We start from the raw sequence: 72,089 nt of genomic DNA, 5'->3' as shown, positions 1-72,089 counted from the left end.
TTCAATAACATAATGTTAGAATTCGATGGTGCAGTCTTGTTTCTCCTGTCTATTTCATAAATGAAACTCGTTTTGTTTTAACAGGGTAAGGTGGAAAAGTAACAAAAATACATTGTAGATTAGTTTACTTATTGTTTGTTTCCTCTGTTATTTATTTCCTAGTTCAAATTGCCAATGCACTATGTGGATAAATGTTTTTGGTCACCATTTCAAGCTGATATCCATCCTAACTAAATGGTTAAACATTCACTTCACACAAGGATTGAAATCAATTAGTTACTCTCTGCATATTTGATTTAGTTCTCTAAACTATAAAGTACAGTAAGTTGCTTGTTTGCCATCTCAAGAAAGTTATTTTTCAAAATTGGAGGCTTCGACAACTAAAAGTGCTTTAGTCAGTTTTCATTCTCTATAATTATTTCAATTTTCCTTACAACTTCACCTTTAATTTTTGACTTAGACTGTACATCATTAGAAATCAAGGAAACCCCAAAAACAAAACAATATAAAAATACAAAACAACGAAGTAAGAAGGGTTAATTAGCACATACAGTGCACTACAGTTCATCAGCTTACGAGCCTCGATTGACAATTTATGCAAAAAAATTTAGGGAACTAAATTGACTAAACAGTTATCAACTATGAGAAAGGGACCCCCCTGGAGTTTCTCTTTACGATATTTTCAGACTCTCTAAATATGAAAATACCACTGAGTTTACCCATATGGACTCGTTAAACTTAATCAGATGGGGGAAAATTGGACAACACAGTGGCTCTCTGTCCTATATTTGGAAATATTTTTTGGCAGTAGTCATTCCCTTGAACTCGGAACTCCCTCAGCAAGCCTCCTTTTTTTCATCCTCTCAGATGAACCTTACCACCCTATGAGTTTAGCCTATATACTATGATGTTCCTGCATCCTTGTATCCTAACACTCTTTGGTGTTCATGAGTCTAAACCTGCCTGGTAAAATTTTTTGTTGTGCCTTCTATTGTTCAAGGGATTCCTTTATCCTCTGCTTCCTGTATCAACCACACTCATATAATTCCATCACGTCCTCCATCTGTTTGACCCATTGCTCAAAATTTATCTTCAAAAATAATCATTCTTGTCTCGTTTTGTGTCAACTGATGTAGGATACATTATTGCGTACCTTTCGAGATGTCTCTTCCTATCGACTTCAACACTCTATCTAGGAAGCAGATCCAAAAACATATCAGTACCTTGTAACTTGTAGTCATCAGTGGAAGGTTACCTTATGTTTAATTGGGGGTTTTCATCATTGACTCCCAGTTGAATGATTCTACGAGTGTTCGAAAAAAACATCATTATTCACACTCATTAGATTGTACTACGCATCTTGGAGACCATCATCATTATTGGTGGCCATCCTCGCATCTATTAAGAGTTTTCAGTAGTGTTTGGTAATCAGACAATTTCTCACATGTTTAACATCAAATCCTTTATTCACATGTGTATAAATATGTTTTTTTGATAAAACAATGACCAAGACCTTGGGTAGAGGTTTACATCACTTAGCCTTGTTTCCTCTCCCAAGTTGCGTATATTTTTTTCTGAGACAACTCGTTAGGATGATCATATTATGACACAGTTCCACATTGTGATTATTGGTGGACATAATTGTCATAACTCTTTCAAGAAATCACTCTGACAGAGCTACTAAGCATGGGAATGCTCAACTCAGGACATGATTTTAGATTTTTAACATATGTGGTTTGTATCAAGTTTCCCATAGTCCCGAAGCTCCAATCCTCTCTCTCCTTTTTCCCACAATTTATAAATTATTTCAGTCATCGTCTTCATCTTTGACCTCACACTTTATGGGGAATATGTTATACAAGAAAATGACCTCCTCATCAGCTCAGAGGAGAAATATAGTTTGATTGAAGACATGACCTAGTTCACGGCCTATTTGCCAAGGTAATGCTCCTCGTGAACTAGCAGGAAGAGTTAGAATGATCCCTATGCATGAGCCAAGGGCATTAGTCCCTAGGGTAACTCAATGTGTTTCCTAAAGGAAAACATTACCCAAGTTTTATGAGATTCCGAAGGTCAAATGAGCAGGTTGACTGACTAGTATTCCAATTGTTACTCAAATGTCAGCCCAAAAAGTAGGAAACATCTACCTTCGACCTGTATAAGGATATTCCAATTTCTAACGAAGTCTAATGGAAGGGTAAAGAGAAATAAAGCAAGGAAATATCCTATATTTTTCCAAAGGGAACTCATGAGAGAATTTGCAAGGATAAGCCTCTCATCATCTATATATTGGAGGCTTGGGCATTATGAAAGGGGTCAAAGGATTGTCAATTAATTGTTGAAGCTTTGTATGAGATATAGTTTCTTTACCACTAAAAGGTTAAGAAGAGAGAGAAAGAGAAAGGAGTTGGAGGATTAAGGGAATCTTGATTCACCATATGGTTGCAATCATTCTTTCCTACCTAATAATATCGACCTACTTTTGTGTTGTCTACTCAATGGTGCCAATGTCGTGATTGTTTACATGTTGATTTAGTACCATTGTTTATGAGTAGCTTAGATGCATGTAGTTTTCATATATTTATGTAATAATGCTTTGATTTTCAGAGTTTATATGTTGTAATATTACTCTTTATCTTGTTTATATGCAGGTGTTGATCTAGGAGCTAGCAAAGGGGTCTTCTGCTCTGCTACATTGGGTTCTCCAGCAAAACTGCATCAAGATCTGAGGTAATTTCTTCTTTCCTACTTTGAATATCATTCATTGATATAGATATGCATATGCTTCTTTGTGCCAGCTGCAGTTAATCTGAACAGTCTACCTTGGATCCTGAGAAGATCCTCGAGGGTATTCCAGCCACAACCACCTGTGCATTAATCCCTATAGAGGTCCACGGCTCTAAAGCATTTGTTCCAACCAGCGCTTCCAGGACTAGTAACTCAACCCAAAACTGCTATCGGGATTCCAGAGTGTTTTTCCAACCAGAGCTTCTAGGACTAGTAACTCAACCCACCAAGGGCTTCTAGAGTGTTTTTCCAACCAAGGCTTCCAGGACTAGTAACTCAACCCAAGCTATTACAGGGCTTCTAGAGCATTCGTCCAATCAAGGCTATGAGAAATAGTAACTCAACCCATAGCCAAAGGAACATGAGAACCAATAGAAAACAAAAGAAAGACACCCACAACACCATGGCTATCTAGGAATTGGCAAGGCTAGGAAAATCCACCGTCAATCTAGGTATTCCTTCATGCCAATAACATATAGTAACCAAGAAACCACATGCATGTTCCACGCATGCCAAAAATAGCAAGGAAATCATACATCCAACTCGATACTTGCAAGAAAAACTCACTGTAGTTGTTGATCTCGATGTCTGCTTGTGCTTTCCTACTCTTCCATTTTCTTCTTGCTCCAAAACTCAAAGTATGCCACACTCCTTGAAGAGTACTCCAGGAAAACTTGAAGTGTCCAAGAATATGAGAGAGAGAGTAGAAAATGAGATCTCCAAAACCAAACAGACAAAAGGTTACCAACTAATCCTCAAAATCCGTTTTATTAATGAGGCCTCTATTTTCTTCAATTTTCCATTATTTTCCTTCATTTTCCTCCTCACATGCAATTTGTGACCTTTCTCCTTACTTTTATCCTAATTTCCATTATTTTCATAAATAAAATGCCAATTAATGCCTCTTTGCCTTTCCAAAGCCTTTGCTATTACCTTTGCCAAATTCCTTTAGCCATAATAAACCAAATTAACACCCGCTAAGATGTTTTCCCCACCATTCAACTTGGAAAATGTCTCCCATTACCTTTGTCTTATATATTTTTTTCATGAATTTTTAACTGGGGTAGTTACTTCAGGAGGCGCAAATAGTTGGGGATGTTGGTTAGAACATTCCCTGGATATATGCAGCAGTGGATAATAAGCAAGCAAATCATCATACATTTATTATTGAGATGGAAGGTAGGATTTGTGATCAAGTTATTTTTATTTTGATTGATTCAAGATCAAATTATAGCTATATTAGTCCTAACCTGGTGGATGAGTGCTGACTGAATAAAGAAGTGCATGTAGAATCTTGGTTGGTGCAATTGGCTATAGGGACCAAGAGAAGAGTTCATAATTGGGCGAGGTATTGTGCATTTTAGCTTAATGGCATGCCTACAACAACAAATCTGAATTTACTTCCTTTGGTTCATATACCATGCTTTTGGGCATGGACTAGCTATTTATTCACAGGACTAAGGTAAATTTCTATGACAAGGCCATTGAGTGTATGGATGAGGATGGAGAAAAGAGAGTCTTGCAGGGAAATAAGAAGCCTACATTAGTGAGAATGCTTACAGTTATGCAAGCCAAGTGTTGTCGAAGGAAAGGATGTTTAGTATTTGTAGTACACGTTGCTAATGAAAATGGGAAGGAAGATAAGGATGATGAAGTCCTAAGGAGGTATCCTATGTTGCAAGAGTTTTAGGATGTGTTTCCTGTAGAGATTCCAGAGTTGTTGCCTCATAGGGAGGTGAATTTCTATATTGAGTTGATGCCGGGAGCAACACCAACATGTAAGGCACCTTACAGGATGAGCACGCCTAAGTTGGTGGAGTTGAAGTTATAGCTTAAAGGGTCACTTGATGAGGGATACATAAAGCCAAATGTGTCTCCTTGGGATGTAATAGTGTTGTTTCTAAGGAAGAAGGATGGTACTCTTAGATTTTGCATTGATTAGAAGAAGTTGAACAACGTGACTATCAAGAATAGGTACCCATTGTCATGGATCAATGATTTTTTTGATTAGCTAAAGGAAGTTGCAGTATTTTCAAATTTGATATGAGATCAGGATATCATCAGGTGTGAATTAAAGAAGAAGACATCTAAAGACTACATTATGTACAAGGTATGGGCACTATGAGTTCATGGTGGTTTCTTTTGGTCTTACCAATGCTCCAACCACCTTTATTTATTTGATGAACAATGTGTTGCACCCTTACCTAGATAAGGTTTTTATATTCTTTGTTGATGACATATTGGTGTATTCAAAGAATGAGTAGGAGCATGCAAAGCACTTGGCAACAATATTAATATTGTTTAGAGAGCACAAGTTGTATGTTAAGCTCACGAAATGCAATTTATTTCAGAATCAGATTCATTACTTGGGACATGTTGTCTCTAAGGAAGGGATAACAGTGGATCAAGAAAAGATTAAGGCTATCATGGAGTGTCCAACTGCGATGAATTTGGATGAAGTTAGATCATTCATGGGACTAGCAAGTTATTACAGGAGGTTCATAAGGAACTTCTCCAAGATTGGATATCTTATTACATATTTACAGAGGAAAGGGAAGAATTTCGAATGAACTAAGGAGTGTGAAATTAGCTTTGATGAGTTGAAGCATTTGCTTACGAATGCTCTGGTTTGAAGATTGCAAATCCCAATAAGGATTTTGTGGTTTGTACATATGCTTGCAAGGAAGGAATTGGTGGAGTCCTGATGTAGGAAGTGAAGGTGGTTTTCTATGAATCAAGGAATTATAATGAGCACAAGTAGAACTATGTGACTCATGATCATCAGTTGGCATCTATCATTCACGCATTGAAGATGTGGAGGAATTATCTCCTTGGCAAGATGTTTGTGTTGATGAGTGATAATATTGGACTAAGTTACTTGTTTGACCAACTAAATTTGAATGCTAGGAAAGCAATATGGTTATCTATTCTCAACGAGTTTGAATTTGAGATAATGTACATTAAAGGCAAAGAGAACCGATTTACAAATGTGTAATGTTCCAAACTTGGATAAACAATGATATATAAAGAAAAATCGATTTGCAACACAAAAATTTTGAACATTCAAAAAATACTCATAAAAACTCCAAAAGTAAGAACCAACTGATCCATTTTATTAATCAAATGGAGCAAGTACAATAGTATGGAGAAATTCACCTATGCTTGCCTCAATGGAAAGCATGATAGGACCTAGATGATAAGACATTGATCTCAAATTATTATAATGACTACTCCTCTAATGCTCCTTGCTACCCAGAAGACTACATTGCTGGTTGGAAAGGAACTACTAGAAACCCCACCTCTGTTGCTCAGCAAATTCTGCAAAATTAACCCCAAGCTCCTTGACCAAAACTGAGAAAAACCTGGAAATGGTTTGGTCTGGTTCCAACCTCCCAAAATTGACCTCCAAGAGGCCCTATGCCCTCCAAGACTACTAAAGAACATGTCCTGCAAATATACTAAAAAAATCCTCCTCTAAGGCTCCAAAAAAGTAGCAATATCCTCCACAAGTGCTTCCCTTGACTCTCCTAGCAACGACCAACATCAATACTTGAGACTCCACCTCCCACGTGTGCACAATATTCTTCCTATGCGCTAGCCCAAGAAGTTTGAAAGTCACACTGAATAGGAGCTCTCTCCTCTAGCTCCAAAACTCACCAAAACTGGAAACCGAAAACCTATGCCTTATTTCTAGAATATCTCCTAGACAAAGCTCCTATGGAAGATGTCACAATCAGAACTCGGCCTCCCTTCACTACGTCCTCTAGAAATATGCACCAACTGGAGATGATGGATGAAATTTCTGGAAATTACAATGATAACCTCCTTCGAAAGAAGTTAGATGAACCTCTCTAGGGTGGAACTCGAAGTCCCCTGAAGAAAGGGTGAGCTCTCCACTTGAAGAACTCTTTATAAACAACAAGTGACTCGACTAAGCAGCTCAAGCAACCAAAGAGATATTCAATATGCCAAAGATGATGAAATGAGGAGAGCTTCCTTCTTTTTATAGATTTCGTGGAGCACTTTTACCTCCATTTCCCCTCCATCATGGGCCCCTCACTTAACCATCGACTTCCCCTATCATGTAATTAGAACTAGGGAGTGTGTATTCTCCTAGTGTGGGTGGCCCCCATGTGTAACTTAACCACACCAAAATAAATTCTACTAAAGTCTAAGCCTCCTAATAAAATCAAATGGGCCCCATCACCTCCAAATTTGGACCCAAAATGTAGTGATTAATTTTGTTCCAAATTAATTTAGGAAGGGACATTATAGTCCTTCCCTCCCAAATGTTGTTTGTCTCCAAGAAAATTCAATGCTAGATGCTCAAACATGTGCTCACCCTCCCATGTAGCATCCTCATCTGGCAAGCTATTCCAATGCACCAAGTATTCTCTAATTATCCTACTTCTGAGCTTCCTTTCCCTAGTCTCCAAGATGGGCTCCAATTCTAAAACTAGGTGCCCCTCATCATCAAGTGGAGGTAACTCCACAAATGTTGTAACCTGTTGCCCCAACACCCTCTTGAGGCATGAAACATGGAAAATATTATGGATCATGCTCCCTAGTGGTAGCTCCAACTCGTAATCCACCTCTCCAACCCTCCTGATCACCCTGTAAGGGCCAAAAAATCTTGGTTACAACTTTTCGATCCCCTTCTACTTCATAGTGGATTATCGGTATAGCTACAATCAAAGGTAAACCAAGTCCCCTTCCTCAAAATACCTCTCCACTCAATGCCTTTCAACATACATCTTCTGTTGATTCTAAGTTGTCTGCAAGTTATCCTTAATATCCTTGAGGATATCTTGGCTCTCTAGAATCCAATATTTGGCCTTTGGGGCCCGATTGTCTCCAAAAACAATGTCAAAAAAAGACAAAGCATCATAACCATACAGAGCTTGGAAAGGAGTCATACCAATGGACATATGATGTGTCATGTTGTAACTATACTCTCCCAAATGTAGCCATCGAATCCAATCCCTTTGTTGCCCTGTCACATAGTTCCTGAGATAGCCCTCTAACCACTAGTTCATCCTCTCTGTCAGGCTGTCGGTCTGTGGATGATAACTGGTGCTTGGGGTGAGTTTGAGGCCAACTAGCCTGAAAAGCTCTTACCAAAATCCCCCCACGAATAATATATACAGGTCACTGATTATAGTCTTAGGGAGTCCGTGCAGGTGAAAGACCTCCCTAAATAACAACTCTACCACCTGTGAAGTTGAATATCATGTAAGAATGAAAAAAAAATGTGAAAACTTGGTCATCTGGTCGACAACCACAAAAATACAATCCTTCCCTTGTATTGAGGGAAGTTCGGTGATGAAGTCCATAAAGATACTCTCCCATTTCCCCTCAGGGATGGGAAGAGGTTGCAGTAGTCTTGTTGGATGGGTCATCTCCCCTTTGTTCCTCTGAAAAGCCTCACACTCTTGCACTTGTCTCAACATGTCCCCTTTGAGGCCCTTCCAAGTGAAGCACTCTCTCAATCCCATATAGGTCTTCCTGAACCCCTGGTGTCCAGAGAAAGGAGAATCATGAGCTACATGAAGGATGTGATCCCTTAACTGGGACCACGAAACCAAGAATATGCACCCTTTGTAGTATATAACCTCATCCATCACCTTGTAGTGCTCATCTACATAGCTTCCCTCCAAGATCTCGCATGTCTGACAATCCTTGGAGTACTCTTCTAATAGTTATGCCTTCCAATCATGGCAAATTCTCATGAGTGGCAGTCCTGTGGGTATCCTAGATAGTGCTTCTTCCACCACATTGTGATTTCCCTGCACATACTCAATATCAAAATCATAGGCCTGCATCTTGTTGGCCCATCTCTATTGTCTATCATTGAGGCCCTATTGCCCCATGATGTGGAGAAGACTGTTGTGATCTATCTTCACTTGAAACCAATTTCCCACCAAGTACTATCTAAACTTAGCCAATGCATGCATTATGGCCAACATCTCCTTGTAATATATGGAATACAACCTCTCATGTGGTAGGAGCTTCCAGATCTCAAAAGAAATGGGATCCCCCGTTGGGACAAGACTACCCCAATCCCCTCACCCAATCCATCTCCAATGTGAAAGGCTGTGTGAAATCCAAGAGTGCTAATAGTAGGAAAAACTCATCACCTCATTAAGGTGATCGAATGTTTCCTGAGCTCCATATGTCCATGAAAAAGCCCCCTTCTTAGTAAGATTAGTAAGGGGTGCTGCCAACTATGAGAATCCATTAACGAACTTCTGATAATAAGTACAGATGCCCAAGAATCCTCTCAACATTGTCACATTTCTAGGATCTGGCCAATCTTGAATGGCCCTGATCTTCTCCTCGTGCACCTTGACCCCATCGACACCTATCATGTGCCCCAAGTAGAGTGTCTTTATTAGCCCAAACTTGCATTTGGACATCTTTGCATAGAACTGTTGCTCCTACAAGATTTGAAACACTGTCTCTAGATGATGCAGGTACTCCTCCCACGTCCTACTATAGATCAAGATGTCACCAAAGAAAACTAGTACAAATATCCTCAACTGACCTCTGAACACATGTTTCATGCATGAATGAAAGGTGGAAGGTGTGTTTGTCAACCCAAAAGGCATGACCAAGAATTCAAAATGCCCATAATGACACCTCACGGCTGTCTTCGGAATATCCTGCTCCCTCACTCGAATTTGATGATACCCAGACCACAAATATATCTTAGAGAAGTACTTGCCTCCTATAAGTTCATTCATCAACTCAATAATACGTGGAATGGGATACTAGTTCTTTAGTGTCTTCTTGTTGAGGGCCCTACAATCAATTCACATGTGGAGAGTCCCATCCTTCTTCTTCACCAACACAACTTAAGAAGTGAATGGACTAGAACTCGGTCTGATGTGGTCCAATGCCAATAGCTCCCTGATGGCCCTCTCAATCTCATCCTTATAGGATTTTGGATGCCTATAGGGTGTAGTAATGACTTCCTGCACACCAAGCTCCATCTCTATAGTGTGCTCAAACCCCCTGTCACGTGGTTGTCCTGGTGGTATGTCTCCAAGATATCTATCTAGTTTTGCATGTATGTCTAGATTTGGTGGATTGGCCTTTACACCAACTTTTGGAATCATCATCTTTACTTCCCATGCTATGTCTCCATGCCTCAAATCGGCCTCCATCCTATGGGCCAAAACTGTCCATGGAGGATACGAATGCATGCCCCGAAGAACCACCTGCTTACCATCCGGCCCAATAAACTCCATCACTAGTTGCCTCCAATCGATGGTAACCAACCCAGGGAATATAACCATTGGACACCCATCACCACATTGGTTTTTGTTACATGCACCACGAAGAAGTGGTATGTCATCAAATAGTTCCACATGGTCACTTTCAGAGCGGGAACATATCAAGTGCACTGCATAGTCCTGTCTCCTGGCACTAGAATTAAAAACCCCTCAAACTCTGCATTGGTGATGCCCCTCCTCTGGACCATCTAAGAATTAATAAAATTGTGGGTGGCCCCACTATCTACTAAAACTATGACACGATGTCCCTACACTATACCTCTAATCCTCATGGTCAAAAATTTGGGAATCCCGTGCAAAGAAGCTAGGATTATCCCATCTGGTGAAAAATATTCTCCCCCATGTGGTGGTGGTTCCCTCTCTATTGGATCCTCTTTGTCTCCCCCACCAAACTCCAACTCCACCTCATCCTCCATATCGATGTCTGATGTAATGAGCCTTACCTACTATGCACTAATGGCCTAGTGCCCATGGCTCTTGACACGTAAAACACAAATTCCTCATCTCGAGGTCTCTCCTGGTCTCATTGTCCCACTGTCCCCACCCTTGGGTTGCTCTCTGCATTGTCGGCACTCTAATGTCACTTCCCTTTTGAGGGTAGGGAGTGCATGGAGTAACGGGTGCACTTGGTAGTGCCATTGTAGGTGGGAAAGTACATCTTCCCAATGGTGCATTGCAACTCATAGTTCTGTATACCATGGGCTCCATATCCCTTCCCCTTCTCATTCTATTTGAGATGGAAAAAGTCTCTGAAATATGGTGCCTCTCTAAAGTCTGCTCCCATGGAATGCCACTCCCTGAAATTCTCCCCCATAAGTGATTGATCCTCAACTCCTCTCAGTTCACCTTGTGCCAAAGGTAATAAAGAAGGTAGAGTGGCTCGAGTTGGCCCACTCGATGATGGAGGTTGTGTAGTGGGTGAAAGATGATCAAGTTGTTGAGAGGCCCCCGAAGTCTCTCCAAATAGAAACTCTCGGTGAGTGCTTTGCTCCCAATTCTAAATTTTGATCTCATCCAACATCTCCTTCTGCCCCTTTGCCAAATATCTTATATCCTTCAAGAGACTATCAAAGGAAATCTCTTCTCTGCTCTTGGGCTCCCCCATGTCTTCTTTTACCACTTCCTTCCCACAATCCTCTATGTCTAGAGTGATCTCCAACTCCCTCTCCCTTCTCTGGTACCTTTGCCTCTTGTAAGTAATATTCTGTCAGTCCTCATCACTCATAGGAAAATCCCCCACGGCTAAACCAAGATCTAAGATTTGATACTGTTGTAGTGTTCCAAACTTGGATAAATAATGATATATAAAGAAAAAACAATTTTCAACACAGAAATTTTAAACATTCAACAAATACTCATAAAAACTCCAGAAGTAAGAACAAGATGACCCTTTTTATTAATCCAATGGAGCAAGTACAATAGTATGGAGAAATTCACCTAGACTTGCCTCAATGGCAAGCATGACAGAACCCAAGTGATAAGACAATGATCTGAAATGTTGATAATGACTACTCCTCTAATGCTCTGTACTGCCCAAAAAAGAAGACTGCAGGATGGAAAGGAACGACTAGAAACCCCACCACACTTCTGGATGGAAAGGAACGACTAGAAACCCCACCTCCAATGCTCAGAAAATGTTGCAAAATTAACCCCAAGTCCTTGACCAAAACCCTCCAAAACCCAAAAATGGTTTGGTCTGGTTCTGACCTCCCAGAATTGACCTCCAAGAGGCCCTATGCCCTTGAAGACTGCTAGAGCACATGATTTGCAAAGATGCCAACAAATTCCTCCTCCAAGGCTCTAAAAAGGTAGCAATCTCCTCCAAAAGTTCTTCCCTTGACTCTCCCAATAAAGACTAGCCTCAATAGCTAAGACTTCATCTCCCATGTGTGCACAATATTCTTCCTCTGCACTGGCGCAAGAAGTGCGAAAGTCACACTAAATAGGATCTCTCTCCTCCAACTCCAAAACTCACCAAAAATGGTAGCCAAAAACCTATGCCTCCTTTCTAGAATTTCTCCTGGCTAAAGCTCCTCTAGAACATGTCACAATCACAACTCAACCTCCCTTCACCACGTCCTCCAATAATACGCACCATCTAGAGATGATGGATCCAACTGCTGGAAATCGCAATGAAAACCTCCTCCAAAATAAGGTAGATGAACCTATCTAGGGTGGCACTCAAAGTCTCCCGAAGAAAGGGTGAGCTCTTCGCTTGAATAACTCTTGCTAAACAACAAGTGACTCAACTAAGAAACTCAAGAAACCAAAGAGAATTTCAATATGAAAAATATGATAAATGAGGAGAGATTCCTTCATTTTATATATTTCGTAGAGCACTTTTCCCTCCATCATGTCCCCCTCACTTAACCATCAACTTCCCCTCTCATGCAATTCAAACTAGGGAGTGTGTATTACTATTCTCCTAGTGCGAGTGGCCCCCACGTGTAACTTAACCACACCAAAATAACTTCCACTAAAGTCTAAGCCTCCTAATAAAATTGAGCGAGCCCCATCACCCCCAAAATGGGCCCCAAAATGTAGTGATTAATTTCATTCCAAATTAATTTAGGAAGGGACATTACAATATGCTCTTAGTAGGATAGTGTAGGCGAATCATATTTCAACTATGATCTCTTATGGGATAGATTTACATGAGTGGATCTTACATGTAGGGTAGAATGATGAGAAGTAACAACAACTAGAGCAGAGGTTACAGTAGCAAGGTGAAGGTGATAAGGATGAGGAGTATTTCCTCACAACAAATGGCTTGGTTGGATTCAAGTTTAGGATTTATGTTCCAGATAACAACGAGTTGAAGAAGCTTATCTTGAGAGAGTTTCACATAAAGTCATATTCAGACCACATAGGGTATTAGAAGACTTTGAAAGCTATCAAGAAGTTCTACAATTGGATGAATTTGAAGAAATAGGTGGTTGAGTTTGTTGCAAGGTGCTTGGACTGTCAGCAGGTGAAAGTTGAATGCAAGCATCCATCTAGTTTGGTACATCCTATTCCGATTCAAGAATGGAAATGGGAGGTGATTTCCATGCATTTAATTATAGGTCTTCCTAGAACATCAAGGAAACATGACTCCATCATGGTTGTGGTTGACATTTTGAGTAAGGTAACTCACTTCATTACAGTGATGTCTGCTAATTCAACTAGTGAGGTAGCTCAAATCTTCATCAGGGAGATATTGAGGTTGCATGGGGTTCCCAAGAAGATTATATTAGACCGTGATGCCAAGTTCACTTCAAGGTTTTGGAAGGAGTTGTTTGCAGGCTTGGAGATAGAGTTAGATTTTAGTACAAATTATCATCCACAGACAAATGGATAGACAAAGATGGTTAACAATATCCTTGAGTATATGTTGAGGATGTATGTCATGCATCAACAGAGGAAGTGGGAGTATCTTCCACAGGTAGAGTTTGCTTAAAACAATGGGTATTAGGAATAATTGAAGATGAGTATATTTGATGTTCTCTACGGATGGAGTTCTAATACTCCTATCAGATGGAGTGATCCAGCGAATAAGGTGTTGATTAGACCAAATATGTTTGTAGAGATGAAGCAAGAGATGCAGGTTATTAAAAGGAATTTAAAGGCAACATAGGATAGGCAAAAGAGTTATGTGGATCAACATAGAGCATTCAAGGAGTTTCAGGTTGGGGAGTATATGTACTTGCACATCAATCCCAAGAGGATCTCCTTGAGGATTGGGTCATGTGCCAAGTTGGCACCTTGGTATTGTAGGCCTTTTGAGATCCTTGAGAGGATTGGACTAGTGGCCTACAAACTTGCACTACCTCCATCAATGAATGTCCATGTTGCTTTCTATGTTTTGTTTCTTAAGAGATATGTACAATATGTTGATCATGTAATTGATTGGTCTGTATTGCACGTGGAACCAAAGGGAAATTTCTAGTCATAGCTACAATGCATATTTGATTGGAAACAACACATTCTGTAGAACAGAGCAATAAAAAATGTTAAAGTGCAGTGGAAGCGCTTTGGGCCCGATGAGGCTAAATGGGAGATGGCTGATTAGATGCGGCCACTATATCCTTCCCTGTTTGATGGTTAAATAAAATGAGTTTTTGTTGTGTGTGTGTGTGTAATATCACATCAAGTTGTGTTTATAAAGCTCCAATAAGCGGTATGTTTGTCATGTTTTCGGCAGTTGGTCATTGTAAATACTGCATCGAGTTGTGTTATAAAGCTCCATAAGCAGTATGTTTTGCTGGTCATAAGTGTCATAAAACATCTAGGATGGTGTTCCCCCAATAGGGAGGGGTTTGTAACAACCTCGTGTTGATTTTCTATATAAATAAATTAAACCATGGTCATGGGACATGTATTCCAAGCTGATTGGAGGGGAAAACATTATAGTGGGCATAATTTGCGGTTTATTATTGGCTTTGGAAATCGGCAAAGGAAAAATGAAATAAATGATAGTTTAATATGAGATATAAAGGAAAATATGAGAAAGGGGAGATGAAGAGACACAAATATGCATGCGAGGGAAAATGAAAGAAATTGAAAGAAAAAGAAAGGAAAAAGTAAACAAAAGGAGAGGGAGAACATTATATGCCTCTATTAGTCGCTCTTGGTTACTCTTAGCCACTCTTACACTCTTACACATTTAGAGAATTCTTGGATCATTCTAGGATTCACTTGGACGGGGAGAGAGAAATAATTAGACATAAGCAAGCAAGAAAAGGAATTCGTGGGCAATGAAATAAAAGGTTGGAAAAGTAGCTACAACGGGAGAAAATTGCAGGTAACAAGCTGCATGTGTGATTTCATTGCCAAGATTTGAATGCATGCTAAATGCATTTGGTTATTTGGTTTACTTTCTATCATTGGCATGGGATTTTCCTGGATTGACATTGGTTTCATACTTTCCTTGACATTTCCTAGATATCCATGGTGTAGTGGGATCCTTGTTGTGATTAAGATTTGGACGACCAATAGAGTTTGGATCCTGGTGAGGTGGTCTCTGGAAAATTCCCAAGGGTCGAGGGTGGAGATGGGATTTATCTTGGAACTCTTGATGGATGGGTGGAGACATGAGAAGTCCTCTGGGTATGGTGAAGAAAGTTGGAGGCATCTAAGCTTGTTTGGTGCTAGTGATTTCTAGACTAGTTTAGGTGAAATCATTGTGGTTGAGGGTTGAGATGGTTTAACCTTTGGAATCTTTGGTTGGTTCTATTTTGTTTTAACCCATATGATCCCACATTCATGCTTACAATATGGTATGGGGGAAATCAGATGAAAGAGAGATATGGTTCAACCCAATCTATGGTCGAGTGCTACATGGAAGTCCCTGACTTGGTTGGATTTATGCATATGTTATTATGTGTTATTTCTTATTGAGATCAATGAGCACTTGTACGGGTTATTGTGTTGATTTTATGACTGGTTTGTCATGGATTTATTCTGGTCAAATTTTGGTTATATGTATGATACATTTTGTTGTATAATGTGCTCTTTTTATGGATCTTTCTTATGGTTTGATAAGTTATTGAATGCTATATGAATGCACGGGCCAACAAGTGTTGTTCTAGCTAGTTGAGAGAGAATTTAGCCTTCTTGATGATTCCATAATGAAGTTAAGAAGACATTGAATATATTTGCATTCATAACCTATAGATTATGATGTTTACCATGTGCTTGACAAAATGTTACCATGTGTTTGGAAATTTTTGAGCAAGACCTAGCGTTTATATTCATATTACTAACCTATTACCATTTTAGATTGAATTCTAGAAATTTTTGGTTGTTTGGGTAGCTGGATTGTAGCTAGCCCTGAAAATTTAAATCTGAGTTGGTATATGTACCCTCCGAACTTAGAGATTCTAGCTACAACTACACAGAGGAAGGTCTGTTCATATGGCTGGAGCTTTCCAACCGTATGCATAACTTGGAATACATGCAACTGGGATGTAGGAGTAGGAAAATGTTAGTTCCAATTCAGGGAAAGATCATCAACATATGTGGTGCTCCTGGGATTTTACAATATGTTTTTGGTTTGTAGACCCCACTTCCATAACTAGAACTTGGATGTTGGCTCATGTTTACCCTGGATAGCTTATAAAAGTGAGTAAATGTGGGGTGGGTTGTCATAACAATGTGAGTATCCTGGGCCATTTACCCCTAGCCGAATCAACATGGCCCCAAGTGTAAATGTATCAATCTCCCCTAGTGAAATCAACATGACCTCATGGGAGATGTTTTCCCCTAGGCCATTCACCCCCTGGCCAAGTTAGCATGGCCTAGCCAAATTGGCATTTCTTCTTTGGGTGAATGTATCGTTCTTCCCTAATAAAATCAGCTTGATCCTATGGATGCTAAATCATCATGGCTCCAATTGAATAATTCCTTCCTTGGACCATTCACCCTTAGCCAAATCAACATGGTTGTATGGGTGAATGTATCATTCCCCCACTAATCAAATCAACATCACCTCATGGGAGAATTTCTATCTAATCCCTCAAAAACATGAAAGCTCCCTCTGTAAGAAGAAGAATTAATTCTGCATCATACCAAGCTTGTATATGATGTATACAAACTTCACTCTAGGAAAAGGCTCAATGATAATGTATGCAATCAACTCATCTATGGATATGTACTAGAGCTTCATTGCTCCCTTTTTCACCATGTCTCAGATAAGTGATATTTTATCTCAATGTGCTTCAACTTGTCATGAAATACCAGATTGTCTGAAAGCTTAACACAACATTGATTATCACAATGTATCAAGATTGTCTCAAAATCTTGATCAAATAGCCCAACAAGTAGCTTATGAATCCACACTACTTCTTGACTTCCGACATTGGTTGCGACACTTCCATAGTTTGGGAAGAACCCATTAAAGTTGATTGGTACCATCCAATAGTGTTTTTATTGACATTCACTTCTCTCAAGCACCATGTCATCTCCAGTTGAAAATTTTCCCCATTAGCATCAACTTCATCTTCCTCTTCTTCTCCAAAAATTAGGAATGAGAAACAATTGGTGACTCCAAAATACTTCCAATATCCAAACCCAAAAGTTTCTTAGTGACAAGAGCACTCAAAAAGTATTTGTAATGCTTTATAATTCTCAACATCACCAATCCATCAATTTGAATTGATATAAGTGGAGTAACCACCTCTTCTAGGGCAACATATTGTGTAAACAACCTCATCACATGTTGTTTCATGATTTTTTCCTTGGCTATGTTGCAAACCGAACCAATGAACAAGAGTGAGTTACAAAGAAGGGGAAAAGTGAGGACAAAGTTTGTCTCTATTGGAACCCGTGAGCATGTGTGTTGTATATTTGTTTTCTTTATGTGTACTTTACATCACTAATGAAGTGGGGAAAATGGAGTATGGTCATATGGAGGTTTTCAGTACATAAAGAATGATAATCACCACCCCAAATCTTATTCCTGACCTATGACATCAATAACAACACATGTCCAACACAAATATGATACAAAATATGAGCTACAACTCATGTTATTGGATTTATAATGTGTTTTGTCAACAATGATTCTTAATTATAAATATTTATGAATAAAAATTCAACAAGGAAATATTGGCCAAAATTCTAATTTTATATTGATAAAATTATTATTTTCAAACAAAAATGGTGTCAATCATATAATAATCCTAACTGAGTTATGCTAGCCATGGTGAATTGGTAACTTGTTGATTAAACATAACAGTTGCTACTATAACACCAACAACTCATAAGCCAAATATACCAAGAATTTAAGACTTAGCAAGAGCCAAAACTCCATGAGGGTGGGGGAGCCTACTCCATCCAACAAATTGTAATCCATATATACCAAGAATTTATGACTTACCAAGAGTCGAGACTTCACGAGAGTGGGGGATAAAAATGGGCTAAAGAACACAAACTAGCTAGAATGGTGGTAGTTATCTCTGAACAAAAAGAGATGGTGACCACACACATTCATAAAATCTATCACAAGAGGATGAGAGAATTGTATATTAACATAAATCAAGAACACTAATGGTCCAAAAACCTAACCCTATAATATGAAACACCAAAAGGTTTACAGGTCCTAAAGGGGTTAGTTGGTACATCAACTTCCTGAGATCATAACTTTTGTATAATTGTTTGGCGTGCTTAGTAACCTATTAGAAAGGTCTAGCCGAGAATTACACATTTTGATTGGGAAACATGTGAAAGCCTATGATTATTTCTTGGTCCCTTTGCATGTCAACAAAGCATCATTTAGGGCCTCAAAATGGCCCCAAAAGTTTAGGACTTGAAAAAATGTAGAAAAGTTTCCAAGATGGAGAACTGTGCATTAAGCTAGTGGAGTGGGTGGATGGCCAACAATATCCACATGGAATAAGATGTCTTGAAGCTTCAATGTATTCATTGCCAAAAATACTTGTCTTGATCAATCTAGGTCATCATTATTATAGAAACATCTTCTAATATTCTCCTAGTAATTCATAAACATCTCAATTAATTCCACAATTTGAAAATAAACCATTAAATTTGACTGGTACCATCCAATAATGTTGTTATTGAAATTCACTTATCTCAACAATCACATCATTTCAAGTTGAAAATTTTCCCCATTAGCATCAACTTCATCTTCCTCTTATGCTCCCAACTTAGGAGTTGGAAATAGTTAGTGACCTCTCGAACACTTCCAATATCCAAACCCAAAAGTTTCTTGGTCACAAGAGTAGTAAAAAATTCTTTGCAGTTCTTTATAATTTTTAATATCACTAGTCCATCAATCTGAATAGGTATGAGTGGAGTGGTGACCTCTTATAGGGTAGCATCTTATGCAAATGACCTCATCCCACTTTGTGCCATTAATTTTTCCATGGCTATGTTGCAAACTGAACCAATGATGAATGAGTTGCAAAGAAGGGGAAAAGCGAGGAGAAAGTCTATCTCTAGTGGAAGCCATGGGTATGAGTGTGATATATTTGTTTTCTCTATCTATACGTTTCCTCACTAATGAAGTGGGGAAATCAGATTATTGTCATATGGAGGTTTTTGGTACACCGAGAATGATAATCAGAACCCCTAGTATTATTCTTGACTAGTGACATAAATAAAAACACATATCCAACACTAATATGATGCAAAATATGAGCTAAAACACATGTTATTGGATTTATAATGTGTTTTTTCAACAATGATTCTTAATTCTAAATATTTATGAGTAAAAATTCAATGAGGAAATCTTGGAAAAAAATTGTAATTTTATGTTAAATTATTGTTTTCAACCCAAAAATGGATTATATCAAAGAATGCCCAAAATTTAGTTTTCCAATGTTTTTTTTTACTATGGTGAATTGGTAACTTGTTGATCAAACCTAGCGGCTGCTATTATAACACCAATAGTATATTCAATGGCTCTTAAGCCAAATATAAAAGGAATTTGAGACTTAGCAAGAGCAAAAACACCACGAGGGCGAGGGAACATACTCCATCCAACAACTTGTAAGCTAGATATACCATAAATTTATGGCTTAGAAAGAGTCGAACTCCACAAGAGTGGGTGAGCACAATGGGCCAAATAACACATTACTAGTTATAATGGTGGTAGCTATCTCTAAAAAGAAAGAAATGGAGGCTACACACATTCATAAAAGCGATCAAAATAGGATGAGAGAATGGTATCTTAACATAAAGCAAGGACACTAGACATCCAAAAACCTAACCCTATAATATGAAATACCGAAAGGTTTATGGGCTCCAATGGGGTTAGTTGGTACATCGAATTCTCGAGGTCATAACTTTTGCATACAATCTATGTTTGGTGTGCTTGGTACCCGGTTGGAAAGATCTAGCCAGTAATTACACATTTAGATTAGGGCCTAGGAGAAAGCCTATCATTATCACCTAGGACCTTGCCACGTTAAGAAAACATCGTTTAGGGCCTCAAAATGGCCCCAAAAGTTTAGGACCCGCAAAATATTTAGAAAAAATATCGAGATGGAGAACTACACTTTGATTTAGTGAGTAGGTGGATGTCCACCAATATCCACCCGGATCAAAGTGTCTTGAAGCTTCAATGTATTCATTGCCAAAAGGAATTTTATTGAACATTCTAGGTGATAAAGAGTATAGAAACATCTTCTAATATTGTCCTAGTAATTCATAAGCATCTCAATTAATTCCACAGTTTGAAAAGAACCCATTAAAGTTGATTGGTACCATCCAATAATGTTGTTATTAACTTTCACTTCTCTCAAGCATCATATCATTTAAAGTTGAGAAATTTCCCCACCGACATCAATTTCATATTCATGTTCTTCTCCCCAACTCAGGAAGGGGAAACAATTGGTAACCTCCATAACACTTCCAATACCCAAACCCAAAAGTTTCTCAATGCCAAAGAGGAGTCGAACATTCTTTGCAGTGCTTTATAATATTCAATATGACCAATCCATCAATATAAACTCATTTGAGTGGAATGAACAACTCTTCTGGGGTAGAAGCTTGTGCAATTGACCTCATCCCACTTTGTGTCATGGATTTTTCTATGTCTATGCTATAAACTAAAGAAATAAATAAGAGTGAGTTGCAAAGTAGGGGAAAAGAAAAGGTAGAGTTTGTCTCTGGAGGAAGCCATGAGTATGTGTGTCATATATATTTTTTCTCTATCTATACTTTGCCTTAGTAATGAAGTTGGGAAATTGGAGTATTGTGATATAGAGCTTTTTGGTACATTAAAAATAATAATCACAATCCCCAATCTTATTCCTAACTAGTGACATTAATAACAACACATGTTCAACACAAATATGATGCAAAATATGAGCTACAACATGTGTTATTGCCTTTATATGTGTTTTGTCAATAATAATTATTAATTATAAATCTTTATGAGTAAAAATTCAATCAAGAAATCTTGGCCAGAATTGCAATTTTATGTTGATAAAATTATTGTTTTCAACCAAAAAATGGATTCAATCATGTAATACCCCTAATTTAGTTGTGAAATGCTCTTTTGTTCACCATGGTGAATCAGTACCTCATTGATAAAACCTAGCAGTTGCTACTATAACGACAATAGTATATGCAATGGATTGTAAGTAAAGTATACCAGTAATTTAAGACTCGGCAAGAGCTGAACTCCACGAGGGTGGGGGTGCCTACTCCATCCAATAGTATGTAAGCTAGATATACCAATAATTTATGATTTAGCGAGAGCCAATACTCCAAAAGGGTGGGGAAGCATAATGGGCCAAAGAACACGGACTAGCTAGAATGGTGGAAATTATCTCTAAATGGAAAGGCCCATGGAGGCCATGAGCATTCGTAAAACCTATCACAAGAGGATGAGACAATGGTATATTAACATAAAAAAATAAACCTATAATTCCAAAAGCCTAACCTTAGAAGATGAAACACCAAAAGGTTTGCGGGTTCCAATGGGGTTAGTTGGTACACCAACTTCTCGAGGTCATAACATTTGCATAAAATGTCCATTTGCTGCGCTCAGTAGCTCGTTGGAAAGGTTTAACAAAGAATTACACATTCTGATTGGGGACTAGATGAGAGCCTATGACTATTTCCTGGGCCCTTTTCATGTCAAAAAAAACATTGTCTAGGGCCTCAAAAATTCCTCAAAGGTTTAGGACCTAGAAAAATGTAGAAAAATTGCCAAGATGGAAAATTGTGCTTTAAGCCAATGAAGTAGGTGGAAGGCCACCAATATCCACTAGAAGAAAAGTTTCTTGAAGCTTCAGTTTCTTCATTTCCAAAAGGACTTATCTTGAACATTATGGGTCATAAATATTACAAAAAGATCTTCTAATATTGTCCCAGTAATTCATAAACATCTCAATTAATTCCAGAGTTTGAAAATAACCCATTAAAGTTGATTGGTACAATCCAATAATTTTTATTATTATCAAAATTCACTTCTCTTAGGCATCACTTCATTTTAAGTTAAAAAAATTCCCCATCAACATCGACTTCGTCTTCCTCTTCTGCTTAGCAACTCAGTAATGGGAAATAGTTGGTGGCCTTTGGAACTCTTCTAATATCAAAACCCAAAATATTCTAGGTGATAAGAGTAGTCGAACATGTTCTTTGCAGTTATTTATAATTTTCAATATGACCAATCCATCAACCTGAACTAATCTAAGTGGAGTGGTCACCTCTTCCGAGATAACAACTTGTGCAAACAATCTCATCCCACTTTGTGTCATGAATTTTGCCATGGCTATGTTGCAAACCAAACCAATGGACAAGAGTGAGTTGCAAAGTAGGCGAAAATTGAGGAAAGATTCTATCTCTGGTGGAAGTCATGAGTATGTGTGTGGTATATTCATTCTATCTATCTATAATTTGCCTCTATAATGAAGTGGGTGAATTGTAGTACGGTAATATGGAGGATTTTGGTACACAAAGAATGATAATCATAACCCCTAGTCTTATTCTTGGTCTGTGACATCAATAACAACACATGTCCAACACATATATGATGCAAAATATGAGCTACAACACATGTTATTGTCTTTATAATGTGTTTTGTCAACGATGATTCTTAATTCTAAATATTTAGGAGTAAAAATTCAATGAGGCAGTCTTAGCCAAAATTTTATTTTTATGTTGATAAAATTATTGTTTTAACAATCCAAAAATGGATTAAATCATATAATACCCTTATTTTAGTTGTGCAATGTTTTTTGTTTTTTTACCATGGTGATTAAGTAACTTGTTGATCACCTAATGTCTGCTACTATAACACCAATAGTATATCCAATAGCTCTTAAGCCAAATATACAAGGATTTTAAGACTTAGCATGAGTCGAAACTCCATGAGGGTGGAGGAGCCTACTCCATCCAACAACCTGTAAGATAGATATACTAGGAATTTATGATTTAGCAAGAATTGAGACTCCACTAGGGTGGGAGAGTGCAATGGGTCAAATAACACAAACTGACTAGAATGGTGGTAGCTATCTATGAATATAAATATATGGTTTCCATGCTCATTCATAAAAGCTATCACAAGAGGATGATAAAATTGTCTCTTAACATAAATCAAGAACCATAGAGGTCCAAAAACCTAACCCTAGAAGATGAAACACCAAAAGGCTTGTGGGTTCCAATGGGTGTAGCTAGTACATCAACTTTTTAAGGTCATAACTTTTGCATACAATCTATGTTTGGCATGCTCTATAGCCTACTGGAATGGTCTAGCCAAGAATTACAAATTTTGATTGGGGCCTAGGTGACAGCCTACGACTATCAACTGGGCCCTTTCCACATCAACAAAAAATCATTTAGGGCCTCAAAACAATTCCAAAAGTTTAGGACCCAAAATAATGTAGAAACATTGTTAAGATGGAGAACTGCGCTTTAAGTTGGTGGATTTGGTGGATGGCCACAAATATCCACCTGGATCAAAGTCTCTTTAAGCTTCAATTTATTCATTGTGAAAAGGACTTGTCTTGAACATTTTGGGTCATAAATATTATAGAAACAACTTCTAATATTGCCTTGATAATTCCTAAACATCTCAATTAATTCCACAATTTGAAAAGAAACCATTAAAGTTGACTAGTACCATCAAATAATGTTGTTATCGAAATTCACTTCTCTCAGGCATCACATCGTTTCAAGCTAAAAACTTCCCCTCCAGCATCAACTACATCTTCATCTTCGACTTCCCAAATCAAAAATCACAAACAATTGGAGATCTCTGGAACACTTCCAATATCCAAACCCAAAATTTTCTTGGTGACAAGAGTAATCAAACATTCTTTGAAACACTTTATAATGTTCAATATGATCAATCCATCAATATGAACTGATCTAAGTTGAGTGGCCACCTCTTATGGGATAGCAGTTTGTGCAAACAACTACATCCCACTTTGTGTCATGAATTTTTCCTTGACTATGTTGCAAACCAAACCATGAACAAGAGTGAGTTGCAAAGTAGGGGAAAAGCAAGGACAGAGTCTAAGGAAGTCATGAGTATCTGTGTGGTATGTTTGTTTTCTCTATCTATACTTTGCCTCACTAATGAAGTGGGGAAATTGGAGTATGGTCATATGGAGGTTTTTGGTACGTAGAAAATGATAATCAAAATCCCCAATCTTGTTTTTGACATGTGACATCAATAACAACACGTGTCCAACACAAATATGATGCAAAATATGAGCTACAACACATGTTGTTGGCTTTATAGTGTGTTTTGTCAAAATTTTATGTTAATACATTTTTTCTTTTCGACCCAAAAAATGGATCGATCTTATAATATCTCTAATTGAGTTGTGCAAAGTTTTTTGTTTTGTTTTGTTTTTTTTGTTTTGTTTTGTTTTTTTTGTTTTTTTTTACAATGGTGAATTATTAACTTGTTGATCAATCCTAACTAATGCTACTAAAACACCAATAACCAAGAATATATCCAACAACTCATAAACCAAATACACTGGGAATTTAAGACTTACCAAGAGTCTAAACTCTGCAAAGGTGGGGGAGCCTTGAATTTATGTCTGAGCCAAGACAGCCTTGAATTTATGACTTAGCAAGAACCAAGACGAAGCACAATAGGTCAAAGATGCCCCTCTCCCCCCCTCCTTAAGCCCCACCCATGGGATTTGAAACTAGGTGGAGGAGATAACATCCCATTGTGCCAATGCACTTAGTCATCTCACGAGAAGACAATTGAGTTGTGTAATGTTAACAAAATTTATTTTTGCTTTACCTTTTCCCCTTTATTTTAAGCAACCAACACACATTACTAGCACATATTTAACCCATTAATAACACTATTTATTTATTGTTTCAAGCCTTAATAACACTCAACTTGCAACAAAATCAAATAGCACTACTCCATAACATGACACATTTCAATAATAACACTACTTGTCTTATTTATTATTTATGTGAATATTTACATGATAATCACACTAGTCATGGTAAAGCATTAATAACACTATTATAAAAATTAACTATATTATAACTTTACTTTAAATTATTATTTTGTTATTTATTATAAAAAACAAATGTATGAGCTAAACATAAACATGTATCTATTTCAAAAGAATGTAACAAGTTTCTTAACCATTGATATTCACCCCTACTCTAGCATTTAGATATCTAATTTGTAAATAAGCTTTGTTACAATACCATGGGCCAATACCATGGGTTACTAATACTTACCATAACTCATGTTCATATGACATCTTTTTAATTAATAGGTTTAATTAAAATGGAAAAGAGGGTATAACTACTTCAAGATAAATCTCAACCTTTGATTCATAGTCTACTAAGAATATTCTAGAATATTCTATGGAGGTTAAATCCTTACAATCCACTTAATAAATATTGATAATTAATCTAAAATTATATAAGCTCTATTCCAAAATGGCATAGTCTAACTTATAGACAAAACAACCTTTTTCACCACAAAGTGATGCAATTTCAAGCAAGAATGTGGTTTTTTGTTGCTTAAATGCATTTTTGAATGTATAAATTGATTTATCACCCTAAAAAAACTAGGAAGTCAAATTCTACAAATTAAACAACTTAAAGTCATGTTTTTAAAAATCTTTGAGAGATTTTGATTAAAATTAACCAAAAAAAATGTTGTAAAAAAAACCATTTCCTTTATAAGTTAGACTATGCCTTCCAAAATAAACATGCCTACCTATCTATGTTGTTGTTATTATTATTAATATTTTAAACAAAAAATGTTCATTTCTTTCACATCATTAAACATCTTGAGAGTACAACCTAGTAACACAACTGCATAATATAAGTCTATTAATGTAAATCCACACAATGTATAAATAATACGATACATAAATCTTCACATATTAACTAACCGTTGTAAATTCCCTAGTACCATTAAGTTTAATTTCATTATTCTTTATCCTTATTAGTTATCATTATTAATTGTCATTTTCAAGATATAATATTAGCATTATTTTTATTTTTTTAGGCATAGTCTAATTTATAGAAGAAATGGTCATTTTCATGACATTTTTTCTGATTAATTTTAACCAAAATTTGGCAGAGATATAAAAAAAAATTAGTTTAAGTTGTTTAATCTGTAGAATTCAAGTACCCCAAGGGTTTTTCACTACGTTGAATCCATCTATGCATTTAAAACCGTATTTTAAGCAATAAAAAATCACGTTCTTGCTTGAAATTGAATAATCAGATTTCCATGAAAAAAACTATTTCGTTGATAAATTAAACTAAACCTATATATATAATTTCATATATATAATATTAATTATATATATATATATATATATATATATATATATATATATATATATATATATATATTACACTCAATAAAATAAAACATAAATAACACTAAACATAAAACTTCATATAGTAATTACACTAAACCTATAAAGTATAAATAACATCAATGTATAAATCTTTAAATATTGATTACACATAAAATAACAAGATCCATAAAGCTCTACTAAGAAATTTATTTTTATTATCATTATCAAGATCCTTCTTAAAATATATTAATGCTAATTTTGTATTTATAAATAATTATAATAAAATTTATTTTTATTATTTTTTTATGATTATCAAAATTCTTCCTAAAATATATTAATTCTAATTTTGTATTTATATATAATTATAATTTATTTTAATTAAGAAAATTAACACAAAATATTACTTTTTCTCTTATTTTAATTTTATATATTTAATTATATTTTAAATTATTAAAACCAAAATAATACAAAATTTAATATAACCCAAACAGACAAGAAGCCGAATTACATAGTTGATTTAAGGCCCAAAAAATACACTCATTCTTCTCTGGATTATTTTGAGTAGTAACGCTCACTGATAACACATTTTTACCATTAATTTTTCACTCATAATAATACATATTCCATAATATTAGACCTATATTAACAATAGCACTATTTGTATTATTTGTTTTTTATGTAAATATTCACACGTTAATCACACTAGTTATGGAAACACATTAATAATATTATTTGTAATCCATAAATCTTAGTGCACTACCATCAGTACACATCAATGACAAATTTTAAGTTTTCCAACCATGTAATTTTTGCAAAAATTGCAGATTTTTTTCTTGAAATAGTAATTTAAATACATAAATAAATTCATATCATTTAATAAGTTTATTGTAATTATTTTTAATGCAAAAATATAATTAACCCTCTAAAAAACTGTAATACAACAAAAATTTACAACGTTAATATCAAAATATACATATATTTTTTTTCACATGACTAAACATTTTTAAATTTCAACTTAATAAATCTACTGATAAAATTATTCTCATTTAAATTTACACATTAACAACATAAATACCAACATTAACATTTTTTATATTATTTTTATTTTATTTGTGTAAATTTTCATATATTAATTATACTAAACATTAATTATACTTAACATTATAAGGCAAATTATACCTATATGGTAAGACATTAATAACATGATACGTAGATCTTTGCAATGATGCACAAATCATCACACATTATGTTAAATATTTTTTATAGTTATTAGTTATCATGGTTATTTATCATTTTCGAAATATAATATTAATATTATTTAATTTTTATGTGAAATTTCATACATTTGATTTAATAAGATATAAATAAAATTACGCGTAAATTTTTATATATTAATTAGCATAAATAACATAATACGCTTAAACTTTTACACATTAATTACACTGGACATGATAAACCATAAATAACATGATTTTTAAATTTTAATATTATTATCAAATTATTTTTATTATTATTGATTTTTTTAAATATATTAATTTTAACACGGTATTTCATATTAAATTTAAACTTTTATGATCCATAATGTAAATAAATATTTTTTAAATTAATTACATTATTAAAATTTAATCAACATTTAAAACTAATTAATATAATCCATCGTCAAAACAAAATATAACATATGATACATAAATATTCACACTTAAAATGATATGAAATGATTGACAAATCTTCACACATTAATTATATTCAACATGATAAAAACATTAACAACCTTATGAGTAATCTTAACACATTAATTATACACAACATAATGCAACTCATATATGAAGGCACTACGATCAACTTTATTTCCATTATTCTTTATAGTTATTCGTTATCGGTATTGATTGTTATTTTCGAAATATAATATTAACATTATTTAAATTTAAGTAAAATTTTATACATTAATTATGTTAAGGAATTTAGACTTCTGTGATCCATAACATTGTTTAGAAAATCTTCGGCAAAATCACATAATCAATTTTTTGTCGACGCGTTTCGAAACAACCAGTGTGGTTCATCGTCAGGACAAGTTGAAGGACTGATCTGGCTAAGCTTGATTAAATAGAGTGTGCAGAGATCCCAACGGTTATATTGCAACGGCTAATTTTGACTTAGTCAAACTAATAATTTTATTATTAACCGAAACCTACTATTATTAGTTAATTGAATATAATAAATATAATGTTTAAATATAATGGTCATTATATTTATTAAAAATCTATATTTATTATTATTCTTAAATTAATTAATTCCAAATAAATAGTATTAAAATACTATTAATTTTTAAATACCAATTACCATTGTAACTAAATTCTAAAGATTAATAGTATTTTAATACTATTTATTTGGAATTAATTAATTTAAGAATAATAATAAATATAGATTTTTAATAAATATAATGACCATTATATTTATTATATTCAATTAACTAATAATAGTAGGTTTCGGTTAGCCGTTGCAATATAACCGTTCGGATCTCTGCACACTCTATTTAATCAAGCTTAGCCAGATCATTCCTTGAACTTGTCCTGACGATGAACCACACTGGTTGGTTGGAAACGCTTCGACAAAAGATTGATTATGTGATTTTGCCGAAGATTTTCTAAACAAATTAATTATGTTATTTTCGAAATAAAATATTAACATTATTTAAATTTAAGTAAAATTGTATACATTAATTATACTCATCAATATAATAAGGTATAAATAATATTATGTGTAAATTTCCACATATTAATTACACTCAATATGGTAAATCATAAATAACATGATGAACATGATAAACATAAATAATAAGATATAGAAATATTGGCATTATCATTAAATTTATTTTTATTATTTATTATTATTTTTATTATGTAAAATATAATAGTTTAGATAAGTTGTTTTTAGTGAGATTTTTTGAAAGTTTTTTTATAGATTTTTTCGGTTTAATTTTTCTATAATTTGGCAGGAATTTATTCAAATCACAACCTTGATTGGTAATCCCTACCCAATCGAAGTGTCCTAAAAGTTTTTAAGGGTGATGAATCTACATATACAGTGAAAAAACCAGTTTAAATAACACAAATCAAAATTTCACCTCAAAATTTTCCGCTAAATTCCACACCAAAAAATCCAAAAAATCACACTAAAATCTATATATAATATATTATATTTTATTATTTTAACATATTATTTTATAAAAATGCGGAAATCTAGACACTACTACCATCAAATTTATTTTCATTTTTCCTTATCATTATTGATGATTTTCTTAAAATATTTTAATCCTTATATCTCTCTCACATATATATCTAATTAATTTTAATTAACAGACTGAATATAAAAATATTGCTATTTATTATTTTAACATATAATTTTATTAGGTTTATGTTTTGAATTAATATGTTTAGATTATAATTTGAGTTGTTTAGCTAAAAAAATAAGATAATTGAAACAATTAAAAAGAACAGAATTACATTTAGTGAAAGTCACGTAAATCAAGTTTAAACACATTAGGTAATCCATTATTTTAAATCTTCGAAGCATTAGTAACTAAACATAAATTTGATTTTAAAAAAATCGGACAAAAAATAATAAAATAAGCGGAAGCGCCCAATAATAATTAAAATTTTGATAGCTGGCAGCATGGTGGCCGGAATCTTCCTCAGTCACCAGGAAAGATGCAAAACCGGGCAGATACATCTGAGAGGAAGTTGAGAAGTCACTTCCATCAGAAAATCTGAACCGTCCGATGCATTGGTGGATCAACGGTTGAGAAATTGTTAAGAGACTGGTTTCCTTGTGCCGAGAAGAAACGAGAAAAATATTGTGGAGATGAGATGAGTTTTCTGGTTTCCTCGCGAATGGAATTTCCAGGACAGAGATACGTTGAATAGATCTGAAAAAAAGACTACTCTGCTTTTGACTCCGCGTTCATAGATATAAAATCACCCCTTTACTATGCCAATTCCTCTGGATGGAGTTAGGTGAAGGTGGTGGATTCAACACAATTGGTACTCAGAAGGGTACTGATTTATCTGCATCTTCTGCAATATTAGTGAATACTCATACAACAATTGATGAGAAATTCCTTGCAGTCAAGGAAAATAAGGCAGAAACAGCAAGGAAATACTGTCTGCAAGAATATAAATTTGCTTCTCTGGGTAGCAGCTCAGCTGTGAATATTGTGCCAAGGGTAGCTTTAAGAGGCCCTACAAGAGGTCTCAAGACTGAGACTGGTGAGAAAATGTCTGTGGCTGACAGGTTTGCAGCATTGCATAGTCTGTTTTTCTCTAAATCTGATGAACAGTTCAATAAAAATGGCAATATGCAAAGGGAGCTCTTACCAGTAATGAACAGCAATATTGGATGCCTGCAAAGACCAGATCATGGGGAAATAGAAGCAAAAGAGGGGGATCAGTTGGGGAGTTTCTTAGTGGGAGCTGGTGCTGGTGCTGGTGCTGGTGCTGGGTCCTCTAGTATTGAAGATTTTGATGAAAATCATGGAATGTTATCTCCAGCAATCAAGTCTCAGATTCTTGATTACCAACTTGAGCAGAATCAGAAGCATCTGCAGCATATTCCACCTGCTGTCAATGGTGGGCTGCCCAGTCTAAATTTAATAAACATGTCTTTGTACCTGCGAGAGGAATTTTCCTGTGTTACTACTACCAGTCGGGGTCCTGATCATCATAATCATGAATATGCTTTCCCAGAGAAGAGGGGGAACATTGTGTCAGGGAAAAGGCATGTCAAGCGTTCCAGCAGAGGTACCAAGAGACCCAATGTAATCAAGGGCCAGTGGACTGCAGAAGAAGATAGGTAAGTAAATTACTTTCTGAACTTCACCACAGTTTTTTTTAGGGTTGTTTGATCTAAAAAGATTTGACTCTTGAATTTTATTATTTACATAATATTTTATATCATTGTCATTTTCAGTTTAATTGTATCCCATAGGATGAACTACTTCCTGAATCTAATAACAGTTAAATTACTTCCTGAACTTAAATACAGTTTTTAGGGTTGCTGGACTTAAAAGGATTCGAATCTTGAATCTTATTGTTTACATAATACTTCATATCATCATCATTCTCCATATCTTCAATTGAACGACTTAAAAGGATTTGAATCCTGACTCTTATTGTTTACATAATACTTCATATCATCGTCATTTTCCATATCTTCAATTGAACTACCCCACCATGGGCTCTTATATGTACCTATTTGGGTATATCTTGGTCGGAGCCTTTAGGAAATTTGTCACAAATGCATAATGGCCAGAACTTGGGATTGAATCATGAGAGTGAGATTGAATTGCAGTGATTTCTTTCATTCTTTGGGCAGAAGATTTTATGAAACATGTCATAAAAGTATAATGGTTGTTGAGTTTGAGAAAAATGGTTTATGATCAAAATGCATGATGATGCATGGTTTGCAGGTTGCTTGTGAAGCTCGTTGAAGAATATGGACTGCGAAAATGGTCGCAGATTGCACAGACTCTTGCAGGTCGCGTGGGAAAGCAGTGCCGTGAAAGATGGCACAATCATTTACGACCTGACATCAAGGCAGGTTATGCAACCTCTTTCCACGTTTTCTTGGCAGTTTTGACTTGCTTTCCCTATGGAATTATCTTTTCCTGCATAGATGATATGCGCTTCTTATCATATTCTCTTTACTAAAATAAGAAAAAAATATGCGGAAAACCTGCACATTCCAGTAGGCAAGGCTTTATGTCGCATTTAGGGTTTCTACGTTTCTGAGTTGCATACAACCACGAAATTATTCTTTAGGGTTTGGAAATGAAACGATGGGTTACAGGTCCATTATTGTCACGTTGTTGGCTGACATTCTTGCGAAGCAGCTCACATTCAGGAACATAAAAGCAAATAATTATTTTCTTCAGCACGCTTTCTGTGAAAATTTAACGACTGTTTGTGGATGAATTGATGGCTGCTGCATGTATTTTACGGTTGCGCTAGTAGAATCATAACTGGACTAATTAGGTTATATATACTGTATGGCCGTATATATATATAACTTTCAAATGCTCATTATGGATTTAAGAAAATATTTAGGGCTGTGCCGGACTATTTTGCGCTTTCGCTGTAATATAAATAAAAATTTTAACCCTTTTTTTTAATTGAAGTATAGATTTTGAAGAAGTGAGTAGTGGTGAGAAAATGTTTAGAGGGTAATTTTTATTTATATGTGATAATTGTAAATATATATATTTTTAATTAAATATATATAGATTTTGATGTATTTATGTGTTTATGGCCGGACATTTTAACATAGTTTTTTATTTTATTCCAGTATTGTTTTTCTAAAAATAAAATCTTATTTAATTATAAAGTAATTTTTTAGATTATTCAATTTAATTTTTTATATAAAACATTAGTTTTCGAATTTTAATTATGAATTTTGAAAATATTTAGGGTTTATATATATAACAATTTCTCTAATACATATATATACTAGATATTTTAATATAATTTTTCTATTTCAAGTTTTTTTTATTTTATTTTAAAGTTAGGTTTTTTCTAAAAATAATATCTCTCACATATATAACAATTTCTCTAAATTTTCGTTGAAATACATATATACTAGATATTTCAACATAGTTTTTTCTATCTGAAGTTCCTTTTATTTAAGAGTTAGGTTTTCCTAAAAATAAAACCTTACTTAACTATAAAATATTTCTACATTGTGATCCTTCAATTCAATTCAATCCAATTATATATATATATATATATATAGATAGATATATCCAATCCTCGTTATGATTTTTGAAGAATTTTTTAAAAATATTCATACTAGAATATTGCAAGGGTATTAGACATTCTTAATATAATTTCTTTGCTTCACGTTGTTTTATGGTTAAGTCTTCATCAAAATTAAACTTTAAGAGAGCGTGAAATAGTGAGTCTTATATTTTGAACTTTATATCCAACAACTTTAATTATATATAGATAGATAAAACAATTTCTCTAATTTTTTCATTGAAATACATATACACTAATATTTAATATAGTTATTTTAGCTTAGGTTCATTTTATTTTAGAGTTAGGCTTTCCTAAACAATAACTTTATCTAACTATAAAACATTTCTACCTTTCGATCACTCAATTTAATTCTATATATATAAAACTAGTTTTCAATCCTAATTATAGATTTTGAAGAATTTTTAAAAAATATGTATTGGAATATTTCAAGGTTATTAAATATTCTTAATATAATTTCTCAGCTTAAATTATTTTTTTACTTTTTTTGTAAAGTGCGGTATTTCCTTCTTTTTCTATTTATAGAAGCAAGTTGTTCCATATACAAAATCTTGGTGGCCTCAACTTGCCCATATGGGAAACCAAATCTGTTGGCCACCTTAGTATGTTATAAGCCATGTAGCAAAATTTTACCAGTCCACCCAAGCTAAATACATTTCACATCTAGATACACTGTTCAACATCCTAACTGACATACAACACAGGAAAAGTAAATGCTATCTGCTAAAAAACCAAGTAAAAACTAGAAGGTAAAAAAACTATTCCTTTCTATCATCTTTATCAGATTCCACAATAGTCAGTGCAGCAACAGAGTCACCTGGCACCAGAGACAACTTCATCATTCTTTGCTGGATCTCATCCAGCTTGCTATCCTGCATAAACATCATAATTTGCAAATTCTTCATGTCCTTTTTGAGGTTGGGCAAGCCTTGGGCCATTTCTGCCATCTCCCCCGACACGTGTTCTATGGCTCTAGCCAACAAACGCTTCATGACCTAGTATATGTGCAAGGTTTGTTTGAATAGTGTCATCCTGCCCCTGGTGTGCCCTGGGTCAGGGACTATATCCCCCCATTCTTCCATTTCTAGCTCAGAGTCTTCTTCCATGATGTTGTCCTCCATCTCCTAGATCAGCTGACGAATTTCAACATCTGTCCCTTCTCTGTATGCTCGAGCTGCCTCATTGACTGCCACTTTAATGGATTTCCTACCTGTTCTCTGCCCTGCCATATCTACAGTGGTAGGAACTTTTTTAACTGACTGGCTCTGGCACCCCCTACCCCCACGGCCCCGACCTCTGCCAAGGCGAGCCATCTCTTCGTTTACTGACTCCTGCTTACAATTATCAACAAAAAACGTTAGCTTTCTAGGATCTTCAGACTTCCCAGCTTCCGACATATCCTTTTTTCTAAGCATTCCCACCCTACCCCAGCCCTCCCCATCTCTCTAGGGAGTCGTGGTTCTCTCCCCTCCTGGACTAGGGGTGGCGGCCAAGCTATCTACCATCCTATCCTTCTTCAGATTGTGGTCCTTAGTTTCCCAGGGCCGGCCCTTAGTCCTGAGATTACCCTCCCCGCATGCCTATGCTCTGGCTACTATTAATCAGCTGATCAGGGCCATCTCTCTGCCTCTCCTCTCTGTCCTCAGGCCTACCCTGACACAACCCTTTCCCACCATGACCCAGCTTACCCCCCTCCTTCATCATACTATTCTTTTCAAAGCGAATTGCAGGAGGTAAGCGAGAGGAAACATACCCGAAATTGAGCTTGGTCGCGGATGTCCCCGACGCTTGCACTGCCCTGCTCCCGTCTTCCCTTCACTGCGTTCTGTGCTCTCTCCCAAATCTTTCCACCCTCATGTATCCCTTCCCACCTACCCTACATCCCATCCTACTACCGTCGTCGTTCTTGCCTACCTCTCTCTGCATACTCATGCCACTTTGCCCCCTTGATATTCCCGCAATCATGTAGGATGCCACCACGTCTAGCTGTTCCAACTTGAGGATAGTAGTCAACCGTGGCAGTCCTCTCACTTGCTCTGTCTTCGTGCTCGTACTCTCCCACTTCATCGCCCGGGATTAAACTATTTTTTTATTATTTCACAACTAAGTTTTCATAAAAAGTAAACTTTATCCAAACATAAAATAGTCTTATCTTTTGACCTTTATATCTCAGGCTTTAAATGTAGTTTCATTATATTAATAAAAGTGCATTTTACCTATATCTAAAAAATTTTAAAATTCTTTTAAAAAAATTACATTATTTCTTTTTATTAAAAATGATCAAAATCAAAATATAACATTTATTATTTTTTTTAATCTTAAAAAATACATTTGGTTTTTTAAAATATTTTATAATATAAATTATAACCACTTAATTATTTGTTTTTCAAATTTACAATTTCAACTACAAATTATAAAATTTTATTATATGTTTATAAAATTATATTATATATTTATAAGTTTATTATTAAATTATATTATATGTTTATAAATTATATTATATATTTATAAGTTTATTATTAGAAGACCCAAATTTGTAATATATTTAATAATAACATATATAAATATATAATCTATTTTGTTTTCTTATTTATAATGTTTTTAATAATAATATTTAAAAATTTTATTTTTAATGTTTTATGTTGAGTTTTTAGAATTCATGAATAATCTATTTCTTATAAATTTTCTTTTTTATCTATATAACTGGCTTGAATTCAAATTTTAAAAAATTCATGAATTTTTTTCCTAGAAAAAAAGTTGTAATTTTATGAGAGAGTAATAGGATTATATGTGTAGATGTTGTAACATTTCAAATAATTGTTGAATTGTTTTAACCAGGATATAAAGAGTCCCTCATCCATGGTAGATAATAGCTAGTCTCAAAGAGAAGCTTATACAAAATGTATTTTTTTCACATCGAGTGCGTTTAACCATATAAATAGAGTCCCCCATCCATGGCCAATATAGCCATCACTAATCCCAAATAGAATATGACACAACACTTGTTTGTTTTCACATCTAGTGTGGTATATGAGAAGGGAAAAACAAAAAGGAATTGCAACATAGTCTTGCAGAGATCTGCTTATAAGTTTAGTTTGCCCCATACCAGGCCAATATGTTCATGGTGGTTGCCTTCTTCTTCAACTCCCTAGTTTCCTTAGTTGAGGTCCAACCCCATTTTTGAGAGGGAGTTTGTAGTTGTGTTCCTATGCTTATAGATATGAGTGTAAAATATGTCAATAAATTTTATTGATAGGCACATGATTTTATGAAAAAGTGGTTGGAGAGAGTGGTTGCCTTCTTCTTCAACTCTCTAGTTTCCTTAGTTGAGGTCCAACCCCATTTTTGAGAGGGAGTTTGCAGTTGTGTTCCTATGCCTATAGATATGAGTGTAAAATATGTCAATGAATTTTATTGATAGGCACATGATTTTATGAAAAAGTGGTTGGAGAGAGTGGTTTAGGTGTCTTGCTCTACCATTCATCCACTTTATGGTCAAGAGATCATCCCGGTAAATTTGGAGAGCTTCAATGTGGCATTCTTTTGCAAATGTCAAGAGGAGAAAGAGAGCCATGAGTTCTTCGTGATTATTGGTTGCCTCCATGATGTTTGCTGAGATGAAGAGAAAATTTGTTGTGGAGAGGTAGAGGATACCTCCTATTACCCCTATGCTTGGGGGTTGTTGCGTTGCACCATCAAGAACCCCCAAGGCCTATTTGACATTAGTGGTGCTTCTTCTTCCAAGTTATGTCTGGCATATGGGGTGGATAGGGAAGGGGGAGGGTAGATATGCTTGATCATGAATAGCAAAAGTTTGAATGGTTGTCTTAATAGAAAGTGGGTCATTGTTTTCAAATATTGGGTGATTATAATCTAGCCAAATACCCCAAACTAGAAAAAGAGGAAGCATAATGAGTTTTTTTTTTGTTTATTTGAGGAAAGCCAATCTTCCAAGTTTTAACCAATGGTCTGCTTGTCCCACTTGAAGTAGAGTCCTTTGAGGTGCCTAATTTCATCCCACACTTCGTTTGTGTAAGAGCATGTAATGAAGAGGTGAGAGATGGATTCAACTTTTGGGTGACAAAGGGCACATCTGCTAGGTTATTCAAAGGGGTTTCTCTATACGTTGTCCCAATTGGAAGTCTTGTTGTTTAGAAAAAACCACATGAATAATCTTAATTTTGTAGGGTATTTCAATTTCCACAATTTCTTCCCGGCCAAAGTGGAAGGTGATGCCCTTAATCTTATTTTAGAATGTGATATTGGGCTATGAATTTATAACCTTAAATCTAAATATTAAAATTTTACAAAGCCAAAATATCATTTCCTGTCACATATTAAGTGAAAGACCCCATAGATCATTTATAACATTTCCAAATTATTTAGAAATAACTATACATTATGTTGTCATTACACATTGTATTGTACGACAAATAGAGCTTAGAAAAATTGATTAAACTCTTCACTACATAATATCATTTACTTTTCAATTACATAATTTTCCTTTTTACTTTTTCCATTTATAATTTTTTTAAAAATTTGATGTTTTAAATTTTTTATATTATTTTTTTTCACACTAAATTACATTATATAAATATTTTTTATTAAAATTAAAATTATAATAATAATAATTAAAACATTACTTAAATAAAACGTAATTTTCCTTATTTTACATCCACTTTCTCCTTCATGATAACCTATTATTTTTATATATAATTCTCAAAAAACATATAAATATAATTATAATTAGAAAATTACAGAATCTCTCTCCATACGTAAATGGCCTGGAACCCTGGTGAAATAATCAACAACTCTTGGTAATAGATGAAGGAAAATATCCACGTGGCTCTCTAATTATTTTTATTTTAAATCTTATTAATCACATGTAAAAAGAAAATTTTCGTTTATATTCATATTTAACCTTCAATCCATCGCTACCTGATTATCTCCATACATCAATGGCCTGGAGTTTTATATGCCTCTGTTAAAAGATCTACAACTCTGAATGACTGATCCAGAAAATATATCAGTATACTTTTTCATTTTAATTTTAAATTGAAGTGAAAATTTTCTTTTATTTCTTAATTTGTTTTCCCACTAGTTGAGCTTAGTTCAGGGCAATCTATTTATTGAGTGGAAAGAAAATCCATCAACCCACAGCAAGATATTATTATTAAGATTGTGACAAACTCAATCGAATTAAGATTGTGACAAACACAATCGAATTTGGATGACCCTTTCCAAAATAATTTCCATCCTTAACCCAGCTTCTCCCATGAAGTTTACCCCTCCCCTCCCATGAAGTTTACCTAATAAGTTCTATCCAATTAGTTCTATCCATGTTGAATATCTATCAAGCATCGAGAGCCATACAGGTTTTGCTCTTCAAGCTACAGTATGTTCTAACTTCTGAATAAATTTGGGATAAATTAGATTTGTGGTGGTGTAGCTTTATATCCCGTTTTGCTTGATTGCACAGCATTGTAAACATTTTCATATTTACTTCGATGTCTGCAAAAGAATTCCTTGTTTATGGCTCTAACTGGGTATTATGTTGCAATTCTTGGGTTGCTTTTGGTTGTACTGCAGAGAGATCTGTGGACTGAAGAAGAAGAAAAATTATTGGTGAAGGCTCACGCAGAAGTGGGGAATAAGTGGGCAGAAATTGCCAAACGTCTTCCGGGCAGAACAGAGAATGCCATAAAAAACCACTGGAATGCAAGTAAACGCAGGCAAACTGCTCGCAGAAGATCAAGGAGAACTCTGGATGGCTCTATAGATGACAGGAAACACAGAAGTTCGATTTTAACAGACTACATAAGGAATTTGAAAGAAGCCGAGAAGAAGGAATTAGTGCCCTGCAATGACGATAGGAAAGAGGTACCAATATCAGATGCAATGTCATCTAATTCAGATCAAGGGGATCAGCAGCGACATGAGCAGCTGCTACAGGTTCAGGTCCAACTGCAGCAAGAAAACTACAATGCGTTTCATTGCCTGGCCTCTTCTCCCAACAACTGCAATAAGGTAAGTATCCCTGCATGGAAACCCTGGGACGTAGAAAATGTTCATACAGCTTCCTCCTATTCCTGCAATTCTTTGTTTTTCAATATGCAGAAACTGGAAGGAGGTGAACCCATCATGAACATGCAAACTCAAGAAAAAAAGCATCACCATCATGGAGGTATGCAGAGAATTGAAAGGGGTGATTCCATCATGAATATGCAAACTCAAGTACAAAAGCATCACCATCATGGGGATATGCAGAAAATTGAAAGAGGTAATTCCCTCATGAATATGCAAACTCAAGAACAAAAGCACCACCATCATGGGGATATGCAGAAAATTGAAAGAGGTGATTCCATCATGAATATGCAAACTCAAGAAGAAATGCATCACCATCATGGAGATCCTAGATCAACTGTCTCAAGTACCCTGCATTTGATTCAGGATGATGGATCTCCACAAAGAGATGATGGGCCATTTACATTCAACCCAGAAAACTATCCTAACCCTTTTCCCATGGACAGCAGCCATAGCATTCCTCTATGTGAATTTGTAATGAATGGTACTGGTAATGGAAAGGCTTCTGGATCTGCCAATGCAGTTACATCTCCAGACAAGACTGACTACTCTGAGGTAGTAGTAGCAGGAGGTGGAGCTTTTCAAATGGAGTCTGATGCTGACATCAACTTCCCATTTCTGTTAGATGGTGTTTCATCTGATCAAAATATTGACCTTGATATGCTATTGGGTTGTAACATAGATGATGATATGAGTGATAATTCTATTAATTCTAACCAGGCTGAGATCAAAAGGGAGATTGACCTCATTGAGATGGTTTTTGGGTCCCAAAGTCCACCAAGCTCCATCGAGAATAATAACTATGAGGATCAAACCAGCTTAGCTGCACTGAAATGGCAGAGGAGAGACAACATCCAGGACAAGCAGGTATCATTCTGATCAATCAGGCGCAGCAGCAAAGGCTCAGATGATGGTGGAAGATACTAATTCGGTCACTACTAAACTTCTTATTTCTCTTGTTGACATCACTGATAAAAACTCATTTTAGAATTGTATTTTTTTGATCTCTGGTATTTTTGAGATGCAACATTATTTTGGCTTTTCCAGTGATCATGCGTTATATATATTTTTTTTCAAATTCATAAATGGTATGAATTTCAGCTACATTGTTACATCTCTAGCATTGTTGCTGGTGATATTTCGATTAATCTCATTAAATAGTTTGTGCTCGGATGTAATTGGTATTGCGTAAATATCTAGTTCTTTGTATTTGAATGATAAATTATGTAAATGGATTGTAAGTTTAGATGTATTAAGCCTCTGAAAAAAAAAATTCAGTTATAGGTTTTTTTGGTTTACATAAAAGAGGGAAGTTATAAAAATGGGTTTAGGAAAAAACTTAGAAAAAAGTTATAAAGGGAAAATAATGTAAATTGTATATGGTTTTAGTTTTTTTTCATAAAACAATTAATTTTTAATGTAATGATGATTCACATTTATTGAGGTTAGAGTTGGTTTATTCAAATTATTTAGGTGTTTTTAAAATCTTATTTTTGAGCTGGAAAAAGTACTGAGGAAGTAGTTTTGATGACTCCAGAGGTTAGAAAGGTAAACTTTATTACATGTTTTGAAATTGAAATATTATTTTTGGCATATAGATGGCATTCTAGGAGAAAGTACATTTCATTTTCAATTCTTTTACCCTCACAAATATGACAGTCTTGCATCCCAATGCGTTTTGGAGATTGTCTCATGCTTAGTTTTACTATGTAACTCATGAAAGTTGGTTAGAATTTTAGTAGTATTGATTTTCTTTTTTCTAATGAAAACTAAGAGATAATTTTAATCTTTTAGCTGAAACTTAATCACATTGTTGCAACTTAGCTATCTAATTATTTATGCACACTCTTTCAACTTAATCACATTGTTTTAGCAACTTAGCTTCCTTTTATCTAATTATTTATGCCATCACAAATTCTCTTTCAATTTAATCAAAACTTGGTATTTTGATGTCATCCTCTATTACCTGGCTCATGTTTTCTTGTTAGAGCTAAATATTGTCATCCACAGTGTTATTTTGTTCTAATAACCACACTTCATAGTATCCTGATAGATTTATAGATACCAAAGTTACATATCTCATCTTATTAGATTATATTAAACTTACACTTCCTATAGAATGTAGTTAGGTTCTCTCCTTATGCAATTAGGATGGACTAACAATAGGACTTTAAATTTATCGCTCACTGTGTCAGCAGATAACACCGTATGAAGAGGGGGCTTCTCATTTTTCTCAACCTTTATTGTTCAGAAGTTAAGCTTCAGATGGTACATGAGGTCTCGTGTGATTAATGCTTACAACTAGAAGACATGCTGTACAAATTTAAAAAATCTGAAATCATGTTATGAAGAACTACGAACTCTCAGCACAAAGGCTGTATTCCACAAATAATTTAGAGTCCTGATTTTACGTTAGAAAATTCTCTAGTGTCCTGTAAGCAAGCAACATAAGGCTTGCTGGTGAAATCTCTAGCAGAGATTGAGAAACTTCAATTTACTGTACTGTGCAAAAATTGTATGCTTTAAAAAGAACGCACTTAATCTCACTTGTAGTGAAACTGGAGAGGTAATTGAGACAGATACAACCCTACTTACTTCTTTCTCATAGACCACATATTTTTGCCTTAGATTTCAACATTAAGCAGCGTATTATACAATCTATGGCTTCCCGGAATAATTGACCATATCTTTCTGTTTAAAGTTAGATGGGGCAGCTTGACGGGTGTAGTCTGACAGATATATGGACACAGTTAACGAGTTGCAAAGTTCTTCAAAACTTCAACATGAAAAATGAAATTGCACTAGGCCCATCTTAATAAAACAACTTAAATAGTCACTCCCATGCCTTTCTCTCTGTGATTCATAGAGTATCATGGGTCATAGGGTTAGATTAGTATAATATGTTTATCATAAGTTATAGGGTTAGATTAGTATAATATGTTTATGTTGATTGCAAATTTTGAGAATATTTTAGAATTTGATAGTAAAATTAAACAATTAATTTTTCTTATCATCAAATTCTGAAATATTTCTGAAATTTACAATCTATATCAACTTAGTAATATTAATGATGACGACCAAAAGTTAATATTTAAAAATCTGATAACTATATTAAACAATTAACTTTTCTCATCATCAAATTCTAAAATATTTCTAAAATTTACCATCAAACTCAAAATTAATAATGAAAAGTTCTCGCAACTCACCATATTTTCCCATTTCTTTTTCTGGTCTCGGTTTATGGATCTTTCTGATATATATGATATTCGATCGAAACACTTCAACATTCTTAGGCCAGTGATTCGCCAGCCCTGTAATAAATTGAACTCAAGAAAGAGTTAACATATGTTAAGTGCACGAAAGAATTTCGACTCAGCGCGAAAGGGAGTTGAGTAATATATGTGAAGAAATTGGAGTATAATAACTTTTCAATACTTGAGTGTCGTTGTGTTGGTGAGGGAAAATGAAGTTTTTATAAAATATTATTTTAATAGGAAATTTAATCAATAGAAAGATCCAAGAAATAAAAATGTAGTTTCCTTCCTGCTCAATGGATTAATAATTATGGTGATTTATTTTATTATAGAATGGATGACAGATTAATTTTGTTAGTGATTAATTTTATATTGAATTAATGTAATTATATCCATTATACCTTATTTATATTATTACAAAATTATTTTAATTTTAAATTTAATAAGTAAAGATATAGAATATTTTACATTTATTTATGATATTTTATTTTAATATAGAGTTTTAGAATTATTGTGGTTAGTTATTTTGATATAATTCAATTTAATTTATTAATATTATAAATTTGATATATCTGATGCATATAATAAATCCTAAATAATATAGGAGGTGATGGGATTAATAAAAACATTTTTTTTATTGTTGAACTCATGTAAATTGCTTTAAATAGCTATTACAATGAAGGAGGTGATGAATATCAATGGAAATATTATTTTTTAGAGAATCTTTTATCAATGTATTTATGTAAATTTTTTTAGCTATTACAATGAAAGGTCAATATAGCAATTGATCAAATTAATGAATGTTTATTAATATTATTGAACTTAAATATTTAAAAATATTTAATTGGTAGTAAGATAATACATGTTTAATTTCTATTTTCTTTTAAAGTGAGAATAATCTAAATTCCTAACATTAATAAATGCTTCACTAATATTTTCTACTCTAATCATTTATTCAAGTTTTTATGGAAAGTGTTGTATTGTTATTCAAGTTTTTATGGAAAGTGTTTTATTGTTGTTTGTGTAGTTGAATTTAGTGAAGAACTAAAATGAATTAACTAACAATAAAATGAAAACCCTAAATGAAAAGAGAAACCTTAGATATATTACAATTCATATTTAGGTGCATTTTATTTTGATTGTGGACTTATTGCTAAAGAATAGCTATATGTGTAGATGGTTAGTAGCCACAAACATGTTGGCTCCACAACATAAACAAAACATAGCATTAAAAAAAAATTAGGGGCCACTATCACAAAGTTATTGTAAGCATCGCTATAAAACTTGAATACCATTGAAGTCCTTAACAATGGTTACTATCACAAAGTTATTGTAAGCGTCACTACAAAACTTGAATACCATTGAAGTCCTTGAAAAGGGTCATAACATAGAGTTGAAGCAAGGATACTACTAGATAAACATTTAAGGAGTTAATAGATGTTGTCAATTCTTGTGTAGTTAGCATACCATGTCTATTAACATATAGACTAACATAGTCCATGGACAAAAACAATGGCTAGTGAGTAATAATATCCTCATGATTCCACTCTTGATACTCCTAATTGATTGGTGTTTTTGAATCCATGAATAGCACAAGTAACCAATATTGAATTGACAAAGTAATATGACAATAGTTTTTATTGACCACTTATTGACCAACCATAGTTCCATTATTTCCAATAGGAGAAATTCATGTCATATACTTATGGAAGGTTACTATACATAGACCCAATCTTAGAATGAAAGCAATTCATTATTGCCAATGAGAGAAATTCATGTTACAATCTTGTGGAAAGTTGCAATGCACATATCCAATATTAGCATGAAGACCGTGGAAAAATGTAATGATTCTTGTGACTATATATTATTCTAGGAAGTCCAAGAACCAAGGGAGTCATGAGCTAGGATGGAATGGCTAGATTATATTGTAGTAAGAATAGGATTAATTTCTTGTGGTTCCTTTGAAATGTAACTCCACCAAACGATTATTACTGCAAAAAAAAAGGTATAGCGATCATAGAGAAGAAGAACACATGCAAGTAGGTTTGGCAGACCTAGATGTGCCTAGAATCCAAATAATTGGTAGAGTTGTATGACTATCTATCATAGAGAAAATAACTAGACTACCTCCATGATGCTTAACAAACCACAAACCAGTAGGGTTGGAAGGAGTGGGGGAGGGGGAGTCTCCATGATCCTAAAGGAACTTCAATAATTTCCTATAATGTGACCTCTATCATCTATCAAACAATTTGGTAAAATAATATACTTTTTTTCTGTGTGATTTATCTCTAGCCAAAGAAGTATGTATTATATCTCTCTTAGTCTTTGTGGTTTTAATGATCATCATCAAAACAATGAGTGGAAAATCCACACCTATGGCTAAAAATTGAAAAATATTATCGTTAAAATCAAGTTAGAATCTCTCTCTTCTATTAAAGTCTTTTCTTCCACATTAAGCAGGACTTAAATGAGGAGGTAAATGAATGAGTAAAACAAACAACTAATCTTAGCCTTTATTTCTTGGTTAAAATATTCATATTCATTTGTCTAACTCCTATAAATAATTATTACATTCAAAGATCAATATTGATAATGTCAACTATTTTGAAGATAATAAATACTAGCTAATTGTATTGAACACTTAAATGACTAATTCACCATTAAAGTAATAAATTCCTAACTATTATCTTCCTTTAAAATGATAAATGACCCACACTCCTAATATTAATAAATGCTCCATTAAACCATCTTATCAACTCCTACCATAGCCAAGTCGATTGCATATTACTATTCTCACTACAATTAACCGAATGGAACAATTAATGTGTAATTATACAAAATTTAGCTTGAATTGGGATTTATTATATAGAGAGGGGTAAAGGAAATTATATGTGATTTTTTGTGGTCAATATTTTGAGTTAAAATGTTTTTTCTATATTTTTTGGTGGAATGTTATTTTTTATATTATTTATTAATAATATTTAATTATATATGTCACTTATAGTAGATCTTTTCCACTTTTGGTTTCAATTATTTTATTTAATTAATTTCAAATGATCTTAACTCTAAGCATGGTATAATCTCTTTTACTTTAGATTATGGGGCTTTCTGATCCAAAATCTTTTGCTTATAAATGTGTTAAAGAATTATATGCATAAATTGTAGCTTAACATAGAAAACTTAATGTGCACACGAGAGAAGAGGAGAAACAAATAAAGCATGAAAGAAGACAACAAGACTTGATAATAAAGTTCGTCCGACTTCGACTACATCTCTGGGCCCTGCTGGATCAATAGGGAGGCCTTCATTCATTAAGTGGCATGAGAAAGAAGAGTACAAGCATCACTTACAAAATAGGAGTTTTATACCTCCATACTAAAAAATGGTCGAAAAATGCAAAACTCTAATGGATAAATAGATAGCGACATTGCGTTCGTGGCATCGAGAAGTGTTGAACTATAAAATTTGTCAAATTCTGACAAAGTAAAAATTTGGCCTCCTACAAAATTCTGCCTCGCACTGCATGCATTGCCTCCTCTGCCTGGGCGCACTGACAAACTGTGTTTAAGTATAATATGGGTGGCAGATTTTTCAACAAAACTATTGTAGGGCAGTTGGTGGAAGGTCTGGTTAATATGGAGGAGGTCAAGCGGTCAAACCCCACCTCCTCCTTTTTACATAACAAATTTCTTTTTTTTTTTATATTTTACAAACAAAAAAAAATTAAAAATGAAGGTTCGGTTGCATTAGACCCCCCTTGGCCAGCCTGCCCACCGTACCCACCTCCCCGGCGCGTTCCATTAAGGTTGGTGCTTGTTGTTTGGGGGCGCGTGTCAGGATTGGGTCCGTGCCCCAAGGGTCGGCCCACCCAACTCCGCTCTGTAACTTTCGTGAGTTCTGTTGTGGTGGTTTCGTGGGAGGGGGCCAGGGGTTGTGGCCCACCCCTCCACCAAATTTATAATGTGCGGTTATGAGGGTTGGGGGGTGGCGGGGTTGGTGGCCCCCACCCCCTTTTTTTATATTTTTTTTGTTATGGTAACAAAATGGGCCATTTTTTAAATTTTTAAGCCGAAGGAGTCTTTTTAACTAGGCCATGATTTTGCCCATAATCTGGCCAGAGTTGGCCAGATTCCGTCTGCCCGAAAAGTGCAAATTGTGTCCTCGTTAAAACTACTCAGTCATCAAAAGTCAACCCAACTTTGACTGCCTCTATATCCTTCATCTAGACTTGGATTGGAGTGTCGCTCACACCATTGGAATCAAGGCGACGAGCACTTTGATCTGATGTCAAGTTCACCGCCTTTCCGCCACTTTGAATTTTGAGCTTTTTCCATGCCACTATGTTTGGAGATCCCCCTGGATCAATCCTCCCCATTAAGGAGTTTTTGGATCGCCAAAAGCTTTATTAATCAATTGGCAAGTGAGGGAATTTTTCCCTCACTCTTTCTTTTTCCAGCCATTTTTCCTTGCTAGGGTGCATCCCTTTAAAACCAACTCGAAGGTATTCCACATTTCCCCATCGTGAAGTCTTGGTTCTTCTGTCAAGGATGATGTCTTCAGGTAACTCATCGAGATACTCTGGTGCAAAGTCATCAATTGTAGGAACCATGCCCACCTCCTCGATGTCCATAATCAATGGTGGCTCATACAACTTTAAGTTCTTCACATTCACTATAGAGTACATTTTCATATATATCGGCAAATCGAGATAGGAGGCATTGTTTCCAATCTTCTCCAAAATGGTGAATGGACCATACCGAATTGGTTGCAACTTCTTCCCTTCTCCTTTCATCTTGTCCTTGTTGATATGGAACCACACTTTGTCACCCACTTGAAATTGATGGTTGACTCGATGTTTGTCATGTCGAGCCTTGTACCGGGCTTGACTTTTCTCCAACTACTCCTGTACTACTTGGTGAATCAACTGGATCCGCTAAATGAACTGTTGTGCTTTGTCCCTGTCATCAAGTCCATTGGAGTCATCTTCCCTTCCAAAGACCATATCAAAAGGGTATTTTGGCAGGTAGCCAAAACATGTCTCAAATGGTGAACGATGTGTAGATGAGTGCACTACTCGGTTGTAGGATTGTTGCACGTATGGAAGATGCTCATCCCACAACTTAGGATGTTTCCCACAATAGCCTCGCAACAAGTGTACCACGGTGCGGTTGACAACCTTTGTCTGTCCGTCAATCTGTGGATGAAATTCCATTCTTCTTTTCAACTTGGTGTCCATCATCTTCCACAAGTTGGTCCAAAACTCTCCGAGAAAGTGACAATCCCGATCTGACACAATCGATGTGGGAAACCCAAAATGGACCCAAACATGCTAAAAGAAAAGATGAGCATTCTGCTTTATAGTGATCTGCTTTTTACAAGGCATTAAAATACACATCTTACTAAAATGGTCAACGACGACATACAAATAGTCATGACTTTCTCCAGACAAAGGAAAACCTCCTACAAAATCCATCGACACACTTCACAATGGACGACTCGGAATAGGGAGTGGTGTGTAGAGCCCGAGTTTTCTATTAGAGGGCTTTAAAATAGAACACATCACTCAACCCTTTACATAGTGAGTCACAATGTTCTTCATATGAGGCCAAAAACAAAATCTTTGTACATGACACAAAGTTTTTTCAATACCAAAATGACCAGACACAAGGGAGTTGTGGGCCTCCCGGATTACATGTACCCTTTCTCCTGTGGGTATGCATAATTTTCCAAGGTGATACAATAGTTTCCCTTGCAAGTGATAGTTGTCCACCTATGACCCATGGGTTAGTTTTGCATAAATCTCCTTAAAGTCATCATTGTTAGCATATTGTTCAGCATAACTTTCAAAAGATAACGAAGCATTATGCAAAATAAGAGAAGTAGAAATAGGAGGGCGAGATAGAATATCAGCCACTTTGTTGCTAGTGCCCTTCTTATACTTTATTACCAGATGAAACTGCTGAAGAAAACCCATCCACTTGAAATGATGAGATTACTGCAACTTGGTTTGTGACTGAAGATACTGTAAGGGCTGATGATCCGTATGGATGATGGTCTCCTTGTCGATCAGGTAGTGTTTCCACATTTTCACACTCTGGACCAAGGCATATAACTCCTTGTCATAAGTGGGATAGTTTATCACAGCCTGAGAGAACTTCTTTGAATGGTAACATATCGGCTTCTTTTGCTACATTAGTATAACTCCCATGGCATATCTATTGGCATCTGTCTCAATCTCAAATGGCTGTTGGAGTTATGGTAAGGCCAAGACTGGTACGGTGCTGATCTTTTATTTCAATATTTTGAAGGACTTCTTTTGCTTTCCTCTCCATTGAAAGAATTTCTTTACACTTTTCAATGCATGTAAAGGTGTTGCAATAATAGAGAAATTGGAAATAAATCTCCTCCAATACTGTACTGCACCCAAAACGCTGCGAACCTCAGTTACACTAGTAGTCTTAGGCCAATTTACAATTTCTTCAACTTTAGAAGGATCAATTTTTAGCTGACCATGACCAACAATATGACCCAGGTAAACCAAAGAGGTTTTCCAAAACTCATGCTTTGACAATTTTACATAGAATTTTTCATTTTTCAATACATCAAGCACTTTCTTCACATGACATACATGTTCATTCCAAGTTTTACTAAAGACAAGTATATCATCTAGATATACAAGAACAAATTCATCAATGAAAGGCCTAAAGAGATCATTCATGACCCTCCTGAAAGTGGCTGGAGCATTGCAAAGTCTGAATGGCATCGCCATCCATTCGAACAACCCATGTTTGGTATTGAAGGCAGTTTTCCACACATCCTGCTCTGCAATTCAAACCTGGTGATAACCACTACACAAATCCAATTTGGTGAAATAGATATCATTCTTTAACTGATCTAATAAGTCATCAATGCTAGGAAGAGGGTAACGATTTTTCACCGTGATTTTGTTTAGTGATCGATAATCCATGCACATCCTCCATGCACCATCTTTCTTCGACACTAAGACAATCGGTGAGCTGCATGAAGAAGTGCTCCGTCTGATGACCCCTTGGTTTAATAGTTCCTGCACTTGCTTTTTGATCTCCTCCATCTCAATGGTCAACATCCTGTACATGCCAATATTTGGTAAAGGAGCGTCATGCTGCAAATGGATCTCATGTTGGATTTCCCTCTTCAAAGGTAATCCCCTTGGTTCCTGAAACATCTCATCATAATTAGAAATTAATTCATATAATTCCTTTTTATGCACATGATCACAACCATGGAAAGCATCGGATAATTCTGCATCTTTTCCTCTTATAATCGTAAGCATGCAAACCTCACTAGAATTCACCAACCTCTTCATTTGTCTTGCACTTACAAGGCTGGTGTTGATTTTAGTTTGATGAGCCCTTACAATATATTCTACCCCTTCTTTTGTGATTTGGTATTTGTTTTCATGACGGAAAAAGATTTCCTTTCTATCATATAGATATGGACTCCCTAACACCATGCCACAAATATCCAATGGTATCACATCAAGTTTTACCTCATCCACTAACTTAGACGTGATCACAAATTTAACCTTACACTACTTAGTTACATTCAATTTTGCTTTATCATGTATCCATCCAAGTGGGTAAGGTTTTGGATGTGGTTTGGTTTCCAAGCCTAGTTTCTTTACCAAGGACTCTGAAATTAAGTTTGCTTGGGATCCGGTATCAAATAGAGTTTCCACTTTTGTATGATTTATGATAACTCTAATATGAAATAGCTCAATTCTCTTTCGTTCATTAGGAAGAGACTCATCTATTGAACTAGTGCCTTCATGTGATTCAAAATTAACATGAGGTGTAAGAGTACCTTTTGTTCCTACTGCTATGATCAATGCTTCATCTTTGGAATCAGATTCAAGGTCTTGCTACATAGTTACGATTGTCTTTTGCTTGCCTTTTCCTCGATACTTCTTTGGTCTCTTTTCCGGGTACTGTTTCCAACAATGGTCGTCATCATGACCTTTCTTTTTGCAGTGAGTGCAATAACGTCTTTCTCCTTCATCTTTCTTGGTTGATGTCGTCCTCCTCTCCTTTCCTTTTCTTTTCACTTTGGGTTTTCCATTTGGAGGTTTGAAAGGTGGTTTCTTGAAATGATCATCTCTTTCATTTTTGCCCCTATTCTCAAGATGGATGGCCTTTACACTGGCCGAGTTAATAGTAGTTGGTTCAAACAATAATAATGAATGTCTAAGGTAATTATGTAATGATCCAATCTACATAGTTACTACTTCAGGTGAGTCAAGTGCAATGCCAAAAATAAGTGCCTGCTTTCTAAATTCCTCTGTAAAGCTTTGAACATCCTGACCTCTGCCTTGCCTTAAATATTGCCAATCCATTAAGGCATTTTGTTTATAACCCAAGGGATAGAATTGTTCCTTTAATGTAGAAATGAAACTAGGCCATGAGGAAAGAAGATTACCCACACTCTTGCTGCTTCAAAATTTTCTCTCCCACCAAAAGAGAGCGGTGCTACTCAGCTGAAGAGAGGCCAGCTAAATCTTTGCTTCGTCCTCATCGATCTGCTAAATCTTGTAGTAGATTTCAATTTTCCTAATCCAGTTATTAATCTTTTCTACATTACTTTCACCGTTAAACATGGGAAGATCAAATTTGACATCTAATTTAAAGAAAGGTTTCTTAGATGCATCCTTTGAATTTCTATGATGATGGTGATGAGAGGAAGAAGAAATTTCACTCATGGAAGGAGAAGGAGGGGGTTCTTCTCCACCATTTCCATGCACTAAAACTTGTTCTCTTGGATTTATCTCTTCTGCTTTCTCCTGCCTTGAAAGCAACTGACCAACATTCTCTGCCATTGTATAGAAGGTTTTACAGAAATTACGCTCCTCTTCATGACGAGCCTCTTCATCTGCCATGTTTCTCCTTTGATGTGCATGCCCCGCTTCGGGATTGAAAGAATTTAGTTTCCCTTTGCCTCTTCGGAGCCTGTTTCTTGTTAGTATACAAACATGCAATTCACATCTAAAATGACCTGCTCTGATACCACTTGATCCAAAATCTTTTGCTTATAGATGTGTTAAAGAATTACATGCATAAATTGTAGCTTAACATAGAAAACTTAATGTGCATATGAGAGAAGAGGAGAAACACATAAAGCACGAAAGAAGACAACAAGACTTGATAATGGAGCTCATCCAACTTGGACTACATCTCCGGGCCCTTCTCGATCAATGGGGAGGCCTTCATTCATTAAGTGGCATGAGAACGAAGAGTACAAGCATCAGTTACAAAATAGGAGTTTTATATCTCCATACTGAAAAATGGCGGAAAAATGTAGAACTCTGATGGAGAAACGGACAGTTCCATTGTGTTCGTGGCATCGAGAAGTGTTGAAACCATATAAAATTTGTCAAATTCTGACAAAGTGAAAATTTGGCCCTCCTGCAAAAATTCTGCCTCACATTACGTGCACTGCCTCCTCTGCCTGGGTGCATTGACAAACTGCGTTTAAGTATATTATGGGTGGTGGATTTTTCAACAAAACTATTGTAGTGCAGTTGGTGGAAGATTCGGTTAATATGGAGGAGGTCAGGTAGTTAAACCTTGCCTCCTCCTTTTTACATAACAAATTTCTTTTTTTTATATATTTTACAAACAATTCTTTTTTTTAAATGAAGGTTCAATTGGGTCGGGCTAGCCTTAGGTGGCCCGCCCATCTTACCCACCTCCCCTACGCATTCCACTAAGGTTGGCACTTGTTGTTTGGGGGCGCGTGTCGGGATTGGGTACGTGTCCCAAGGGTCGGCCCACCCAACTTCGCTCTATAACTTCCGTGGGTTCCATTGTGGTGGTTGCGTGGGAGGGGGCCGAAGGTCGTGGCACACCCCTCCACTAAATTTATAATGTGTGGTTATGAGGGTTGGGGGTGGCGGGGTTGGTGGCCCCCACCCCTTTTTTTAATATTTTTTTTATTATGATAACAAAATGGGCCATTTTTAAAAATTCTGTTTTTAAGATGAAGGAGTCTTTTTAACTAGGCCGTGATTTCACCCGGAATCTAGCCGGAGTTGGCCGGATTCCATCTATCGGAAAAGTGCAAATTGTGTCTTTGTTAAACCTGCCCAGTCATCAGAAGTCATCCCAACTTTCACTGCCACTGTCTCCTTCAACCGAACTTGGATTGGAGTGTCATTCACACCATTGGAATCAAGGCAATGAGCACTTCGATCTGATGTCAAGTTCATTGCCTTTCCGCCACTTTGAATTTTGAGATTTTTCCATGCCACTGTGTCTGGAGATGCACCTGGATCACCCTAACTTCATAAACTTGTGACATAACACATGTATGCATGGAATATTAAAGAATATCTAAAACTTCACTAAATATTGACAAATACCTCCCAAAATTATTTTGTTGAACCCCACTCCCAATACATCTCATAGGGGTTTCATTGTGGGAGCAATACCATAACACGTGCGTTCATATTGAGGGATATATATTGAGGAAAAAATGACATAATATAATGAGCATATAATAGGGGTAAAGGGTTTTTATATGTTGTGTATAGAAAATGGAGCTCAAAGTTAATGAAAAAATATAAAGTGGTATAAAAAATATTAATGAAAAAATGGATACCTACAATATCTAGTGAAATTAGAGGTTTTTTAAACTAGGAAGGTGTATTGGGTTTGTATTGGTAGGGGGTTAAATAAAGTGATTTTTCGATATATTTTCCAATATGTAGTCAAATTAAGGGTATTTTTTAGTATGCCATGAATGCACATGTTATTTCAAAGGTTCATTGAGTGAAGCCCCCATGACACATCTTTCCAATAACAAAATCCTCATTTTTGCTAAATGTCCCTAATTTATACAAGATATATTTTTTTATATCCCTCAATACCTATAAACTCTCTCATACACTAATCCCCCCACCCCGCTCCCCAATACCTATAATATACTAAATCTTTTTTCACAATTTTAAACCCTCTTTTATGAATTAATATGATAAGATATTAATCAATGAGTTGAAGCCCCCATACTTTAGATAATATCTCTTTCATCCTTAGACATTGTCTATCTCTCTCGCCTTCTCACCTTTAAACATTTTTGCAAACTTTTATTTAGGTCTATTTATCTCATTTAGTTGTACTTTAGCACTAACAATATTACCCACCTCTTAGCATCTTTCATCACAATGATAAAATTTCCAAAGAATTACAAATTTCTTTCATCAATGGAGAGAAATGTTTAGGATCTATAATTGAGTCATTAGTAAGGGAGTCATGCTACATATAGAATTTGAGAATAACCACCCAATAAATAAGCTTACACTACCCTAAGATAAAAACCTCCTTGAAGGACTCAATTCTCATGTACACGATTACTAAAATAAACTTCAAAAAGAATTTTTGCAAGAAAGTTTGAACTTGATCTATAAACTGTTGTGGATATTCCACTGGATAGTTTGTCACAATAGATCTGATAATATTATATTAAAAATATGAGATTTTGCACTATTACAGTTTTATTAAAATTCTATATTTATATATTTAACTATAATTACTGCATGCATGTGAATGGAAACTATGCAGAAATGTAGAGAGCGACAAAATAAGTTCACACACACACATAAGAAATAATATATGCTCTCTGGGAAGCCCTTTTGGGAGAAAACCTAGCTGGAAGGTGAGGCCGCTTCGCTCTCTTTCTCTGTCTAGAAATATGGCTACAGGTACAAATAAGTAATGTCTGTGGCCTGTGGGATGTTGCAATGCACAAATACTCTATGTCTGCTCTACTTCCTATTTCTCCTAGCTATATTTTCTCAAATATGGAACAAAATTCTCTCGAAGGAATGGAATGTCTCTTCCTCCTAGTGACCTAGTTATAACACAACCCGATAGCGTAATAGTGGTTAATTTTTACTACATCAACTCTTAACTAGAGTTACAATATAAACTCTTCTAGAGTATTTTACATCATAATCACGTGGCTAGCCCATTTTCCATGAATAATGGGGACTGACGTGACATCCTCCCGAACTATAGGTTTGAAAACAAGAAGGTCAACTTATGAGTGACATACCTTTTGTATACGAACTCTGATTGATGCGCTTATTGCACCATTGGAAAGATATTTGTGTGTAGAATAGCATGAAATGGTGCAATGACAAAGCGACAAATATTTACCCCCAAAAAACATCGTTTGATGCCTCAAAACGCTCTCGGAAGGTTTCAAACCTTCTTTTACCAAAATGGGTTATGCCGGTAAAAATGGTCCTATGAGCTGTTTCCTCCACATTTTCCACTCCAAATGCATCGAGATGGATTGAAATCAATATAATTATCCAATCCAGATCAGAACCTTATAATATTTGGTTTCAATGTTTCAAAGAATTTATAGTTTTCCATTAATCATTAAACCTACAAATCAATGGAAAATATCAAAGTGATTAGTTGGCAGAGTTATAAACCTTAGCTACTCACTAGTTTGATTTCATTCATTAGAAGTTTTATAATCCATTATTAAATCAAGTATTTTTACTCTATTTAGGGGCATGGTAGAATTTCTTCGTATCTTTCCATGAAGAATCCCTTTGGAAGAGATTTTTATCATGCACAATACACTTCAACTCTCCCTTCTGCACAATATTCTTAAATTATTAAATATCCTAGGTTTGATTGTATATTTTCCATAGGAATTGAAATTGATTTTCAATGATTCTTTATATTTATATTAAATAAGGAGGTATTGAGTGCTACCTAATTGATTTTAAAATAATATTGGTACTTAGCACACAACCTCACATGTGCTATAATGATCCAATCTTCAACATTGAGATATTCTCCAACCAAGTTATCATTGATACCTATTCCCTTTAATAGGATCAAGGGATAAATCCCTTGTGGTTGCAATGGATAGAACCCCTTGCATGGTCCAAGGTGTATCAACCTAATGGCTTGTCATTACCATTCACACAAAAGGTCAAGGGACAATGCGTTAAAACCTCAACAAAATTCGATGTACATAACACAAAAAATGCCAAGTTTTTTCTTGTGTGCACACACCTCAAAACCTTGACTACACATAATTTAACAAACCATATGTGAACATATCTATATCTTGGATGAGTGCACCCTAACAACCTTTGTGCATGTAGGTATCTACAATATAGGTGTTCACACCTTACAAGGCTCTATCCAACAAGAAAAAATATCAATATTATTAGGCATGATGGGGAGGGGTTTTGATGCACCTAAAAGAGGATTCCCTATCATGGATGAATAAAAATAATATTTGACATAATTAATCTCCACTTCATTAGCATGATTGATAAGGTTAGGATGGAATAAATAGATTTTATGAAGGACCACTTTAGATTAAGGATAAAAATATTGGATTTAAAGTGTTATGTGGATATGGATGAGGTAAGCCCTAACTAAAAGGGGCCCTAACTTATAGAAAAATTCATTTTTAAATCATCACTTTCAATTGTTGTAGGTTTTCCCTAACCAATGAGAATAAAGGAGCATAAATCATAAGACAAATGGGAAATTGGTAATTGATGAGGTGTTTGTGATGAGAAAAGGGCATTAGGTATTTTTGGATGTGTTCCCTAAAGTAGAAGGATATCAAGTGTCATCTAAAGATGGATCAAGCAAGAGGGGGCTAATCAAGGGGAAACCCTAATTGAGAGTTGAAGGTTATAAATACAATATGAAGGGGAAAGAGAGTGTGAAAGGAGTGTGAAGTAATTCCAAGGATTTAGCTTAATATCTAGCTAAATAAAGGCACGTTAAGGGTTTGTTCTATGTGAGGTTCATCAATCTTCTTTTCATTTTTCATGGTTGAATTATATAGTTGAATTTTCCTTTATAAATATACTATAAAGAGATTTTTTATAAGGGGAATTTTTCTCCATAAAGACGGACTAAGGTTGAGGTTGTACCCTCCTTACGTTTTGTTCCTCATAATTGGTCAATTAATTTCCTTGTTGCTATAATTTCTACTCTCTAAGATGCTAGAGTATATATTATTTTTTCATTATCACACATTTTTAATGTCTATTTTTAATGATTTGATAATATGCACCATTAGAAGGGGTCTTTCTTCATTTCTCCTTATTGATGAAGCCTATTTGATTAATTAGTGCATGTCATTATCAACCTAGTTATCCCTCGATTCACCTTAAATCTAACTCTATAAAATTTTACCCTAAATCAATCACCCAATTGGGTTAACAGTAATTTATTCTTGCACCCATTTGTATCAAATAATACCATAACTTTCTTAGGGTATCCCCCCTTGCACGAAAGGAGAGTTGATCTAAAGTGAGAAGAAGTGTTGTTGAGGTGAAATGGGAAACCTTCCTAAGTTCTGCTATGATTTCGCTTATTTTCAAGGATTTATAACTTAAAGTGCAAATTTGGGAGATAACAAATTCGTTCCATTGTCAAGGATAAATTACATTCTCCATAAATTTGAACAATATGCTTTAATATAGGTTATAAAAGGAGATAGAGCTGAATCTAAAGTCTCATCTATTGAGTCCACTTGAAGAAAATTTGTAGAATTACTCCACATGAATTTCCTCACAAAAGCTTGTTTCAGTATCATTCAAGTCAATATATTATAGAAATAACTATGGTACACCATGGGTAGGTGATAATTACATACCATTGGATCTTTCAACTATTGTAAAGCTCCTCATGCTACATTGGATAGATTTGTAGATAAACTCTGTGTTCTAAGGAAATAATGCAATCCCAACATGAGACAATTTAAAAACACTCAGTAATGTCATCTAGTGATAAAATGCCAAGGATTTAGATGTTGTCTAGAAGGTATTTGTGTTGTTCCTAGAGGACAACACTATTGATTATTTTACAAGCTTATCATACAATAGTTTTAGCACATTTTAAGAATGAAAAAGGTTTTTCCTTAAGCATTGGGAAGAAAGAAAAGATGAAAGGCTTTTACTAGTTGATTTGTAAGGTGAAAGAAAGGATGAAAATGGGATTGTTGTAGAGTTCAGTAAATGGTTTACTCACATAGTTTAAAACTTACATAAATACATCAACCCTATGATAACAACCATTTTGATTTAGTATATTGATGCATTTGGAAAGAAATTCAGTTTCTTAATAAGAAATAAGGATATGAAAACTTTGAATAAGGCTCAAAAAATGGTGATCAAGATAGAAAATAAATTATTAGCCTTATTGAAATCTAAATCACTTGTTCCATCAAAATCATTAGCCAAAACAAAGCCCAGATCAATGAAATCTATCGATTCACCTTCAAATGCAATAACAAAAATTTCAATAGCTTTAGAGAAAATTCAATTTTATATGTCAATAATGTAGGAATGGATGGCTCAAGTACAAAGAATACAACAACAAAAAAATTATTTGGACGAGGATAGGCATTAACAACAGGTGAGACCTAATGTCCTCATGAATCTCAATAACAAGGTGGATGAAGAGGATGACTTATAGTTTAGAAATTATCAAGTTCTCTGTGCTAAGGATGCTTGCTTAAAGTTTAAAGGATTGGGGATAGTAATGAACTAAATGATTTGAAATTTGTTGATGATGATGATCATGTCTACACTTCAAGAGGAAATTCATATGTTGTTCTTGAAGAAGATATGGGAGATATTTAAAAGATAACCATAAGTACCAACAAAGTGTAGGTAGTGTTAGGTGAAAAACCCTCTTATAAAGAGGTTAGGGTTAATATAGGGAACATTTACGCTCAAATAAACTAAGGAATCACTTAGCCTAGAGGAGGAAGACAAGTTGTTGAAAGAAGTAGAATCGATTAAAATCTTTGACCAATTAATGGAGCCATCAAAAGAACCTCACTAGAAAGAAGATGTGAAGGTATGGAAATTGAAAATGTGTTGAATGTGGATTTACCTAATGATTTGTCTAAGACCAAAAGAAATTTTCCCTTAAATGAAATAGTAAAGGGATTGGAAAAAGGGGAGAAATTGAAAAGATTATTTCATTTCGAAGAGGCTAACAAAGGAACCCCTATAACATTCCAATGCATCAATTAGGGAAGAAGAAAATGGAAGCCACTCTCACCTTTATATCACATTGATGGTGAATGATATATTAGTTCATAATTGTATGCTAAACTCAAGGAATTCTACAAATATTATGTCTATAAAGGTCATGAATCAATTGGGTCTCAAAATAGCATTCAACTTGAAAAAATGGAGTTTGTCATGGATTCAAAATAGATTAAGGTGTGCATTTTAGTTAAATATATATCTAGATCAAATTGTTTTACATAAAATATCACTCTTTTGATGTATATTATAGCCATTGATGTTATATATGCATACACTAGTACAAATGGGGCCAAAATTCAATTGTTATTCATTGGATATTTGAGTTATTGTCATCAGATATCTAACACATTAGAGTTGAGAAAATCATCACTGGAAATGTGTCAAATAGTTGAAAATTTATTAAGCATCAGATATTCGACAGGAAAACGTCGAATAGCTGATACCAAAAACGGTTTAAAATGTCATTAAAAATCCAACGCTTTGATGTCATTTTTTGATGCCCACCTACGTCGGATATGAGATGGGGAAAACATTGGTTGTGACACCCACATTCATTGGATGTGCAATATGAAAATTTCAAATATCCTCTGCCTTAGATGAAAAATTGTGACACTTTAATGTCAAATATTCTACACCTTATTACTCTAGTCTAATGGGGCCTAATGGTTCATTCCATTAGTATGGAGTAGCAAGTATGACAATTAAGTGTCAGATAATCGACTTTAAAATAAGTTTGTGCAATGGGAGTGTTATAGCTCCACCACTCTAGATGCAAAAAATGGCATTACTTTTATGTTGGATAATCGATGACTTATTAGTCTAGTATGATGGGAGTGTCATATGGTTTATATAGGATAATCGATGGTAGAAAAATATTGTGCAACAAATTTGTTGTATCTATGATGCTTCATTCCATCAGTAGAGAGATGAATATCCAATGGTTTTCCAATCGATGAAGAGTCGGATATTCGACGGTTTCCATGTACCGTCGAATATTCGATGGGCTTCTCCATATTAAAAAATATATAATTTGATTATGTCCACATTTCCCTATTGTTAAGAGACCTTTCCTATTGCATAACGAGCTCAGTATCTGTCTATTTCTCAAGAAAGGGTGATGACTATTATAAAATATAAACAAGAATAAAATCCACAATGTGGCTACTCCCTATCATAGCAAATATTATCAATACTCTTGGTCAAGAAACAACTTCGCAACAAGTCCTAGAAATAATCCTATGTGGTATACAAATGTTGGCTATTCCAGGACCATGAAAGTCCAAAACCATAATTCTAGCTTGAATAATCCTTTGAGGTCTCATTACTTCTCATAGATACTAGAGTTGTTTGTGAGAAAAATGTGTGTGTTATTTAGTGTCACTCAAACTCTCATTCATTGTATGTTTGTGATAATTAACATTGTTGAAACTCATGTTTTTCAAAATAAGTAAGTCATGTTCATTGCCAACAACACAACTCTACTTTAGACACTTAGTAGCAGACAAGGGCTAAGAGAAATTGCATTGTGCATATATTTGAGCTTAGAAAACCCTTTCATTATAGGTAAAGTGGCACGACAGGACCAAGAATATTCCCATGCATTAGATTGACCACATTTCACTATTTCCTAATCCCCGTGCCCAAACAATTTCCAACCAGCTAGTTTTTTGTTATTGACCTTCATCCACATGCATAGCTCAAGCCTTAATTCGCTCCCTACGATCAAACAAGTACACAACTCTTTTTTTTTTTGAAATCATGTATAGTTCACCACCAATCTCATTTTTATCGTAGGACAAATGATGCTCTCTCCTCCTGTTTTAGAATGTGGTCAAGTTATTATGTAAGAAATATATTGTCGCTACATTGTTGGTTGAGAAGTGGTAGCTAGATCTCTGTGCATATTTTCTAGTTGTTTCAGGGATCTAAACACATAAAACATGGTTGGATTGGCTTTTGTGGTCACCGTTTCATCCACTATGTCATACCAACAAAAGGAGAATGTTGTCGGGGTTGTTTTTAGGTTTGAACAACATTAGGAAATTCTTGTCCATGAGTAGAAATAACAAAATTATACATGTTGAAAGTGTTCTCCAAAGTTCCATTAGTAGTTATAGCATGGTTAGTGTTGTTTTATATTAATTTTATTCTATTTATGTTGTTATAATCTTGGTCTCCAGTGGTCACACCCATGACTTCTTCCTCTTCAACCCAATCTAAGGATACACGAGTTTGAGAAATTATTTTACCATGTATATTGATGGGTCCCATCAATAGGTATATTTTGAAGCCCATTGTGCTATCCTCCAAGACTTAAATTCTATTTTTCTCACATTAATTTACATTTCTTAGCCATAATGTTCTTACTAGGAAGACTAAAGGGTTCTTGTCATATTTCATGGCCTAGTGTGGCTAATTTGCAGGTAAAAGAAGAATTTTTATAGACATTTACTATGCAGGGGGGTGTTGGAGGCATCTAGAGAGAATATAGGAGGCTTTTCCACTACATTAACTCTCCAACTTGACTTGAGTCCCAAGAATCCTCACCAACAACTTGAAGTCCAATGACATCTGATGAAATCAATTGCATGCAAGGATCTAAGGGGATTAGATCCACTAATTTCAAGGTTGTGGAGGAAAGTAGTCATTTCAAGGGAGTTTCCCTCAATCATCTTTTGTATAAGTAAACGAGCCCAAGAGCTCATTAAGATTAGAACTATGGAGAACTAGGAAGAGCTATTGAGGGCCAAGTGCTCAATATTATTATTTCCATTTTGATGTGATGTATCTGAACTCTATTTTCTATTAATGAAAGGTTTATTGTTGGTCTATAATTGAGTTAACTTTAGAGGGCTGAGACCCTTGGGTTAGGGCCCAACCTAGAGGCTCTAGTCTCTCTCATATATTTTATTTTATCACTTGAATAGTAGTATTTATTTATTTTTAGCAGAAGTTAAATTACAAAAGTTGTGGTTGTAGGCAATAGTACCACCTCTCCTTGTGGAAGTGTGGTTGCAGAACCTACAACAACAAGCCAAAAATACATTTTTGATTTAGTTTGAAAGTTGTTAGGATTTGGTTCATGGTTTCTTGTATACTATGTTTCTGCATTCTAGAAGAGACAACCATTTCCATACTAAGGATTGGAGGCATGTTGTAGGTTAGAATAGTTCTTATAAAAATCAACTCACTGTTTCCATCTTGATTTGTTTTTGTTGCAACTTGACCACTAGGTTTATGTTCTTTCCAATAATAAATAGGGGTTGATTGTTGGGCTACAAGAACTATTAATGATTTGCAGTGACTGGAACATTTCATCCTACATCCACTTTGTCATTTCCCTTCTCCCCCTTGATCACTTATATTATTCCTAAACTCTGCCACCGAGATCATCTTTTCAAGGTCATTGGAGGGCACCATGGGCATGTCCTTTTGTGCATGATGGGAATTTGATGGGTGCTAAGCTTGGAAAAAGGCTTCACATATCCTCCATACACATTAATCCACCTTTTCCCATCTCTAGCACACCTTTTCTACCCTCAGGATGCTCTCGGACCTAATCCTGTAGCAAAATAGGGCAATCCTATAACAGTCTTGAGTATCATGTAGCATTGTCTAAACTCGGCCAAATTTTCCTCAAAACATTGATATTTGCATTTTGGGATTGAATAATGACCTCCAGGACTTAAATCCATGGTTGGGGAGGATCAAAGGCTAGTCTAGGACCATTCCTCCTTCACTGCAAGCACAAATTAAATTTTAGTAGAGTTATTATTTATATGTTGCAAATAGAATCATGATTTAATTCACAAGTAGAATAGCATGGTTGGTTTCTACAATTAGCATAGATATTTACTTCCTACTATTGAAATTAGTCATTAAACCCAATGATTCATTTATGCAATTACTGTAGTCTTGTCCTTCCTACAATGGTAGTTAGTCTTTGCATTTGATGAATGATACTTTCCCTTCTACAAATAGGATAATTAATTTAGAATAAATTCTTGTCTCTTCATGCAAGTTTTATTTACAAGATAGTTGAAGGAGTAGCCTCTATATCCTATGATTTGATTCAATGACTAAAGGTGACATGGGTAGAGCTTGGCCTACTGCGCATATAGCACTATCACCTCTATGTTTGTACAAATTTAGGATTAATAATTAAAATTGGTAGCCCTAGCATTCTCAACATTCTTGGTGATATACTGGGGCTCATCAGTTTTTGGCATCATCCGGGGAGGTGTCTAAGTAGGTGCCGTTTCTACATAGGAGTTATTTATATTTTAATATTTTGCATAAAGATTATTGATTTGAAAATTTCAAAAAAAAGGGGGATTTTTTTCAAAAACTAAGCTAGGTATTTCATGCCTCGTACGAGTAGGGACAATCAAGGGAATTTCCTACCAAAGCCCACGAAGTCAACCATAGTTCTTATTTGGTAATTTTGAACTCCCCTCTTTGACCACAGCGGAATTAGATAACCTTCTAGGTGAGTAACCTGAGACTTTTGAAGAACCCATAGGAGAGGAAGAGCCTATATCACCTATTCAAAAGATGGCTGGAAATAGACAACATGATTTATTTTCCATAATAGAAACTAATGGAGAATCCAAGATAAAGAACATCAATCCTACTACCTTTCCACACTTCCATGGTCTAGCCAATGAGGATCCTGACACATTCATGTTTAAGTTTGTGTGGTTTGCATGACCTATGACTATACTTCTAATGAACAGAAGTTGAAGATCTTCCCATCTACCCTCAAGGATGTAGACTTGTGCCAGTTTGTGGGTTTATCTAGAGGTAGTATCACCACCCGAGCCCAAATGCAGCAAGATTTTAATGAGAATTACAAGGATTAATGCAAGTCTAAAGAGACAAAAGAGGAAATATTTAGGATGGCCTTAGGACCAGATGAATCCTTAAAAGACTCTGAGGAGAGATTCCAACTTAACTATAGGAGGGCTAACTATACCCTTGACCCTGAGTCACTCAAGCTAGTACTTCTTTGAGGGATCAAGGAGGATGTAATGGAGACCCTAAACATGTTGTCTAGAGGATACATTTACCATATGACCTATGATGACATCAAGATAGTGTTCAAAAATCATTCTAGGGCTGCTAGGAAAAGAGGAAGGTCCAGCGAAGTCCTGACTAACTCCTCTCCCTCAACCTCAACCATAAAAAATATGATAGGGAACATGTTGGAGGATTTCAAGAGTGAAATGTTGCATACTTTTTCCCTACAGATGGACACTATGCATATTAAAAGGAAGCAAGAGGATGAAGAAAGGGCACTAGTTTTCTTTTACCCTAGATGCACCAAGAGGAATCCTAGGAATGGATGCCCACTGAACTCCATAGAAGTCTTCTCTGTATGTGAGGAAAACCATGCAACAGGAAAATTTCCTTCTCTGTTAGGCCTAAAAGTTGTATACCAGGGAGTAGAAAATGATTTGGAGTAGCTCTACTTCATTAACCAGAGGAGGCCACAAGGCCCTCAGCCATATCAATAAGGCATGAAAGGTGCACAATATCCTTCTTACAATCTAAATCAGAATGCACCTTTCCAACCTTGTTATTCTTCAACTCATTCATCATGTTCCATGACCTTTTCCTGGTCCTATGCTCCTCAATATCCTCCTCAACCTATCAACCCTCATTTCCAGCCATATCCACCTCAACCTCCTCATTGGGGTAACCCTTCACAAGCATGGAGGCTACAGGCAACCCAACCTCCTGTCTTGATGCCTCTTCCTCCACCTCAACCACAACTACCTCACAACAACCCACCTAAACAACCTCAAATCCATGCACAACCTAATATGAACCCAAATAATAAGTAGGCACAATAGGTTTATAGCGGGGAAGTAACCTATGTTGCTTATGTTGTGGAGATTCAGGAAATCAGCCTTTTGTCTAGGAAATTTCTCCCAAAATCTCACCCACCATCTCCACCTAAAAATCTCGAAGAACAGAAGGAGGACAATACTCCTCGATCCAATGCACTTCCCTACCCTGAATGGCTGATCTAGCCTAAACAACACACCCCAGAAGAAGCTGAATTTAAGGTAGAATTGAAGAATTTGTGTGTCAAAATTTCCTTTCTCTATGCCATCAATGATGTCCCTATCTATAACATGCTTATCAGGGAAGATTGCTTCAAGAGGCCTACGAGAAAAAGAAGATATTCCCCCACTATCAATATTGTTTGGAAACTATCTGATTTGATGCTTGTGAGGGTGATCTCTCCAAAATATCTAGACCTAGGTATCACAGTAATGGATGTACACATCAATACTATTGTGGTCCCTAATACTTTGATTGATCTTGGGGATACAATCAATTTTATGACTAAGGAAACCATGGAAAAACTTAACCTCCAAGGAGACTTGAGAAAAAACACTACAGTACTGCAAGTTGCAAATAGATCCACAATAGCCTCTGAAGGATTTATCGAGGATGTGGTGGTCTTTATCGACTCCTGGGAGTATCCACGGATTTCCTTGTCCTCCGACCCAAAACCAAGTTCAATGGTTATATTCTCATATTAGGGAGACCTTGGTTAGCCATTATGGATGCTTACATTAGTTGCAGGGCTAAGAATATGACGATCAAGAATGGGCATATCTCCAAATAGATTGTGTTATATCCCCTTTCTCAACCATATGTTGAGCATGATTCACCCCTCCAGGTAGAGGAAGAGGAGGAAGAAGATATTTATCAATCATCCGTCTAACTAGTTTGCACATTAGACACCATTATAGGAAATAGGAAGCTAGATTAATATGACCTTATTGACCACTTCCTATAGAACCAACCCCCTACTGCCATGCTAGTTGACAAACTAATGGAAGAATCCCTAGAGCAATCTCAGAGTAATCCATGGATTGATTTATGCTTTGCTGATTTTGGCATAGAACATGCAAAGGTTGTATAAATAATCCCATAAAGGACTTGAAATATTAACCCCTCCCTCTCGACTAAACAAGAAAAGCAATTAGGCAATGTGTTGAGGCAACATCTAGATGCTTTTTCATGGGACTATAAAGAAATTAAAGGGGTGCATCCCTTAGTTTGTACTCATCACGTCTACATCAAGGAGGGATGTAGGGTTGTGCACCAGCCACAGAGGAGGATGAATCCAACTCTTAAAGTTATTGTGAAAGAGGAATTACAAAAACTGCTAGAAGCAGGGTTCATATACCCTATTTCAGAAAGTGACAAGACAACATTCACCTGTTGGGCACCTTTGCCTATAAGGTCCTTCCATTCAGTTTGTGTAATGCTCTTGCTACTATTTATAGAGTAATTTTGAGCATATTTTTTGACCTTGTGCATGATCCTATTGAGATATACATGGATTATTTCACCTCTTATGGGAGTGACTTTTAGGAATCCCTTTCTAATATATGTAAAGTCTTGAGGAAATGTATTGAAATGAACCTCTCATTGAGTCCCGAGAAATGTGATTTTACAATGAGTGCAAGAGTTTCCTTAGGCCATTTCATAACCAAGGATCTAGGTTGATCCCAACAAAATTTCCATCATTGATAAGGTTAATATCCCTCAAAAACAAAAATATGTTAGAAGTTTCCTTGGGCAAGCTAGGTATTACATAAGATTCATCAAGGATTTTGTTAAGTTGGCCTCACCCCTGTTTGGACTATTGGCTAAGGAATGAGACTTATATTAGAGAAAAAAGTGCCAAGAGGAATTTGAGAAGATGAAAGAGAAGTTTACCACTGCACCCATCCTTAGAGGGCCTAATTGTGCATTTCCCTTCCATGTCCACACCAATGCTTCAGATAAATTTGTAGGAGCAACCTTAGGACAAGTGGAAGAAACACTTCCCTATGCAATATACTTCATCAGTAGAACCTTTTTAAAGTTGAGCTAAACTATATAGTCACTGGAAAGGAACTTCTAGCTGTGTTGCATTGTCTGAATAAGTTTAGGAACTGTATCACTGGATATCAAGTTTTTGTTCACACTGACCATGCATCCATCAAATATTTAGTTAAAAAACCTAATGTCAATGCTAGAATAATTAGATGGTTGTTATTATTGCAATGATTTGATTTTACTTTTGTTGGAAAACCAAGAAAGGAGAATGTGGTTGCAGATTTTTTGCCAAGATTGACCTTACCTGTAGAAAATGAGGAGATGGTGGATGATTAGCTTCTTGATGAACACCTCTTTTCCATCTCAGTAATATCTTCTTGGTTTTCTAATATGGAAAATTATTTGGCTGTTGGGAGGTTCCCTCTAAATGTATCCTCTAGGGAGAAAAGCAAGATCATTAGTAAAAGTGCCCCTTTCACTTGTATTAGGGGAAATCTCTTTAAGTTGGGGCTAGATCAAATTTTGATAAGGTGTGAGAGAAGAGGAGGTATTTTGTAGCCTCTTAGCATGCCATGATGGACCCTGTGGGGGCCATTTTGCTGCTAAGAAACAACCTTCAAAGTCCTACAAGCTAGTTACTACTGGCCTACTATACATCAAGATGCAAGAAGGTACACCACCAGGTGTGATGAGTGCTAAAGGATGGGAAATCATACACCCAAGGATGAAATTCCCCTGCAACCTCAAGTGACTCTAGAGCCATTTGAGAAATGGGGCATGGACTTCATTGGGCCCATTGATCCACCATCAGGACAAAAGAAGTATATCATTGTGTGCACTGATTACCTGACTAAATGGGATGAAGCAAAGGTAGTAAAGGAAATAACTGAGTAGAAGGTGGTTTAATTTCCGAGGAAGAACATCTTCTACAAGTTTGGTTTTCCAAGGGAGTTAGTCATTGATCAAGGGACACAATTCACCTCAAATCTAATTGAAGACATCATGAAGCAACACCACATCAATCACATGACATCCACTGGCTATCACCCTTAGGAAAATGGGCAAGAAGAGGTCATAAATAGAGCTTTGGAGAACATTCTAACCAAGGTTGTTAGTAGCAATAGAAAGGATTGGGAATACAAACTTATAGAAGCCACTTGGGCCTACAACACCACATGGAAAACCACCACTAGATTTACCCTATTTGAATTAGTCAATGGAAAGAAGGATCTGTTTTCCATTGAGTTTGAATACAACACCCTAATAATAGCATCTTAGTTGGACCTAGACCTCACTACAACATAACAAGAGAGGCTACTCCAACTCAATGGTTAGATGAGCTCAAATTGCAAGCCGTCATGCACACTGAGGTAGTCCAACTATAGAGGAAAGGTTGGCTTGACAAGCACATTAGAGAAAGATCCTTCCAAGTAGGTGATTGGGCACTTATGTATGACTCAATATTCAAAATATTTCAAAGGGAAACTAATGACAAGATGGTTTGGTCACTATTTAGTGGGAAAATTCCATGAGAATGGGTTTGTGCAAATCAGAAGAATTGATTTGGAAGGTATTCAACTACTTGTTAATGGTTATTGGTTGGAATTTTACAGGAAACCTTTGTCAAAAGAGGAGTTTACTAGTTCAATAAGAAAGGAGATGAATGTGATTGGGGGCCTCACAATCCTTAATTTTTCTTGTCCATAATGAAAACAAAAAATAAAAAAAAAAAAAGGAGAAAAGAAAGAGAAAAAAGAAAAGAAAAATAAGAGGTCAGGGTGAAAACATCCATGAGGCACTTGAGGCTAGATCTAGGGTTGAAAACCTCCCTGAGGCAACCCAAGAGAGAAAATAAATATGAGAGAATAAAAATATCCCCAAGCGAAAACCTCCTTTGAGGCACCTAGGGCAGGCCTACAGATTGAAAACCTCTTGAGGAAACCTGCGGGTTCTCAAAAAAAGAATAAGAGAGAAAGATGGATCACACAGAGGTCAAGGAGTCCTTTCATTTGTTCTTCTAACACTTTTATTTTACAGGGTTCCATACATTCAAAGGGGATACCTTTGAAGAAATAGAGTCCACATCCCATCTTCCAACCTAACAACCCCTGCACTCCCTCCATCATGTCACTCACCTCCCTAACTCCCTACATCCTTGAGAAAGCAGCCACACTCAATTCTACCTCAAGCCTATAGTGCTATAGGATTGTCCTAAACTGCTATAGGATTGACCATAAATTCTATAGGATAAGTATATGCTCAGGAAAAGGGGTCAAATCCAATATTTTTCTTCTAATAATGTTAGAATAGGTTCATCAAACCCCCTTTCATCTCTAATCCACTCCATTTAACTAACTTCCTTCTCAAGACTCCACCTCTTATTCATAAAAACAAAAACAAAAAACAAAATCTTGCCTTCACCCCTTCAGAACTTCCATTCATGATTTTAGGTTCACCTTGATTTATATAAGCTAGTGGATACATTTCGTGAAGCAACATAAGGTTTGAATGAGGTTTTGGAGGGAGTTATGTGACTATTATTGGGGAGAAATGTTATAGATCTGACCTGAAAATATATGAAAATAGAAATATACCCAAGAATAACAAGATTTGAATATAGAAATGCTTCTTTATTGATCAAGCCCTTAAGGTAGGGCAACACCATACATTCACTCCTTAAGGAAGGAGAACAGTCCACAAGCCATATGTGTGTTCATACAATATTCCTTGACATCTCTTAATGGGGAGTCTCTAGCCTCTATATAGGCCTCATACAATACCATGGGTCATTACCATGGTTCTCTCAATACCATCTTCTAATACAATGGGCTTATTACATTATTGCTAACTATTTGTGGTCCCTTATATGATATGGGTTAACCACCTTATTTATTACTATGGTCCATCCCATTATTACATTATTCCCTTGGGTACCTCCCTCTGTACCCCATACTATCCCCCCTAGGTATACTACATTCCACCCCCCTTAAACATGTTTCGTCCTCGAAACATAAGAAGAAGACAAATAATAAGATCTACTCAAAAGAGTAATCCATTGGTACCATGCACATGCATCTAGCCATCTCAGAGAAAGGTGAACCCTTGATCTAGCTGGTGCCTCGCTCGCTTGAGATGGAAGTTGACCCTAGTGGCTCTTCTGTGTTGATATGTAGCAGGTGGATCGTTGCCCCTATCTATCTATCATGTGGGGGTTATTGTCCTTGTTGCTGACCTATTGCCATCGTGTTGGTTGTTTTCTTGCGAGGTGATGTGGGTGGTGATATGATGAAGTTTTAACCAATGGTGTATCTTTCTTTAATTCACCACCTAATGGAGCCTGATTGGTATCTGGTGCATGTTGTGGTGCCTGATGTTGTTTCTTATCTTCTAATATTACTTCAACCACTGAGTCCTCATCTGATATATCAGTACCTGTAACATTTTTTGCTTCAGCCTCCTTGGACACTCCTTGTTTTTCTGGTACCTGGTTTGATGTTTGTGTTTGATTGTCAACCGTCAAAGGCTCATCATCTGATGTGTCAGTGTCATTAGAGATTTGTGCTTTTTCCTCCATAGTCTTTGCTTGGGTCTTAATGGAAATATCCTGCAATGTAATTTTCTTCTTTTTATATGAGAGCTTCATGAATTTCTTCTACACATTAATATTGACAGTACCCAAAGATTCCATCCAAGGATATCCCAAAACAACATCCATGTTATCCATATCTGAAGTATAAAAATCACAATGCAACACATACTTATCCATAGAAAGCTTCAAATATTTATAAACTTGAACATCCTCATTATCAACTTGTGTTTTTTCAATGTGTTTTGCTAGAACTTGCAATTTTTTTTCCAAATTAACATTGATAAAATTATGCTTGCAGCTAGGATTTATAGACACAATGATCTTCTCCTTCTGAATCAATCCATGAACCTGTAATAAGGAGATACCAGCAGAAAATAACCCTTTAGGTTTCTTGGTTTCCTTCTTTCCTGTAAAAATAAAATCTTTGTTAGGTTTTGTGGTTTCCTCCTTTCTAGTATGAGACCATTCGTCCAAAAGTAGTTTTTCTATTTCATCAGCACTACATAACTTCATAAACTCACTGTCAAGTGATTGCCACCATATATAGGCCTCATTTTTCAAATAAGACCCTATTTTGTCCTTCCAACACCCTGGACGGTCCAACTTATGATATGCTATAAAATTTTCAATAGAAGACCAATCATATTTTCCTTTAAAAAACTTATTGTTATAAGCCATGAAGAGGCTTTGTAAAACAAATCGCTTACTTGGCGAAAATTTGAAATGGCCACAATTCAGTCAATATTGCTCAGAATCCCTATTATGACCTATTTTTTGAAATGGAACAACCATTCTTCTTCTTCCCATGTGATAGAAATCCCGATCTAGGCACTGGAATTTCTGATTCGCACTCCAACTGTCTCGTCGTCACAAAAATTTCTGAAAAAAGAGCTGATTTTAAATCAGCAATATCTCCCTCATCCGGACTCCAATTCCACTGATTTTTTTTTAAATTTGGTATTTTTCTGCAAAGAACCCAGATCTACAATTAGATTCTACAAATGTTAACCCAACATGTACAGATATGATCTGCAAACTTTTCGCCCCAAAAAATGTCTACAACACAACTGATTTTTAAATCAGTGATATCTCCCTCATCTGAACCTTGATTCAGCCGTTTTTTTTTTCAAATTGGGTATCTTTTCACAAATACCAGATCTGAAATTAGATTCTACAAATATTTCCCCAACACGTCCAAATATGATCTGCAAACTCACCACCCCAAAAAGTTCCTGCAAAAATAATAATAAAGAAAAACTTTCTTTGCTTTTCCCAAGAAAGTGCTCTGATACCACTTATTATAGATTTGACCTGAAAATATATGAAAATATAAATATACCCAAGAAATAACAAGATTTGAATATAGAAATTATTCTTTATTGATCAAACCCTTAAGGTAGGGCAACACCATACATTCACTCCTTAAGGAAGGAGAACACTCCACAAGCCATCTGCCTGTTCATACAATATTCCTTGACATCTCTTAATGGGGAGTCTCTAGCCTCTACATAGGCCTCATACATACAATATCATGGGTCATTATCTTGGTTCTCTCAATACCATCTATCTAATACAATGGGCTTATTACATTATTGCTAACTACTTGTGGTCCCTTACATGATACGGGTTAACCACCTTATTTATTACTATGGCCCATCCCATTATTACATTATTCCCTTGGGTACCTCCCTCTGTACGCCATACTATCCCCCCTAGGTATACTTCAAAAATCAATATTATAGCATCATGCACATATCCAACAAAACCTGGAGCATAGGATTGTTGCAGCTTCACAGTGAAGACATGACCATCCCTGAGCATCAACAAGGCCATCCTTGATTTTTGATGAAGCAACACCATCCTTGAAGAGGCAACCAACCGAATTCAACAGAAGAATATTGAGCACTTGAGGGAATTGCATGAAAGGGAAACTGCGTCAGTAAAATTCCTATCAAAGAGCATCATCAAGTTTTTTTTTAAATAAGGACTTGTGCACATGAAGAGCATGGGAGATAACACCTTTATAGAAGAGTTGATCAACCACTAGTTCAGAAACAACATGCATGCATCTACAACAACTTGACACCAT

General features: G+C 35.5%; 1 protein-coding gene and 1 pseudogene across 1 annotated transcript; one reads left to right on the top strand and one right to left on the bottom strand.

The window, feature by feature from the left end:
- The window catches only part of LOC149206856 (eukaryotic translation initiation factor 3 subunit H-like), a 249,405-nt pseudogene extending 227,102 nt beyond the window's left edge, over positions 1–22,303 (bottom strand).
- A 7,829-nt stretch (positions 22,304–30,132) lies between these two features.
- Positions 30,133–40,401, top strand: LOC149206855 (uncharacterized). Its single transcript, XM_089393807.1, has 3 exons — positions 30,133–31,186; positions 31,803–31,933; positions 38,738–40,401. The coding sequence occupies exons 1-3, from the start codon at positions 30,342–30,344 to the stop codon at positions 40,105–40,107; spliced, it is 2,346 nt and encodes a 781-aa protein (XP_089249933.1). The 5' UTR covers positions 30,133–30,341; the 3' UTR covers positions 40,108–40,401.
- The last annotated feature ends 31,688 nt before the right edge of the window (positions 40,402–72,089 follow it).

Source organism: Pinus tabuliformis, chromosome 1_2 (genome assembly GCF_031772625.1).
Source record: "Pinus tabuliformis cultivar Carrire ecotype Pingquan chromosome 1_2, CPIR1, whole genome shotgun sequence".
In the NCBI taxonomy this organism is placed as follows: Eukaryota; Viridiplantae; Streptophyta; class Pinopsida; order Pinales; family Pinaceae; genus Pinus; species Pinus tabuliformis.
This window is presented reverse-complemented; position numbering and strand designations above follow the sequence as displayed.

Bases quoted from the DNA above. Each gene is read 5' to 3' on its own strand.
- LOC149206855 (XM_089393807.1), top strand. From the start codon at position 30,342: ATGGAGTTAGGTGAAGGTGGTGGATTCAACACAATTGGTACTCAGAAG. The intron at 31,187-31,802 runs GTAAGTAAATTA...CATGGTTTGCAG, and splicing joins TGGACTGCAGAAGAAGATAG to GTTGCTTGTGAAGCTCGTTG. The intron at 31,934-38,737 runs GTTATGCAACCT...TACTGCAGAGAG, and splicing joins ACGACCTGACATCAAGGCAG to ATCTGTGGACTGAAGAAGAA.